Source organism: Solanum verrucosum, unplaced genomic scaffold, assembly GCF_900185275.1.
Source record: "Solanum verrucosum unplaced genomic scaffold, falcon-dt-bn FXZP01000123.1, whole genome shotgun sequence".
In the NCBI taxonomy this organism is placed as follows: domain Eukaryota; kingdom Viridiplantae; phylum Streptophyta; class Magnoliopsida; order Solanales; family Solanaceae; genus Solanum; species Solanum verrucosum.
Window position 1 is genome coordinate 1,241,036 of NW_026020312.1, and position 72,089 is coordinate 1,313,124.

At 33.3% G+C, this 72,089-nt stretch overlaps 1 protein-coding gene and 1 pseudogene across 1 annotated transcript; both read left to right on the forward strand.

The window, feature by feature from the left end:
- The first annotated feature begins 25,417 nt into the window (after positions 1-25,417).
- On the forward strand, positions 25,418-29,071 carry LOC125835172 (uncharacterized; annotated as a pseudogene).
- A 21,403-nt stretch (positions 29,072-50,474) lies between these two features.
- LOC125835173 (serine/threonine-protein kinase TOR-like) lies at positions 50,475-53,445 on the forward strand. The gene is made up of 6 exons (XM_049514297.1): positions 50,475-50,551; positions 52,062-52,192; positions 52,485-52,587; positions 52,674-52,856; positions 52,924-53,016; positions 53,353-53,445. The coding sequence occupies exons 2-6, from the start codon at positions 52,074-52,076 to the stop codon at positions 53,443-53,445; spliced, it is 591 nt and encodes a 196-aa protein (XP_049370254.1). The 5' UTR covers positions 50,475-50,551; positions 52,062-52,073.
- The last annotated feature ends 18,644 nt before the right edge of the window (positions 53,446-72,089 follow it).

A 72,089-nucleotide genomic window follows, 5' to 3' on the forward strand; every position in this document is an offset into this window, starting at 1 on the left:
TGTGGTAAAGAAGATGACACTAAAGAGGGAAATATGAATTTTGGACTGTCATGGATAGCAGGGGAAGTGATGGGTGGCTTAAGTTATAGTTTTTTTTCATTGTTTTTACTTTAAAATCATTTTCTTTTTCTTTACGTTATACTATAATTTTTAAATGATTTTTTGGACTCAAAAATAACACATGTCATTATTTTATTAGTCTAATTGACATGTCATTGCGAGTGTATTTCACACATTTTTCACTTTTAGCTTATTCCCAAAAAAAAAAAATCTCAAATGGTTCAAATCTGAGAGGGTAGAGGAGTTCAATAGGTACAAGTCCTAGTTGAGGTGTCTAAGTGAATTATGTGGACAACTTTAAGGGGCTACAGATGACTTAAGTATCTATTTTACTTAACATGATATTTAATGGAACAATGTTGGTTTTTATTGATGTCATATGTGGCATCAAAATAGACAAATTTTACTTACAAATAAAGCACTTATGCTTAAATGGAAATGTACCACAAAGAAGGGAAATAAATATAAAAAGAGCAGTGAGCTATTTTATACACTGTGTAAGAAAATAGTCTATGAAAGAACAATAAAGTGTAACTGATATTTTAGTGAAGTGAAAAAAAAAAAAAATTCTTTTGAGTGTATAGTAGTCACTTTGAGTATTCTACTCCTAACTACACAATTTAAAAATCCTTCTTACAATGATATTGTAAAGACCCAAAAACTAGAGTCACGATCGCACCTACTATAACCTACCAATAGGTAAGCCAACACGTAATCTGGAATCACACGTAACAAGCATACATGGTAGAAGCAACAATTCATAACAGATACAAGATAAACATTAGAGGAAACAATGAAACATAGGAACAGAAACACTATATATATATTCACACACAATAAAAATGAGAACAAATCTCAAAACTTGGTAGTCACATGTGTAGAGCTGCTACAAAAGAGTACAAGTCCCAAAAGTGGACTAATTTATACATACTTGTCTCAAAAGTAAAAGATTAGCCAAAACTTAACAGAAGTAGAAATGTATGATCCAGAACGCCATAAGCTCACCCTCGTCAACAAATCCTCCTGCAACAATATTATATTCTAGATCATCAATCGAGCCTCTTTCAAGGTTGATGGAAACTATGACATTATTGCTCGAGCCTTAGCTAAGAAGCACATTCCCCAGTCTTCTTGTTCTGTAGTTTTCTCAATTTGAGTCATATTACTCTCCTTGACTCGACATATCTTTTTATGTGTTCTATATTGCAACATCGATAGCATCTAAGAGAACTCTTACCATAAAAATTATAAAACTCTTCCTTCTTTCCGATTGAGCTTGAACTACCTAAGAATTGAGAGTGAGTCATATCTCTTGATTTTCCTTAAAAGTTCCTCTTGTCGGCTACAAGAGCATTTCCTTCTCCTTTGACAAATACACCCGAAAACTATTTGGCTAGTAACTCCTGTGACGACAAAAAATTCTAAAATTCCTCCAAGGATGTTTTTTGATCCCATCCTTGAATTGACGTCACAAATGAAATATATTCAGGTTTCAAATCACGAATGGCTATTATTCTCATTCGTTCTTCAGAAATAGAATCATCTGGAATCAATAAAGATATCTCAGAAGATAAGTTCTTAATCTTCAAAAATACTCAGTTATAGAGAGATTAGCTTGAGTGGTGTTAGCCAATGCATTCTCCAATATCTGTAGCTGAGCTTCATTCTTCTTGTTGAAAAAATGATCGAGGGTCCACCATATTTCATGAAGCTGATTTAAACTTTATAATATGATCGAATAAACTAGAGGAGATTGTCCTCTTCATAATGAACTCCTCATTTGCATTAATTTGCTTACACTTCTTGTACGCACTGCTAATTTCCAGTCTGTCAATGCGAGTACCCGTGTTACTCCCATTCACAACATCCCACAAATCCTCACCTACGAGGTATGATTTCATACATGGTTTCCATATCTTGTAATTTGACTGATTCAAAACTCCAAGCCTTGTTCAATAACACGACCGCTAAAATCCATATAGACAAACCAGTTGAATATACCACTAACCTGATCTTGAATAAAATCCAAAAAGTCAACGTATGACTATGACTCTAATACCATGTAGAGAATAACAAAAGAAAAGTATTATTGGGGGAACCTTCTTCTAGCCCAAGATCGTTAGCTAAGATCGGAAGATTCAACTACAGAAGAGGAAGCTAGAAAGGAGAATGTGTATTTTTTATTAGAGAAGTTTGTTATAGAATAAGACTCTTTGATTTGGGTTGATTTTTGGTTTTATAAAATGCCTAATGGCACCCCTATTTTATACTCGTGCAGGGATGCTTCCAGAAATTATTCTTGATACATCTACAAGAAAATTATAGATATCTTTATCTTCTAACTATCAATGAAGAATCGAGATATTTCTATAATTCACTATAAATATCTAATTCTCTAGAACATGTACGAAATTCTTAGATGCATCAAGTACTTTGATATTCTCTACACACCTCTAGAAAGTTGTTCTAAATATCCAGGATTATTTGTTCCTCCAAAAAATTATCACTCCCCGAGCCTATACCCAAGGCATGGTTGGCACTTAAGAGCCATCGATGATCTCCAAGCAAACCGTTGGCCCGGCTCAATACTATGCAGAAGACTTACTCAACAATAGAGGAACTTAAATGCAAATATTATCTCCATTGTCTCAAAATAAATAACTCAGAATGTTTAAAATATTCAACTAGCCATAAAAAGACAACTCAAGTCTTAAAACATTAACAAGGAAACAGAAAGACTTCTTAAAATACTACAGTCTATGAAGCCTCTAAAGTACTATGATGGAAGTCGGGACAAGAACCACGACATCCTAACAAAACAAAACAATAATGTGAAGCCCTCCAAAAGGCAAGGAGGCTCACCAAAGCTAGTTGGAATGCGATGGGATCAATGAAGCGTCGGTTGATGATCCTGAATACATGTATCTACATCATGAAATGATGCAAGCCAAATGGCATCAGTAAATTCAATGTACGAGCATGTAAGGGAAACACTAAACATAGGTATACAGAACTGAACTTATAGATAAGGAAACATACTCACCCCTACTCAACTCAACTCAATATGAAAGCAATAATAAAATATGTAATATATAGAAAGCTTTTAAAACAATAGATAATAACTCAAGAGTATGTAAAATAAAATAATGAACTCTTATTTGGGAGATTCTCTAACCGACAACCAATACTATGAGCTACGTGATGACACATCATCTCGCTCACGCTGTCAGAACTGTCTTATACCTTGTCGGAGTATAGAACATCCTCAACTAAGTGAATCCACTAAACTATGCTTAAAAGCAATAAGGAATCATCTAAAAAGTATGATCTTTTACCCATATTGGCTACATGGTTTATGAGAAATGTGAGTTGTCTGAACTCATCCCTATATCAGTGCTCAATACTACTCCCAATATTATATATAACTCATGTTCAATGTTTAAAAACATAACTCAGCCTCAACTTGAAATTATTACTCTAAGAATTCTCTTAAAAGAGATAATGCTCAAAACTTCTCATAAACTCATTTAGAAATCAAGGTTTCCTCTCCTTTTAAATGTAAAAATGTTTACAATTTGGGAATACTTAGTTCCCATACACACATTTTTAAACATGAAACTCAACTCCCCTCATTCTCTTGCTCATTTACTCATGTCTTAAAACAAGTTTTAGAAGACTGTAAAAGACTTCTCAAAATGACTCAAAAGGTTTCTCAGACTTTACTCTTTAACTTTACTTTAATTTGAAATGTAAATTAAGAGATGTGGTCAAGATATGCATGATCTCATAAGGATTAATGAAGATTTTAAGTGTGGATATTTAGGAGAGAGCATAGGTACGATTCGAGGGAATACACACGGAAAGAAGGATGGAAGGGTAGGGGACTTGGTGACCCTGGAGCACTGGGTCGCATGGGGTGCCAGCGCAAAAACTACTGACCAGTGTTTGGGGTGCACTGAGTGACACGGCGCACCAAGCCCGAAACTACTGGGCAGTAATTCAGGTGCAGTGGTGGCGCGCTGCCTTATGCCCCTGCCCAGAAATTTGATGAATTTTCTTACTTCAATTAAAGGCCTAACTCATCTAGAATCGAATGTTTTTGTCACACCATGAGCCTACACCCTGGGCGGTACTGGCACTCGGAGACCATCGCTGGCCCCAAACGGACCCTTGGCCTAGCTTACTTAACTCCGCGAAAGACTCAACTCAACAGAATAAACTAAATGCAATAGTTTAAATGATAACATCTTAGCCAAAATGGCAACTTATGTCTCAAAACAAAGTATCTGCAAATACATAGATAAGAGACTCAATACTAACTGTCTGACTGTCTATGAAGCCTCTATAATACTGAGATGGATGTTGGGACGGATCCCCACAACATCCTAATAAAGAAAAAAAAAACTAGGAAAGCGAAATAAAAGAGTCCTCCAGAATGCAAGGAGGCTCACCACTGACTCTGGAGTGCTCAACTGGATCAACGGCGCGCTGGATGCTGATCCTGGTTACCTGCGTTTGCATCATAATAAGACGCAGGCCAACTGGCATCAGTACATTGAATGTACGAGTATGCAAGTTGGAATGCTAACAACAACTTAAGTTTGAAAGGAGTACAAGGAACACTTACCTTGGCTCTGTTTAACTCATGAATAACTTAATTCAAAATAAAGCAATGAAACACATGGAATATATGAAAAAGCTTTATAAAACAACTGAAAACAACCTTAGTTTCGTTAAAGACAAAACAATAACAAACTTAACTTTACTCATTTAGAAAGTAATATAACTTTTGTGGGAGATTCTCTAACCGACAACCATCACTATGAGCCTAAGTCATGGTACAACGTTTTACCTCACGTTGCCAAGGACCATTTTATACCTTGCCGTCAGTATAGAACCTGAACTACTAAGTGGATCCACTAATCTATGCTAAAAAGCACTAAGGAATCATCTAAAAAGTATGATCATTTTCCTGCCCATGATGGCTACATGGTTTATGGAGACTTGAGTTAATATGAACTCACATCCCCATATCGGTGCTCAATACTACTCCCAAAAATATAATTAGCTCATATGTTTAAAAACAATCTTATTTCTTTGGTTTGAGATAATTACTCAAAACTTAGCTTAAAAGCTCTCTTGGAATCGATGTTCCCTTTTCTTGCTCAAATGTGAAAACATTTATAAACTCTTTGGGAATACTTAGTTCCCTAATAGCTTTTTCAGAAATGAACTCAACTCTTTACTCGTTGATTAACTTGAAACTTAAGTCTTAAAACAAAGTTGAAGCATTTGTAAAAGACCCTTGAAAACTTTGATGAACTTCACTTGACTTGACTCTTAACTTTACTTGAATTTACTCTTTACTTTCCTTGAATTTGAATTATGGATTCAAGGAGTATGACTTGTGATAGGAAAGGACTCTTGATATTTATGAATGATTTGGAATAGCTAAACTTGAGAAAAGCTACGAAATCACCATCTTGAAACATGTCCGCGACGCGGAGGTGTTTTAAATAATTACTCGTGAAATTAAATTTTTGGGACAGAGGAGTCCGCGTCCTCTTCGCGACGCAGAGCAGATTTTTGTTCACAGGGGAACAAGTCCGCGACGCGGACTTGTTTCATGAACCTTACTTGACTTTTTCCTTCTTCATTTTTCAGCCTCAAACCACCTAAATTTGATTATCTTCCTCAAATTCGTTTTAGATCCCGATACCCAGCGTATGTACTCAAGAACCTAACTCAAAGTAACTCTAAAACACAATGTAAAGATCTCGGAAACTCCACAATTCAACCCAATTCAAGAACAACATTCAAGTTCAAGAATTCATGTCAAGAACATCTCAAACTCACTTAGGACGAATTGTGTTGAAAATAAACATGTTTGGCACGTGGGTGAATGAACCCAACGCTATGAGAGACTCACATACCTTGTAGGATCAATTCCTTGGCGAATCCACAACCAAAATCGATCGTTCTTGGCGAATCTTGCTTTTCCTCTTCTCCTTTCTCTTGCGTTCTTTCTCCAAAATCCCTAACTCTATTTCTCAAAAGAGTAAACTGAACTAACTCAGTTTTTTACCCCACTTAATTTACTACAAATGGATTTAATTAATTGGGTAAGGAAAAGACCAAACTACCCCTTTTAAATTCCGGATTGGGCATTTCTTCATTCGAACAGCCCAACTTACAAAGGACGTAACTCACTCATAAGAACTCGGAATCGTGCAAACTAGGCGGCGTTGGAAAGATAAATCCAAGATCTTTCCAACCATATTTGGAAATACACCTAAATCATCCTGAGCTAGGAGTTATGGTCGATTTAAGTTGACCAACATCTCAACTTTACATTACTTACAAATTTCTAGATTTCCTTATACTTTCCAAAAATGATTATTTCAAGTTCTTAGCTTCTTTCTAGCTATTTCAAGTCGCCAGATGCTACAGTTTTCCTCTTAAACTCGTATGGATTCCTAAACCCAAAAAGATGAATTGAAAATCCACTCAAATTTCATCAAGAACAATACTCGTTTGCAATACCCTCAGCTCAAGAACTCAAGAAGACTCCATTGTTAAACAACGAAGCAAAACCTCAAGAACTCCTCAAGAATTCAAATCAAGCATTTTCAATTACGAATCTATGGATGAATTTGGATGATTGGGGTGAGGGTGGACAAACCCAACACTATAAAACCTTACATACATCGAAAGAATTAAGTTCTTGGCGAAAATCCTCAAAACTCGATGAACGCTTAAAACTTTCTTCTTTTTCTCCCGTTGAACTTCTCTCTAAAACCCCTACGCTCTTTTGGAATGAATAAAAGCTGATCTCAATCAGTTTAGACCCCTATTTGGGTGGGGAAAAAACGTGCTAGGATAGTGGGGTAAGGAAACGACCAAAATATCCCTCCTTATAACGGATGAAAAATGTCTTAACTATAGTGGATGCACTCAAACATGCATATCTCCTTCATCTGATCACAAAATTTAGCAAACTTTGCGGCTTTTGAAAGAGGACTCAAATACCTTCAATTTGATACCTCATGAGCCACTTAACTCATCCTGTGTTGAAAGTTATGGTCGTTTGAAGTTGACCCAAAACTTAAAAAACTTACGAAAGTTTAAGGTGTTACAAAAAATTTCTTTATTTTTCACAAACAATATTTGAGATATAAACAACGAATATGCTACACACCTCTCATGATTGTAGTGTCAGAATTCTCCACAAAAAAGAATTTGACACTCCTGCATATCTGTGCTTTTTCTGAGATGGTTTGCTTCATTCCCAATGCTTAACGAATGACTGATAAATAATCCTAGTGTAGGACTGTCTTTAGGGTGTTGGCATGTCTAACTAAGCAAAAACATTCTTTCTGAATGTTAAATGCATTAGAAAATACATCTCTTTGGTGCTTATGTTATTAGCTATTTTTAGGGCGTTGACATGTCTACCTTAGGTAACACATGCTTTCTGAATGCGGTTATATACAATCTTTCATGCACACGGTGGTGTTGCTTCAACTCTTTGCATTGAACCATCATGCGACGCTGTGTGATAGCAAGGATCAACTTAGAATCTCCATTTGTTTTGATCCATTTTGAGTTAAGAAATCTCCTTCCAACCATGGAATGGGTTTTACCTTAGTTGAATGTCATTTCTTGTTGCAGGTTACGTGAACAAATTCTGTGTAATTTTCATTATTCGAGATCTTGTTGACCTTTCAATGTCTTCTTGCTTTTTTTATGTCTTCTCATGGAAGCTTGTTAGCCAATTGAGAGGTATCCTTTCTAGTTAAATAATAAACAAGACATGAGAAAGGATACCTCTCAAGTGACTGACAAGTTTCCTCGGGATGAAATAAAAGAAATTAGACATTGAAAGGTCAAAAGCTCTCGGATAATGCAAATTACACATATTCCATTCACGTAACCTACAACAAGAAATGACAATCAACAAAGGTAAAAGCCACTCCACTTGGAATGAGTTTTCTTAACTCAAAATTGATCGATAACAAAAAAAGGGAAAATTCTATGTTGATTTGTACTATTACGTGACGATGTATGATTGTTCAATGCAAGGAGCGGAAGCAACACTACGGTGTGCTTAAAAGATTGCATAACTGCATTAAGAAAGCATGTGTCTCCTAAGTTATATATGGAAAGGCCTTAAAAGCAACTAATTATATAAGCACCATATAGATGTATTTTCTAATTTTTTTGTCTTGTGAACCCATCCCAATGACAAATATTTTCTCATTAACCTATCCAAAGATAAATATGCAACTGTAATTACAAATATAAGTACAAAAGATGATATTTTAAAGTAGATAACAATAAAATCCTACTACTTATTTGGTCCTTGAACCATTCATGAAGATATTCAAAATGCAAGTGATTAAGTTATTGGTAAGGCAGCGTTTGCGATGCAATCTCTTGATTTCACTTATATGCTCATTTTACATGTAAATTAGAGTTAACTGAAACTTGAAAATTAGATTAGTCAAAATGGCCTGTGTAGCCCCACTCAACCCAAGCCTTGTGGATCAAAGATTTTGATGGGCTAGGGTGGGGTGGTCCTTCATTTGAAAGTGTCTGAAAGTGATCAATGCAATCCAACCTTAGAAGGGTCGTAAGCCGGGGTGGGCTATCCCTTCTCTCTTAATTTTATTTTTTTACATTTTTTTTCTTTTCAAACTTAAAATTCTTTCAATATATTAAGTTTTTAGCAATTCTAACAAAATTATATGAAAGTACATAATATTTACAATCATAACATGCATTATACATATGGTTAGTGTTGCTTTCAATTTACAACCTCAAATCTGAAATATATAATATCAAGAAAATGAAAAAAAATTCAAATATAATGTGGCAAACAGTGATGTTGTTACAATAATTCTAGCAAAAAATATTAACGAAAAAATAATAATATTTTTGATGAATAAGTAAGTAAAGGAAATTTGAAAATATAAACCTATAAATTAAATAACAACAGGCCTTACAATTTTGGTTATTTTAATTCAAATTAAATAAAGGAGAACTACCTAATTACACAAACATTCAAACCACATTTACTAATTGTCTCCATAGTTTGAAATAATTACATTTCATCTCGCCAATTAATGATTTCATACCAGATTCAAATAAGATATACCTAGATGTGTGTTTTTTGCTACCAGATACACTTAAATAAGGAGAGAGGCGAGTGAGAACACAAGGGAAATAAACAATATTTGTCTATATATCCTAGATACTTGCTAATCACACTACATACACACTAGATACATGTATTCGGTGTGATTCATATGTATCTGAGATGCCAAATATGCAAGCAATATAGGAGAGTTGAAAGCAAGATGGGAGGGAGGCGGCGAGTGAGCGAGCGAGATTTGTCTATGTATCCTAGATACATGTGAATCTACTTGAATAAACTGTATCTAGAATAAATTATACCTAATTTTGAGTAATGTATTTTTAATTACATGTACATGAACATATCTAAATGCACCAAAATCTAGTAAGATGTAACATTGTAAAATAGCGTAGTTCTAAATAATTAGCCCATAAACTAGTGAGATTTTTGAAAATTACTCTTACATAAATAGTTTTGGCCCATGGGTCGACTCTGGCCTCGGTGAAGCATCAAGGGGTGAGGGCTTATTTGGGCTGGGCTTATAAGCCCTACTTATAAAGGGCTTGAAAAATCTTATCTCAACTTTACCCTAATAACATGTTAAGTTGGGCCGGCCTCATGGGCTAAGCCCACTTTTTATGGCTCTATTGAAAATCATATTTACAAGAAAAAATGGTTTATAAATTCACATACAATATCCAAGGAATACCTTATAGCCACAATGATTAAATCTTTTCCTTGTAGGCAACAGGACAAAATTCTAACAAGTTTCATATGCTGCAGTTTGGAGAGCACCAAAACTTCATTCTTGAATTGTTCAATTCCTTTTCTAGAGAAACTAGATAATTCTTTGAAATAAATAATTATTGCTTTAGATTAAGAATAAAAAAACACATTCATACCAAAATATGCAATGTATGTTAAGAAAAAATATAGAGAAATGCAATTGAAACAAATAAATCATCATATTCATTTTGTGGCAATCAATAGTAGATAATATTAATTTAGAAGCTGTTTTGTTTTATTTCTCTTCCCTCTCACGCGCCGAAAAGAGACTGCATTCATGATCTTTGCCACATAAGTGTCTAGGGAGGCTAAGACTATCAAATTACCAAGTTCAGGGAGCTAATTAAGCCAATATAAAGTTTAGGTGAGTGCTAAATGAAACTCGACAAGTTTATGGGGGTTTCGATCTATTCTTCCATCAAACAATAAATTGAAAAAAAAACTTACTTCAAGTTTGTGATTCACAGAGAAATCAACAAATAAAATCGATTTTCACATATATTGTTCAAGAAAAAATAAAGGGAAAATACATAAAAACCACCCCCCGAACTTGGCACGAAAACTTACTTTAGTACCTAAACTACACGGGTGTTTATATACCCCCCTTAACATCTTTTATGTGAATTATTTTCAACCTTCCGAACACCAACCTTGTGCGCGTGTTGTTACAGCTTAGAACGGCGCGTTAGTCATCTTTTAACATTTTTTTAAAATTAAATTTACCCCTACAACGGTAATATCCGACCCATTACCCATTTGAAGAATAATCTTCACTTTTGAAGAACCCTAAATACCTCTTCTCCCTCACCAACCCAATCATCCAAAAACTGGCGACTTAATTCATTATTTTTCTCAAATCTTAGCTCTTCAAACCTAAAAGTTGAATGTTTAAAGGAATTGTTCTTCAAAATGTAAGATTCAAACCTAAAAGTTGAATATTTGAAGGAAGTGTTCTTCAAAATGTAAGATTCAAACCTATTCTTCTTCATCTATTATTTTGATTTTTCTTTCCTCCCTTTTTCTTATTTTCTGTTTTTTCCAGATTCTCATTAATTCTTGCACAAAATTGTAGCACACAATGCGATCAATTAATTTGACAAATCTTTGTATGGAAGAAGATGATTATACTACGAAGAAAAAAAGTTTATTGTAATCATGGACTTGTGGTGCGTTTGAAAACATCTTGGACTTCAAATAACCCCGGGAGAAGATATTGGTCATGTCCTTATTATGGGGTAAAGATCATTTTTGTTTAAATTTTTTTAGCCGATTAAGAATTTGATTAACCACTAATTCCTTCATCCTTTTTCATTATTAAAGAGTCCTAGATCTTGCAACTTTTGGTGTTGGAAGGATAAAGAAAATATTGATCCGAGGTCGAAATTTGTGATTCCTAAACTAATACAGAAATTGGGTAAGCTTGAGAATATAGTAGAATCCTCTCAAACCTCAGCCACTGCATTTGAATTGATTGAGGTTACTGAAGAAGTTGACAAGCCGGGAGATTTCAAACAAGATGATGATTGTCTAGGTATCAAATTGAAAATGTTGCAAGAAGAGGTTGAGAAGATGAAAGTGATGCAGAATAAATGGAGAAGAACATGGCAGAATGTGCTCTTTTTTGTTGTAGCTTGTTGTTGCGTTATGGTTATAGCTATAAGCTATTGGTTCTGGGTGATAAATATGAAGAAATGTTCAATGAAGTTACCTTAAGTTGTTGATGTAGTGAGATCAGTGTTGGTGTAGTGTAGCACTGTTTATGTTGTAACCAATTAGGTGCAAGACTCTTTTGTAATGAGTTTTCTTATTCTCTTAATGTAATTTGGTGGTTTGTGTATTTGTTTGTGTTTTATTTACAACTGCATTCGCTAAATTGCAGTCACAATTGCATAATTGTACACATAAAAGTAATGCAAAACTGGCTGCATAATTGTTTCAAAAAGAGACAACTAAAATATCAAACTAATGCAGTCACAACTGCATAATTGTTTCAAAAACAAACATAGATCAAACTAATGCAGTCACAACTGCAACATAATTGTTTCAAAAACAAACAGATCAAACTAATGCAGTCACAGTTGCATAATTGTTCCAAAAATAGCTAAAATATCAAACTAAAGCAGTCTCCATATCAAACTTCAGCAGCATTGGACCTTGTTCTCATTCTTTTGTTTTCTCTCATCTCTTGAAGACCTTGTTGAGTTACAGCAGCCTTTCCTTTCCATTTTAAGCTTGATCTTGGTTTATGATGCCCAAGATTTCCAGTCACTATTGAAGAGTTCATAGGCATTCCAGGCTAGATTCACAAAAATATGTTGTCTTAGATGCTTCATAAGTTAAAATTAAAAAGTGTGTAAATAATTAAGACAACTTACATTGTGGATTGTAAAACCACTCTGTATATGTAGTATCCCCATTCCAACCATTCTTGGCCTCTTCCCTCTTCCAGTAGCACCAGGAACATCAGTAGCAATAGCAACTACACTAGTTCTTATTCCCCTTCCAGCTAAACCAGTTCCAGTTCCTCTTCCCCTTCCAGTGGCACCAGAACTATCAGCAGCAACACCAATCCCTGTTCCATTACCAGTTGCAGTTCCTCTTCCCCTTCCAGTAGCACTAGCCTATAACATAAGTTGATCAACAAAAATATTAGACTGATTAAGATGTAAATTAACAACTAAATGAATTACTATAAACATTACTTGTTTTGTAGAACCTCTTGGTCGACCTCTTCCTCTCTTTGTGCTTGATTGTGATTCAGTTGGTGCTCTAGAAGAACCAACATTTGACCTTGTTGAACTAGGCTCACATCATTTCCCCATTCCTCTTCTTCTGCCTGCATTAGCTTGATTATTCAAATGACAACCCCTCTTATTATGACCCTTTGCATGACAAAGACTGCAGGTCATCTCAATACCTCTCTTGGACAATTTTCCTGTTTTGTTTTCATTCTGCTCCTTTCTCCTACACTTTCTAGGCCTTCCTGGTAGTGTTTTTATAACAGGTGGTATAACAAAAGGGTTGGCCGACTGTTGCCACATTTTCATGTTAGTAACTAGTTGAATGTAGTGACTATAGACCTTGAGATAAGTCTCCTTGCTATACCAATGTGCAACATAGTTAATGGGCTCCAATTTTCTAAAATGAAGTGCAGCTATAACATGACAACAAGGTATACCTCTTAGCATCCAAGATCTACAAGTACATGTTTGATTGCCTAGATTCACAACAAATGTGTTATCCCAGCTGTCTTTAACCTCAAAACCATATTCACCATTCCATTCAAGGTTACACTTCATTGACTTTGTTGTGTTCTCTGTCAATACCTTTAGGGCCATTGGAGATATGTTTGTTATCCAAGTATCACAGAACTCCCTCAATTGTCCTATTCTTCTCATCACTTTGATCCTTATTTCTTCAAGCATTGTGATGATAGTTTTGTGTCTTGGCCCCAAAATCCATGAATTAAAGCTTTCAGCCATGTTGTTGTCAACACTATCACAACAGCTGAAAAACTTAAAGTATAATTTAGACCACCTCTCTATATTGTACCACAATAAGTCATCACATATTCCAGTGCCTAACTTCTCCATATGATCCAAATTTCTTTTCAATTCTTGTTCATATGTAGATTTGGCACATCTCCAAAAACAATTTCTTCTTTCAATGCCTTTCCAATTCTTAGACCAGTTGGCTAGAACATGTCTTGCACACATTCTTTGTTCTGCATTTGGCAGAAGATCTTGAATAGCTTTGTCAAGACCCTTTAAACAACAACATTTAGAATAACATGAGATCTAACTTAATGAATAAATTAAAAAGAAAATAAATGAATAAATAAAAAAGAAAACAAAAATACCTTCTGCATATCAGTAATGGTTGTCAATTTTGTTCCATCTCCTAGCTCAAGATCATGTCTTACAAGCTTGATAAACGATTTCCAAGTGAATGTGTTTTCAACCTCAACAACTGCCCATGCTAGTGGTAGCATTTGGTTATTCCCATCCTTACAAACAGCCACAAGTAATTGACCTCTAGAAACACCTTTCAAGAAGCAACCATCAAATCATATACATCTTCTAGCTCCAGCTTTGAATGCCTTCTTTAAAGCATCAAAGCATATGTAAAATGATTGAACATTTTTCTGTCACCTTCAAAAGTTTCTTCACTAAGTCTCACCACACATGTGCTGCCTGGATTAGTCTTTAAGAGCTCATCTCTATAATCTAAAATTCTTTTAAACTCCTCCACATGATCACCCATAATTTGTTTCAACACAATGTTTCTAGCTTTCCTTGCTACAGTCCTCCCTACATACACATTCAACTCTTTCTTCACTAAAATTTGAAACTGAAAAACTCTAATGCCAGGCTCAGAAATAATTCTGTCCTTGTACCTTTCTGATAAGTACTTTGAATTCACCAATTTATTTTTTATTGTGCCATTGCATTTATGTACTGGATTATAATTCTTCACCACAAAATCTCCTGTTCTTGAATCAATACTTCCAAACAACAACCTTGGACAACCAGCTGTACACTTTACCCTCACCCTAGTTGCATCATTAACATATTTATCTAATTCAACATGTTCTTAAACTGCATATCTAGTAATAGCTTCTCTAAATTGCTTAACACTTTCAAAAGCAAGACATGTCTCCCAAACTATTAACTGACAGGTAGGATCAAATACAACTTTCTTTTTATTTCTTTTTGCTCTTCTTGCTTTTCTTTGTCTTCTTATAGGTTGTTCAACCTCATCTTCCTCATTAACATCTTCATCAGTATCTAATTTCAAAACTAACAGCTTCATCTGAATCAAAGTAGGGCTCATCTCCAGCTATCTTACCCTCAAAAGTAGTTTGTTTCTTGGATAAATATTCATCATATCCCAAATCAACTCCTTTTTTTCCTAAATCAACTCCTTCAGATCTAGGGCCCTTTTCTTTTCTCTTTTTTATTTTAGCAGCCCTTTTCTCTTTCCTAAGATTTATAACCTCCTCATGAACATCACTACCATACTCATCTTCTCCTTCATCAGACAAATCTGCATTGTCTGAATCATCACTTGCTTCTGTTTCACTTTCCCAATCAGACCCAACTTCTGGAATATCAGATGCAGCAGCAGCAAAAGAAGTACCACCCAAGTCTTCTCCAACACTAACAAAATCCCTACCCAAGTCCTCTCCAACACCAGTAGAAGCCCTACCCAAGTCCTCTCCAACACTAGCAGAAGTCCCACCCACCCAACTCTTCACCCACAATAGGTTCTTCAGGTTGTGCAGGTTGTGCAGCCTCTTCAAATCCTAAACCTTTACTACCCTCAAAAGTTTGACTAGATTCCTTATCAAAAGTAGTATTAGATTCCCCACCCACATCATTTAGATATCCAATTTCTGGGGGGGCCACAACAGCTTCTTCAACTAAATGAGTCACATAAAGTTCAACAATATCTCCATTTTTTAATTTATGTACAATACCCATAATATCCCTATCACTTTTAACTTCAACAACACGTCGACATTTAGGTGGTTTAATATAAACAACACAAGCAGAACAGTTATAGCCAATTTCTTTAACTATATCAACAAATTCAAAGTAGGACAATTTATCAACATCTACATCAAAACAATCAGTGACAATACCTCTTTCATACTTAATACGAGGTTTTTATTGTAGTTTTCCACCATGGTGAAACCTTAAGGTAACGTACACATCCATCGTCAAACTGAAAAGATAAAAAAAACTAAGCTTTACGAAAACCCTAAACTCGGTCAAATATTACAATCATCTAAACGAAGATTACTAACCTGGTAACTTTGTTTCTTCACGCAAAACCTTTGTTTCTTCACGAAAATCCTAAACTCAGCAAATCCTTCACGTTAATGACTTGTTATTCTTCAGATTAGGTCTTTAGATTTGAGAGAGATTTAGGGATATTTGTTTAAAAATGGGTTGGGTTGTATTTTGGGAACGGGTGGGTTATATAAAACGGGTAAGATATTTTTAAAACCCTTTGCGACGTGGACCAATGAAAACACGCGTGGGTAACAATGCCCAGCCTTCAACTGGGCTGATGTTCGGAGGGTTGAAAATAATTCACATAAAAGATGTTAAGGTGGGTATATAAACACCCGTGTAGTTTAGGTACTAAAGTAAGTTTTCGTGCCAAGTTCAGGGGGGTTTTTATGTATATTCCCAAAAATAAAATGTGTTTTTAACTACACATGTACAATACATGTATAATGTACAACTTTGAATAAACTTGTATATTGAATGTATAATAAAGTATAGGGGGGAAATAAGAAGAAAAAAAAAGAGTAAAAGAAATGAAGACCCAAGACCAACATTATAGATTCAAGTTACTACAAACTTCTAGATTTTTTTTCATTTCACTCAATGAAAACTAACCCGCTTTTCAAGATTTTTCGTAGATTTAAATGAAAAAATTGAAATAAGTAGACGAAGATCCTTTTTTATTTTTCTAATCTGAAATTGCAACTAAACCAAAATCAGAATTGAGAATATTTTAATCTCTTCTTTGAATTTACGGAAGTAAAACAAATTTATCTAGCGTTTTCAAGTGGTAATTATAGACTTTGGAATTTCATTGAGGGTGCTAATAGAGGTTACTGTTGTTACAATAATGGAGATCTTTTATGATTTCATGTATCTTAGCATATCATTGATCGACTCTCCATCGATCTTACCATATCCTTCACTAAAAATCCAACTGTACTCATTATCAAACTCAAACCACAAAATAACTTATCATCACACTCAAGCTAGACGTATGTACACTTCTTTGTCAAGTCTTATCCACTATTTTTTAACTAATATGATGAACATGTGACACTATTGCCATAACCAGAGCAAAACAGATGAAATCACGCGTCTCTAAATCCAATTCTCAACTCCTCTGAAGATGCCTCTTTACCCGAGAAAAATATTTTTGCTCTCACCTCTATCTGAAGGTTACCCTACATTCCATTAATTATTATTTATTTATTTATTGTGACTCTCCTTTAAATTCTATTCGAGCGGTGCCCCAACATCTCTCAAAACTTTCTATACAACCACGTTACTCACTAAGTAGTAGAAAATCACAACCTTAGATACTCACAGGTCATTATTACCGTACAAAATTTGTTTAACCAACAATTTGTATTATATAGTTGCATCTCAATCACAATCCATCACTACCTCGTATTACCATCATGCTCAGTAAGCCCTTTTCCTCGACATGACATCTCAATCCAGTTATATCAATCAGATTCAAATGACTAATCCAATTTTATACACACTTTCTAACTAAAATCTCCAATTGCATTCACCCAAGTATCCATAAGTTTGTCATTACGGTATCAATCCACTCCTTTGGAGTTTTAAGATAAAATCACCAATCCTCCTTTAAAATCCTCAAGATACACTTCACAACCTAAATGCATTAATACCGTATCAAAGATCCACCACTAAAATCATTTTAAAAAATAATGCTTAACCCAAGCATTTGTAGTAACAAATTAGTTGATTTCTCAAACTTGAATGCAACACTGAATCTCATTATCTGAACATGTCATACAACTGATAACTCCTTAAGTAGTTTGTATTCATACTTGACAATCGACGTATTTGTTTCCATGTAACACTAGTGCTACCACACCATAAAAGTTCGTTAGATACCTCACTAGAACACATCATACCTATCGATAAGATCGTAGGCAAATAACCCACACATTTCTACACATTGAATAACTACAAAACATTACCCAATTTGTTAGGTATTTATCCCAAGCCATTTGCATTCTTTCTTAGATCAGATCAATAACAAAAGTAACGCACTTCATAAATCTAGCCAAATAAGCATTTGTACTATTGTAGTAGTCGTATCATGACCCTCTTTAATATAAAATCAATCCCTGAAATCGTAGTAGAGATTCTAACCTCAATTGAAGCAACATAATTTCATCATTCGCTAAACAACCCATACATGTTATGAAAACTTTACTAACTGCATTTTCCAAAGTAATGGTGTTCATTTTACAAAATTTCTTAAATATTGTCACCTTGGCAAAGTCATCTGACTTCACCCCCTCTACCTCCATCACAAAATCAATCACTTCCTAAAAAGATTTTGTTAAAGCAACCACTTATAAAACTTGAATATGCAATTCTTACCTTAATCTTTTTACAAATTAAAGCAGTGAACCGGTCTTCCAAACTAAAGTAAAGTTGAGTCACATATCTAGATAAAGTACCAAAATCTGGCATCATAGGCTGCACCACATATCTTCTGTTTCTCTATATTCAGGAAACCATCTCTCCTCCTATCGCTCAAAGTTTGGGGTATATAATTGGATGAAGAAACTAGAAAATGTTGCCTAAGTCATAGGTAGTGCCTTTACTAATCGACACTTAACAGAAAACTATTACCACATTTTGCATCTCCCCGAAACTAATATATCACAAACTCAACACTAGGCCTCTCCACTATATTCATTTTATGAAGCAGCTCAAAACAATCAACAATGAAAGCATAAGCATCTTCATAATCAGTACCCATGAAGAATAAGGGTTTCAACTTTATGAACATAATGAAAAAAATCATGTTGATCACTAGTAATTACAGGCCCTATAGTCAATCGAGAAAATATACCTATTTTCAAGGACACATTTTTTTCTTTTTCTGGTGTTGCTGTTTCAACTTCTAATACTCTAATACTAACCATATGTGAAATAGAGTGAAGAAGTTCAGATATCAATTTGTATCACCTAGATACCAATTGGATTCAAGTAGGGGTGGCAAATGGTTGGATTGGATCGGATTTGGATGGATTGAGCAAAAACGGTTTGGATTACAATCTACCCAAATAGAATATGGGTAAATATGGATTTGGTCAAATATGGTTTGGGTAAAATGGTTCTAACCCATTTAAAAAAATATGTTTTCCAAAAAAGAAGTAGTAGCACAAAAACAAGAAGGAATGAAGTTTTCATAAAGGCCTATAGTCTCTCGAAGAAAGGTAAAGGCGTCCCCGTACCGTTCCGCAAGACTCTACTAGATTTTTCCTTGTGTGATGAGATCACGGAACCTAAAGCTCTGATACCAAGTTTGTCACAACCCAAAACGAGTCATGAGAGATACCCACACTTAACCTCCTAGGTGGGCAAACCAAGGAATCCAAATGCCAACATATATTAATTGTTCAACTTACAAAATACAAACCATAATGAGGAAGCTCAAACTTATTATATATCGTTTCCCAAAACCTGAAAGTCATCACTTCAAGGACATCTAATCTCCAAATACTATGTCTAAGAGTATCAAAGACATCAAAATAAATTAATAAAGTAATTTGTGTCCGAAAACTAAGGACATCATGCCATTACCGAGAGAATCCAACACGAGCTAGAATGAATAGCTCACCCAAGAACCTGATGTGCTGGAGACTGGCTAGAGCTGAGGGCAATTCGAAGTCGATAGTACACTCGCTGCACTCCACAAAAGAAAAACAACGAAAAACACTAGTAGGGCTCAGTACATGGCAACATGTACTGAGTAGATATCATCGGCCAACTCAAAATAGAGACTAATATGCAATGAGTAATAGTATAAAGTCAATTTGGCACTTAGCAGGTGGCAAGCAACAAACAACATGAACCAATGACAACAACACTAAAGTAAGTATGTAATCAGTCAACAATATTGAGATCATACTTGAGGACTCATGCCTCCAAACTAAGATATTTTGGGAATTGAGTTCTTTGAGATTGAGTACATTACGTTGTTTATATATATATATATATATATATATTCCTTTAATGTTACCGTGCCGGAACGTGACACCCGATCCAATAATACTGTATTAGAACGTGACACCCCGATCCAATAATACCGTGTCGAAACGTGACATCCCAATTCGATAATACCATTAATTTATCATTTATTATCACTATTTTTCACTACATTAACAATATTTCATCAATCCTTCTTTATTCAAGGCATCACTTCCATAGAGAAGGTTTAAGATTATAAATTTCACAGTCTCAGAATTTCTGACCAATCACAAATCACAAAACCACACAATCAAGTAATAGAGAACTTCAGAATATCACTCAATGAATATCAATCGCTATTAAGAGTCTATCTATCACATAGAATAAACCATAACCTACCTCCACCGAAGAACCGAAGTCAAGCAAGCTACTTCTCTGATACTTTTCCTTTCCTCAATGCCTCTGAAACTTTCCAATCTATCAAAAATATAATATTCGTAAGTTAACGAGTCCATTGACACTCATATAACTATATGTCTAGCCTAGACCCAAAAACTCACCCAAATCTATAGTCAAATTCCTAAACTTTGATACCACTAATTTATCAAGTCTCATATGTCTCAAATTTCAAGTCTATGGTTAACTCTATATTCGTCAAAATAGCTTAATCTAATGATATTCATATTACACCTAATATTTAATTACCTATTTCAATATATCGAAACTTAAATTATAATGTGATAACAAATAAAAGAAATCAAAAATCAACCCCCAACTATACGAAACAATACTTAACCTGCATACAAAGACTAACCAGATCCTAATTATAATCTTAGCAATTCATTCCTATATAATATTTTCCCAATATTAGTTTATCATTGCCTATCAATGTATCATAATTTGCCAACTCAAAATTGTCCTTTTTAGGAACCATTACAACATACTACCCAATTTAAGTATTAATTCTTTTCCTCCCACCAATAAGAACACACTCCACACATCCCTTCACAAGTCAATATAAACAACCAACATTTGACAACGAGATAATTAGGCCACAACAATTCGATAGTAAAAGTTTAGCCAAAAATTGTTACCTAAAAGGAAGAGCACTCAGTGCTCACGTTCTTCTCCAACGGCATATGATTTAACGCCGCACACATTGTGCAGTTTCCATAAATAATATAAGCCTAATTTATTTTTACACATGGGCTAAATTGTATATGACATTACATAAATTATGGACTTGGCCCATTAATCATTAACTAAATTTATTATTTAATAAATATCCACCAACTAAATAATCGGAGTTAAATAGATAGTTCAACATCACCATTTAAAATTTACGGGAAGAGTCATTATAGTTCTAGTACTCAAAACGACCTAATGGGTCGTTACAAAAATTCTCCAACTTTGGCCAAAATTGTTATTGCGATACCAAACTTTATGGAGGACCTTTCACCCCCCCCCCCCCGCCGCCCTATCTAATAGTGTATTTTAAAGGTATATATGTGTCTACGTGGACACGTTACTATTTATAATGATGCATTATTTATGATATGTCCACCTGGCACATATATACCTTTAAAATACACTATTAGATAGTGCATGGGGTAAAGGATCCTTTCCGAAGTTCAGTATTGTTACAGCAATTTCGGTCAAAGTTCGGATATATTTCAGACATTTTTTCCTTATATTTATAATATTAATCTGAGAAAATGGAAATGACCCCCCAATCTATTACCGGATTTTCAACTGCACTTATACTTCACGGGGGTTCTATTACCCTCCCCCCCCCCCCCGAGCTATTTTAAAGTGAAATTATTTTCTCCCTAAAATGTCATTACCAGACATGTTTCTTGTGGTGAAATACACGCACTTGACACACGTGTATATCACATTTAATATTTTTTTTAAGAAAAAAAAATATCCTCCTTCCTCCTTTCTTTCCAAATCATTTCTTCAACCCTAACTATAATAAACACCATTTTTTACCTCAATAAATTTTTATACCTCTAATAATTTATAAGAACGGAAATCAAGGTCATCTTTTCATCCACTCTGAATCTATGAGACCTAGAAGATAACGGTCCTTATCAAATCTTTCATTCAACCAATTCAACAATTTTTTCATGCTTTTTTAAAAAATTTGTTCTATTTTTGCACACCCCATAATATAGAAAATGTTTTGTTATTCTCATGAATGACCTAAGCTTGGTTTGGAAAAAGTCAAAAAAAAATTGCAGAAGGACTATTTTTAAATAATGGATGTTATGTAGGATCCCTTTTTTTTTTAAATGTAGATGATATTGCTTTGTTTCAGTTCCTTCTAATAAGTTTGAAAATATGTTTCTAAAAATACAATTAGTTCACTTTGAATTTGTTACTATTGATTTCATGATGGTAAAAAAATCAATTAATCGGTACTTTTTTTTATAAAAAAGAATTAATTTGTTAGCTATATTCTAAATAAGTCTATTGAAAAATTATTTATTCATAAAATGCATTAGTTGTTGATAGTTTTTATACCAAACATCCATTCATAAAACTTCAACAACGTTAATGGTGAAGAAAGTATAATTATATGGATAAATAAGAAGAAAGAGAAAATCAAAGAAAAAAACGGAAATTAAAAAGAATAGACAATTCACTCTCTCAAAGAAAGTGAAATATATATACTTAAGGGGTTATTTATTCCATTTTAAAGTAGTTCAAGGGGTAATAGGACTCCCGTGAAGTGTAGCTGCGTAGTTAAAAATCCGGTAATAGGCTAGGGTTTGACCATTTTCCTATTAATTTTTTTGTAAAAACATGCATTTCAAGATGGTCATAGAATTTGTGTACCTTTAATTTTTATGATTAATTTCAATTAAAATATACTAAATTGAAAAATATAAATCAATTGTTTTATAATATTAGTTAAGAACATATGTTTATTAATTAATATATTTTAAAACGACAATATATATCTTAAATATTCAATTAAAAACCATTTATAAAGGCCTTAATATGTCTAATATAAATTTTTAATTTTAAAATTCAATATAACCTTATGATTTACACTTGTGCAACCAAATAGTACGCTTGCATTTTTAATTTCAAAAATTCAATTTAACTTCATGATACCTTATTTGGTGATTTATTTTTTTACGTGAATATTTTTCTCCCATCTAACAAATATATCATGTATTCATAAAACGATATATATTCGTTATCCTGTAATTCGTAATAGCTTATCTAGTACTCCCTCTGTCCCTTATTACTTGTCCACTTTTGAATTGACACTCCTATTAAGAAAACAATTATTGACATAGTGAGTTTACCATTTTACCCCTATTAATTATGAAGTGGATGAATTAAAAATTTAATAATTTCAAAAAGTTCTACCTTTTTCAAAGTAATTAATTGAGGGTATAGTAGGAAAAAGCATATTGTCCTTTCTTGATTTGTCAAAATGGACAAGTAATTAGGGACAACTATAAAAGGAAAAGTGAACAAGTTAATAGGGACAGAGGGAGTAATAAATCTTTGTTGTGTGAATTTTTTTTACCACCCAACAAATATCATCCTAATATCATTAATTGACACATTCATTGTCACATGAGTCATAATAAATTATTCGACGACAAATTTTTGTCGCGTATATATTTTTCTCACACGAAAATATAATCACGTAACTTATGATAGATTATCTAACAGTTGTTCTTTTTCGTGGGAGTATTTTTTTTCCACTTGTCAAGTATTACCCCACCTCATTAAATGACATATTATTATCACATTATTTGTAATTGCATAGTTGTTAACATGTTTTTTCTCTTGTGAATTCTCCTATCACAATTTTTCATTTTTATTGACCAATATGTTCATTTCTACGTGACTTATGATAAGTTATCTATTGATTAAATTTTTTTCACGTGAATACTTTCTTTCCACTTGTCAAATATTATCCACCTTACTAAACGACATATCATGACCACGTTATTTGTGATCGCCTAACTGTCATATGTTTTCTCTTGTGTGTATCCCCCTGTTAGTTATTTTTTCATGTTCATTAATCAATATGTTCATTTCCACGTGACAACTTACTTGACAAATAATTTTTTGTATACTTGTCAAATATCACTACTATAATAACACAACAAATTCACAGTCACACTAATCATTTTTCGTTATAATAAAATCATAATGGACAAAATTATATATGCTGGGATAATATTATATAAATAATCGTATTACTTTTTGAATTGTTTTCAAATTTTTGCATTTTTAGGTAGTTTATATAGGGTTTTTTTTGGGATTTGTTGGCACAATTTTTGCACATTTATGTGCATATTTTTTTGTTTTAGTGATTTAATTAAAAATTTATTTTAAATTTTTGTGTACAGCTATATTAAGACAATTAAAATTTAAAAAAAAAACTATAAGTTATTGTTGAATTTTGTAATAGTATGAATAAAAATGAATGATTTTTTATTTTTTCGTTTGTGTTTTTCTTTTTTTACAAAATACATACTTTTTATATGATAAATTTATCAAAGAAAATATCACTAAAGGTTATGACTTTGGAATGCGTAATATTCTAAATAAAAATTTTAATCTAACTAAATTGTACATATCCTAATTAAAACATTCCCCTCTATTTTTTCTACTATATAGAAATGTGAAGTTTGAGGACGACCAAGGACACTATCGTAAATTTACTCCCTGACTAATATTTCAACTTTTATACCGAAAGTCTGAAATGTCTCTTCTATTTTGGGAGCTTCCAGAGTTCCATTCGAGGGCACACACTCTATAAACCTCTCATCCCATTTTACAAGAGAAGTGAGGAGTAGTATGTCAAACCTCACATTTCTATATAATATATTAAAATAATAATAATGAAATTTGACATTTCTTATAATTTAAGGTATGAGAATTTAGAGAAGAGCTATCATGGGTATTTACAGTTGTCCGACAGTCTTAAGATTTGTCTAGTCATCAAGGTTATATTTCGATTATGTGTGGTTGAATGTGGAGATCATTGGGTCTAACTCTAACATTCGTAAGGGTTACCTATAATCACACTACTAATCTAGCATTTCAACAGTGTTGTTAGAGGTTATGTACGCTTGGGTGTATCACTCGATGGGTGGCCACTTGATCATTTCCTTCTTTTGGTTAGATAAGTTTGATGTCTAAAGATCAATTTTTTATAACTTAAGCTTGTGAAAAGTTTATGTTGTGAGAAGGAAATATTGATAAGATCTATGGTGGTTTGTGCACTATGAGTGTGTGGTGGTTGGTTCAGATTCACTTCTGATTGTAGCCAGTATTGATTCAAGATTTTATTATTGTTATGTGAGAAAATATTCCACCTAATGGTTGTGTCAAGGTCCTTGAGAACATGTTGCAGATGTGTATCTGATTAACTTTGGTGGTTATTCAGAATAGTTTTGTTGTTGGTTGAGTTTACATTCAACAATATATAGTTATCATTCAAGTAATGAGATGACCATATTTGAGATATTGTATGAGAGGATGTGTAGGTCTTCAATTGATTGGTTTGATGCATTTGAGGTGAGAACTTGTGATACTGATATTTTGAGGGAACCTCTAGAAAAGGTAAAATTCATTCAACTTAGAGCAGGCAGAAGTATTATGCATACCGTACCGAAAGGTCATGGACTTGAAATTTATGGAGGGAGAGCAAGAGTTGCTAAAGGATTCACCCATGAAGGGTGTGATGAGGTTTGGTAAGCGAGTTAAGCTTAGATCACGGTATATTTGAACATTTAAAGTTCTTAAGTGTGTGAGAGAGGTGGCCTATGAATTGACTTTGCCCTAGTGTTTCATGTGTCTATGTTGAAGAAATATCATAGTGATGGGAACTATATTATTCGTTGGGATTCAATCCTACTTGATGAGGATTTGTCTTATGAGAAGGAGCATGTAGCTATTCTAGATAGGGAGGTCCGCAAGTTGAGGTCAAAGGAGATTGCATCTATCAAAGTTCGGTGGAAAAATCGGCTTGTTAAAGAGTCCACTTGGGAGAGTGAGGTTGAAATGCATGAAAGATATCCACACATTTTTATCGATTCAGGTACCTTTTTTTTACCCTCGCCTTTTTGATCATTCGAGGGCGAACGATGGGTAAATTGGTATCAAATGTAACGACCCATTCGGTTGTTTTGAGTACAAGAGCTTTTTATTTTATAAAATACTTTCCGATAGATTCTAAATGGATATTTTGGACTATTCGTAACCACAATTATGAAATTAAGGGGGTAGTTTAAATAATTAATTTAGTTGGTGGTTAAAGAAAATAACATTAATATTAATAGTGAGTCACTTTTACCACTTTTATAATTAGTCTTTAAATAATTAGGATAGTAAATAATTTGTAGAAGAAAAGAAAAGAGGGGAAGAGGAAAACAAAGAGAAAGCGGCGACATCAAAGATCGATTATACTGGTACGCTTCTTTATAATTTATTAACTATCTAAGTTTGAATTGAATATAGTATTTATGTAATATCAAATAGATAGCATTGATAATTGTATAAAGTTGGTGGATTGGTGTCAGTGGGTATATATGTTGAATGATTGGAAAATTGAAATAGGGCAAAGTTAAGAACGTGATGATTGGGCAGGTTGCAGGGAAGGTTTTATATATATATATATATATATATATTATATATGTGTAATTGGGCAGTAACTGATGTATAGGAATTGGGTTTGGGTTGATGTTAGTCCGTCTGCCACTGGTTTCGTGACTAGTGGCTTCCATCTTTATTTATTAATATTTTGTTCTCACATTATAAGCTATATTTTAATATATTGAGATAGATAATTAAATATTAGGTGTATCGAATTATTTAAATTTCATTAAAGTTATGTTAATTGGAGGAATTAAGACTTACCCTTAGGTTTGAACTTTAGGAAATTGATTATAGAATTAGGTGAATTTTCAGGTCTAGGCTAGACATATAGTAATAGGGGTGTCTATAGACTCGTTAACTTACAAATTATGCATATATAATTGATGGTTTGAAAAGGTTCGGAAGCATTGAGGACAGGAAAAACATTGGAGAAGTAGCTTGCTTGACTTCGATTCTTCAATGGAGGTAGGTTATGGTGTTGTTCTATATGATAGATAGACTCTTAATAGTGATTGATATTCATTGAGTGATAATGTGAAGTTTTCTATGTACTTGGTTGTTCTGGTTTGGATAATATATGTGTTGTTGTGATTGGTCTGTAATTCCAAGATCGCGAAGTCCATAATCTTAAACTTGTTGTATTAATGTGACGTCTTGAATAAAGAAGGCTTAATGAAATATTGTTAAGGAATTGGAAAGAGATGATAAAGAATGACAAATGACTTAATGGTATTATTGGATCATGTGTCACGTTCTGACACAGTATTATAGGATCGGGTGTCACGTTTCGACACAATATTATTGGATCGGGTGTCACATTCCGACACGGTATGATAAGATCGGGTGTCACATTCCGACATGGTATTATAGGATCGGGTGTCACATTCCGAAATGGATTTATTGGATTGGGTGTCACGTTATGACATGGTATTATGGATCGGGTGTCACGTTTCGACACGGTATTATTGGATGGAGTGTCACGTTCCAACACAATTATATTAAAGAGGAAAACATATTGAATTAACTGAATGTACTCAATCTCAAAGAACCAATTTCCCAAATTAGCGTGGTGTGAGTCCTCGTGTGTGTGCTTGATATTGTGATTGATTACGTACTTGCTTCAGTTGTCACTTGTTCATGTTGTTTGTTGTTCATCACCTGCTTAGTGCTATAGTTGATTTTATACTACTACTTTATGCATATTAGTTACTATTTTGAGTCGACCGATGATATATACTCAATACAGGGTTCTTTGTTTTCCTTTTGTAGAGTGCAACGAGTGTACCAACGACTTCAACTTGCCCTCAGCTCTAGCCAGTCTCCAGCACCTCAAGTTCCAAGGTGATCTATTCTCGTGTTGTATTCTCTCAGCCATGGCATGATGTCCTTAGGGGATGATTATTCTGATTCGTATGGGAATTTCTCAGGTGGCTACTTCTGGTGTTTCGTTCCAGAAGGTGGTAGATGTTGCTAAGGAGTTTGAAATGATTCGACGCAAGGGATTTGAACATCGTGAGGGTAAGAGGATCCGTCATTTAGGTGATTATGGTGGTGCTCCGCCTAGGAGTCGAGGTTACTTAGGGAGAGGTTATCACTCTCAGTCTAGCAGACCCATTCATGCTGCTATACCAGCTTCTGAGGCTGGTTACGCTGGGCATAGTTCTTCGAGTTCGGTGCATACTTAACAGGGTTCATCTTCTAGACCTGTAGGCCGTGGAGGACATTCTGTTCATTCAGGTTCCTCTCATCAGCCTACGTCTCGTAGGGGTTGTTTTGAGAGTGGTGATATGGGACACTTTGTGAAAGATTACCCTAGAACCAGACGTAGTGGATTGCATCAGTGTTCTCAGGCTTCGACTTTCAGGGCTGCACAACCTCCAACTAGGGGAGGTGTACAAAGTGGCAGAGGTGGTTCTCATTCAAGTAGAGGTGATTCTCCTTCTGGTCGAGGTGGTGCTCATGGAGGTTCATAATCTGAGGGCGATCGTTCTCACTGTTATGCTTTTCCGAGTAGGCCAGAGACTGAGGCTTCAGATGTTGTTATCACATGGATTATTCCAGTTTGTCATCGACCAGCTATTGTATTATTTGATCCAGGCTTTACTTATTCTTATGTGTCCACATATTTTGCTTCGAGTCTGGATATATTATGTTTGATTTGCCGATACATATTTCTACTCATGTTGGGGATTCTGTAGTGGTAGATCGGGTGCATCGATTATGTATAGTTACCTTGATGGGATATGACACTCATGCAGATTTAAAAGACTTAGATATGGTAGATTTTGATGTGATTCTTGGTATGGATTGGTTATCTCCTTATCAGGCAATTTTAAATTGTCATGCCAAGACAGTTACATTAGCTATATCTGAAATTCCTATAGTAGAATGGAGAGGTTCTCTTAGTCATTCCCCTAAAGGGGTGATATCATTTATGAAGTCTCGCCACTTGGTAGAGAGAGGATTTTTGGCTTACTTGGCGCACATTCGAGATACTAATGTTGAGACTCCTATGCTTGAGTCTATTCCGATAGTGAGTGAATTTTTGGTGGTATTTCTGATAGATTTACCAGGTCTTCCACCTGATCGTGATATTGATTTTTGTATTAACGTAGAGCCAGGCACTCAACCTATTTCCATTCCTCCTTATCGTATGGCACCGGCTGAATTGAAATAGTTGAAGGAGCAGTTTCAGGATTAGTTGAGCAAGAGTTTTATAAGACTTTATTGACTATTGCTCTTATTTTGACCCTACCCGTTGAGGGAGAGGGTTTTGTTGTATATTGTGATGCTTCTCAAATCGGTCTTGGTTGCGTATTGATGCAGAAGAGGAAGGTGATAGCTTATGATTTGAGGCAGTTGAAGGTTCATGAGAGGAACTATCATATTCATGATTTGGAGTTGGCGGTTGTTGTGTTTGCATTGAAAATTTGAAGACATTATCTTTATGGTGTGCATTGTAAGGTGTTCACGGATCATCGTAGTCTCCAGCATATATTCAATCAGAGGGATATCAATTTGAGGCAGCGGAGATGGTTGGAGTTTCTCAAAGATTACGACATGACTATTCTTAATCATCCGGGAAAGGCAAATGTGGTAGCAGATGCATTGAGTCAAAAGGCGGTAAGTATGGGTAGTCTAGCCTTGTTATAAGATGGCGAGCGTCCTTTAGCTAGGGATGTCCAATCCTTGGCCAATAGCTTTGTGAGGCATGATATTTCATAATCTGGTAAGGTGTTGGGTTATATGAAGGCAAGGTCATCCTTGTAGGAGGAGATTTGGGCTCAACAATTTGATGATGGTGATTTATGTAAGATTAGAGACAGGGTGTCAAAAGGAGAAGCCAAGGATGCAACTCTTGATAGTGAGGGAATTTTGAGGATAAAAGATCGTATTTGTGTTCCTCGGACCGGTGAATTGAATAAATTGATTATAGATGAGGCACATAGTTCGAGGTACTCTATTCATCCGGGGGATACTATGATGTATTGTGACTTTAAGCAGCATTATTGGTGGTGTCGTATGAAGAGACATAGTAGATTTTGTATCTCGGTGTTTGAATTGTCAGCAAGTGAAGTATGAACACCAAAAGCCAAGAGGTGTGACTCAGAAGATACCCATACCTGAGTGGAAGTGGGAGCGTATTGCTATGGACTTGTGGTAGGGTTTCCACGTACCTTGGGTAAGTTTGATGTTATATGGGTCATCGTGGATCGATTGACTAAGCCTGCACACTTTGTACCAGTTCAGACTACCTATAATTCAGAGAAGTTAGCCAATATCTATATTCAAGAGATAGTTTGTTTGCATGGCGTTCCCCTTTCTATTATTTTCGATTGTGGCACACAATTTACATCTCATTTCTGGCGGTCTATACAAAAGGAGTTGGGCACTCGGGTGGATCTTAGTAGAGCCATTCACCCTAAGACTGATGGTCAATCTGAACGGACTATTCAGGTTCTTGAGGACATGTTGCGGGCGTTTGTGATCGACTTTAGCGGTCACTGGGATCAGTTCTTGCCATTAGCAGAGTTTTCTTACAATAATAGTTACCATTCGAGCATTAAGATGGCACCATTTGAGGCTTTGTATGGTAGGAGATGTCGATCTCCAATTGGTTGGTTTGATGCATTTGAGGTTAGACCGTGGGGTACAAATTTGTTGAGGGAGTCCTTGGACAAGGTCAAGTTGATCCAAGATAGACTTCACATGGCTCAAAGTAGGCAAAAGAGTTATGCAGATCGGAAGGTTCGTGATTTGGAGTTCATGGTTGGAGAGAGGGTTCTATTGAAGGTTTCACCCATGAAGGGTGTGATGAGATTTGGCTTGAAGGGGAAGTTGAGCCCAAGGTATATTGGTCCTTTCAAGATTGTGGAGCGTATTGGTGAGGTGGGATATCAGTAGTCTTTGCCACCTGGTTTGTCGGGTGTTCATCCCGTATTTCATAATTCGACGTTGAAAAAATATCATCAGGGTGGTGCTCATGTGAATCAATGGGATTCATGTGTTACTTGATCAGAATTTGACTTTTCCGGAGAACCCGATAACCATTTTGGATAGGATAATTCGAAAATTGAGGTTGAAAGAGATTGCTTCAGTAAAGGTTCAATGGAAGCATCGTCTGATGGAGGAGGCTACATGGGAGACCGAGTCAGACAAGAGGAGTAAATATCCTCAGCTTTTTGAGCATTTAGGTACGTTCTATTCTTTTACAGTTCGAGGACGAACGTTTGTTTAAGTGGTAGATGATGCAGCGATCCACTAGGTCATTTTGAAAACTAGAACTATTTTGACTCTTCCCATAAAATTTAAACGGAAATTTTGAAATATTCGGTAACTACGAATATTTAGTTGATGAATAATTATTAAATAATGAATATAGTTGAATAGTTAATGGGCCAAGTCCATGAATTATTTAATTATTTTTATCACTTGGCCCACATAATTAAAATAAGTTAGAGGGGTTTATCATAAATTGTGTAAGTAAAAGAAATAAGGGCACACAAACTTACAGGCAAAGACGTGGGCGACTCGATCAGATTGTAGGTGAGTGATGAAAAAAATTTCTAAAGTGTTTCATGATTTAATTGCTATGTCTCAAAATAAAATAATATTATATTAGTTAATGTTGTTAAGGAATTTGGAAGTTAGCCAAACTTGGCAGTAGTGTAGCGTTAGTGTTGGTTTTTTTGGGTTTAGAGGGGGAGAAATATTTTGTTTCCTAGTGCTAAGTGTTGTCTGCTTAATGATTGCCATTAGTGATAGCTTTTTTTGTTGTTGTTGGATTTAGTAGGCGTTTGGCCATGCGATACCATATCACGATATGGTATCGTGATATGGAATCAGCGTTTGGACATGCGATTTTACGCTGATTCCATCTCATGATTCCATACCATATTCTCCAAAAACCATGATATGGAATCACCATGTGATTCCATATTATGATTTGAGATATTTTAATACAATAATTGATCCATGAGTTTATATTTTGTTAAAACAACCCCACATTTATATCTACTAACCATTTGTTTCATATGTAAATAAAATTTATAATCACATCATTACTTTTTAAAATTTATTATTCTCACCAACATATAGTCACTTTAACTCACACCTCACGATTGTGAAACTTTTCAACATTCACTTGAAACAATTAACCGGCATGTTAAAATAGTTGCCGAGGCAATTAGCAAGATGGCACCTACATTTATACAACCAAAAAATATGACTGGTGTACATTCCAAAATTCGACATAATACTCGATTTTGGCCTTGGTTTAAGGTAAAATTTCAATCACATTAATAAATTTATTTTATTGCCTTAATAAGTGAACATTTATATTTTATGTGTAAGTTATTAGTATTTAATTACATATTTCCTATCAACTTTGTTTAAAGAGATAATATTTATTTTATGACTTTGCATTGTCTTAGAACCACTACTTTTATTACTCTTACAAATATTATTTTTATGAAGTGCATTCTATAATGCTTCCAATTTATTTTATGTTCACTAAACTAATATTGATGTATTTTTTATTTGGTAGGATTGTGTTGGTGCGATTGATGGAACATATATAGAAGGGAAGGTTCCTAAAGCGGTGCAACAAGCATATCGTAATCGCAAAGGAAGAACATCACAAAATGTCTTATGTGCTTGTGATTTTGATATGTGATTTACCTTTGTTGCTGCTGGTTGGGAAGGTACTGCACATGATAGTAAAGTACTTGAGAATGCACTTGTTGAACCAACGTTACAATTTCCATTTCCGCCACATGGTAACTTTAAATTACATCCTTAGAATAAATATTATTTATTTACACACAGTTGTCTCATTTACGTCATATATGTTTTTAGTAATTCTTTATAAAATGTTTTTTGGTAGATAAATATTATGTTGTTGATGCTGGTTTCCGAAACACGAAAGAATTTTATCTCCATACAAAGGACTACGCAAGTTCAACGTGAGGAAATTATCCGTACTATGTGGGAGGATTATATTAAAGACTAGTACACTACAATTTATGTTCAATTTTTTTTATTAAATTAAAGTTAGATGAAACAATTACTTAAGTGGAGAACAAATAACTTTGTAATAATTTATTATGCGATGTTATAATTTTTTGTTTATTTGATAAGATTGAATAAACAATTGGGGCTATTTTAATAGTTTTACAACTTATGAGATTTTTATGTTTATGAGAAAATATACAACACAAAAATTTCATATCGCATGTCCAAACAAACCTTCAATTTCATCTCCTGATTCCATATCATGATACCATATCGCATGGCCAAACGGGCCCTTAGTATATGTATGCAGAGATACAGGGGCACATAGGAATTTGGAGGTTCTGCAAGTTTAGTTTTCGTAAATGGTTCAAAATGGCGTATGTTTCTTATTATTATCACATTACAAATTTAATTTTTGATATGTTAAGATAGGTAATTAATTATTAGGTGTATATTATATGATTAGCATTGAATTTGAGATACTTGGAGAGTTTGAGGCTTAACACTAGGTTTTAGAAAATATAAGACGTGACATATTAATTGGCACCACAATTAGGAGCTTGAATTATAGCAATTTGAAGGTATGTTAAGACTTTCAGACTTCATTGAAGGACGTTTTTCTAATTAAAGATTAAAAATGAAATAGACTATGGGTAAGGGCGAAGGATGGGGGTCTCGTACCAATGGTGTGACGGGCATTGGTACGAGTACCAGTGTTATAAAGGGAAAGTTTATTACTATAGTAGGCGGATTGTAATCCGAGAATGCCAAAGCATATGGGCATTAGCTGATGTATTATTGACTTGAATTATTTGTGTGATTGTGTTTCTTATTTAAACACGTATATTTGAAATATGTTGGGTTGGCTTACCTATTGGTTGGGAACATAGGTGCCATCTGTCACGACCCAAAACGAGTCATGAGTGGCACCCACACTTAACTTCCTAGGTGGGCGAACCAATAAATTCAACCCCAACTTATATTTATCATTCAACTTACGAAATACTAACCATAATGCGGAAGCTTAAATCTTATTAGTGTAAGAAACACAAATCCATTAAAGTCTATTATATGTCATTCCCAAAACCTGAAAGTCATCACATCGAGGACATCTAATCTTCAAATACTAAGTCTAAGAGTATTAAAGACACCAAAATAAATAAATAAAATAGTTTATGTCTGAAAACTAAGGACATCATGCCATGACCAAGAGAATCCAACACGAGCTTGAACGAATAGCTCACCTTGGAACCTGATATGTTGGAGATTGGCTAGAGCTAAAGGCAAGTCGAAGTCGTTGGTACACTCGCTGCACTCCACAAAAGAAAATCACAGAAAAATGCAAGTAGGGCTCAGTACAGGGAAATATGTACTGAGTAGATATCATCGGCCGACTCAAAATAGTAACTAATATGCATAAAGAAATAGTATAAAATCAACTATAGCACTTAGCAGGGGATAAGCAACAAACAACATGAAGAAGTGACAATTGAAGCAAGTACGTAATCAATCACAATATCAAGCACACACGAGGACTCATGCCTCCACACCACGCTCGTTTGGGAAATGAGTTCTTTGAGATTGATTACATTCAGTTATTTCAATATGTTTTCCTCTATAATGTTACAGTGTCGGAACGTGACACCCAATCCAATAATACCATGTCGGAATGTGACACCCGATCCAATAATATCGTGTCAAAATGTGACACCCCGATCCAACAATATCGTGTCGGAAAGTGACACCCCGATCCAATAATAATGTTAGTTTATCATTTATTATCACCACTTTTCACTGCATTAACAATATTTTATCAAGCCTTCTTTATTCAAAACATCACTTTGATAGAGAAGGTTCAAGATTATAAATTTCACGGTCTCAGAATTTCAGACGAATCACAAACAACACATAGATTATCCAAACCACACCACCAAGTACATAGAAAATTCACAATATCACTCAATGACTATCAATCACTATTAAGAGTCTATTTATCACATAGAATAAACCATAACCTACCTCCATCGAAGAACCGAAGCCAAGCAAGCTACTTCTTCAATACTTTTCCTTTCCTCAATGCCTCCGAACACTTCCAATCTTGCAACATGCGTTATTTGTAAGTTAACGAGTCTATAGACACTCATATTACTCTATGTATAGCGTAGACTCAAAAATCATCAAACACAAATCTATACTCAAGTTCCTAATCTTGAGGTCCATTAATATGCCAAGTTTTTTTATTTCTTATATTCAAGCTTAAGGTTAAGTTTTTATTTCTCTGAATAACATAACCTTAATGGTATTCAAATAATATACAATACACCTAATATTTAATTACCTATCTCAATATATCAAAATTTAATTTATAATATGATAACAAAATTATAAAGTTTAGAAATTAAAGCCACTGGTTACGAAACCAATGGCAGCCAACACCTCAACCATATACACCTACACTTATATATTCCAATTCTCAACATCACTAATCAAATGAATGCCTCAATCCTTTGGTAGTCATTACCAATGATTGCAGGCAGAATGTTGCAGTAGTAACATATAACCACAACGTATAAACACTTCGCCAATATCCCTTTTCCCTTTTCACCCATCTAATTAATGTAGTAATTAAAATATGACACCAACCCATACATGAATTAAACGTAATAAGATTTTACCTAATGAAGGATGATTGTGATGCTTTCCTCTGCCTCTCTCGTAGGGCTTCTGTTTAGTCTTCTCGCCTCTTTTTATTTTCTTCACTTCTACAGATTATTATTACCCTAATTATAATACATGATTAATTATAAAAGTGGTAAAAGTGATCCCCTACTAATTTTAATATTATTTTCTTTAACCACCAACTAAATTAATTATTAAACTACCCCCTTAATTATATAACTATAGTTACGAATAGTCCAAAATACCTATTTAGATCCAATCGAAAGGGTCTTTTATGAAAGAAAAAGTTCTAGTACTCAAAACGACCACATGGGTCGTTACACCATCACGATTTGTGAATTTGGGCCGTGACAATACATTATCTTACAACATATTTTTTCGTGTGGATATTTGTTTTCAACGAAAATATAACCCTACCTTATTAAACAATACATTCATTTTCACGTGTGTCAAATACTACCCCATTGTAACAACCCATTACATTATTTTGAGTGTTAGAACTATTTAGATCCTTCCCGTAAATTTTAAACAAGAATCTTGAACCTTTCGTTTATTTACGGTTATTTAGTTAGCGGGTATTTGTTAAACAATTCATTATTTAGTTGGTGATTAATGGGCTAAGTTCATATATAATATGATTTATTTAATACCATATACCACTTAACTCATATGTAAAGATAATTATAAATTATAGTTAAATGAGAGTTGATAGTATGTGTGAGTCATTATCACAGAAGGGAGAAACCACAGCGGCGCGGACACATGACTACGAGAGAAGAACAAGAAAACTTCAGGTAATTGTCATCCTGATCTAATACTTGTATTTGTAATTAGGAATAGGGTCATATTTCATTATTATAATAGTGGGTTGTATAAAAAATTAAGGGGGAAGAAGTGAAAGTTGAATTAGTAACATACGACAAATTTAAAAGCTTAATGCAATTGCAATTTCAATTTGCAAATTGGTGGCAAACAATGGTCTTTTGGAGATAAAATATTAGTGGATAGTTATGGAACAGTGATTAGCGGATGATGGTATAATTATTAGTAAATAATTGTGATTTTCTTTAGTACTTCATGTACAATTCCTTCATATCATTGTTTAGAAGATTCGCTATATTAAATCTTTAGCACTAATAAATTTTATATTGTTATAATTATATATGAAATTTAGCAATATACTTTATACGAAATTGATTATGTGGGAAGGAATTGAGGTGGGAAAACAATTATAATTATGATCAATTAAGTTGCAATTCATGAGTTGTATGGTTGGAATGGGTATTTTGTATGTAAGCGTATGGACAGGTATTGGCTGCCACTGGTTAATTTTAAATATTATAAATTTGGTTATCATATTATAAATTAGGTTTTGATTTATTGAGATAAGTAATTAAATATTAGTTGTATTGTAGTAATTGAGACTTAATCCTAGGTTTGAAATTTGAGACATATGAGACTTGATAAATTAGTTGGTATCAAAGTTTAGGAATTTGACTATAATTTGGGTGAGTTTTTTGGTTTAGGTTAGGCATATAGTAATGTGGGTGTTAATGGACTCGTTAACTTACAAATATTATATATTTGATAGATTGAAAATATTCGGAGACATTGAAGAAAAGAAAAGCATTGAGGAATTAGCTTGTTTGACTTCGGCTCTTCGGTGGAGGTAGATTATGGTTTATTCCATGCGATAGATAGACTCTTAATAGCAATATATTCATTGAGTGATATTGTGAAGTTTTCTATGTACTTGGTTGTTATGGTTTGAATAATATATATGTCGTTGTGATTGGTCTGTAATCCCAAGGCCGCGAAATCCACAATCTTAAACTTGTTGTATTAAAGTGATGCCTCGAATAAAGAAGGTTTAATGAAATATTGTTAAGGAAGTCCAAAGTGATGATAAAGAATGGAAAATGAATTAATGATATATGTGGATCGGGTGTCACGTTCTGACATGGTATTATTGAATTGGGTGTCACGTTTCGACACAGTATTATTGGATCGGGTGTCACATTCCGACACGGTATTATTGATCGGGTGTCACGTTCCGATACTGTATTATTGGATCGGATGTCACGTTCCGACACGGTAACATTAAAGGAAAACATATAGAAACAACGTAATGTGCTCAATTTCCAAAATAGCCTTGTTTTGAGGCATGAGTCCTCATGTGTGATCTTGATATTGTTGACTGATTACGTACTTAATTTAGTGTTGTTATCACTTGTTCATGTTGGTTGTTGTTTGCCACCTGCTAAGTGTCATAGTTGAATTTATATTATTACTCATTGCATATTAGTTTCTATTTTGAGTTGACCGATGATATCTACTCAGTACAAGTTGCCCTGTACTGACCCTACTTGTGTTTCTTCATTTTCTCTTGTGGAGTACAGCAAGTGTACCATAGACTTTGACTCGCCCTTGGCTCTAGCCACTCTCCAGCACATCAGATTTCAGGGTGAGCTATTCCTTCTAGCTCGTGATGGATTCTTTCAGTCATGGCATGATGTCCTTAAATTTTGGACATAGACTATCCTACTTATTTATTTTGGTGTCTTTAATACTTTTAGACTTGGTATTTGAGAATAGATGACCTTGTTGTGATGACTTTCAGGTTTTGGGATGATATGTAATAGACTCTAGAAGTTTCTTTTATTGGTTACTTTAATAAGCTTTGAACTTCCACATTATAGTTGATTTCCGTAAGTTGAACAATTGATATAAGTTGAGGTTGAATTCGTTGGTTCTCTCACCTAGGAGGTTAAGTGTGGGTGCAACTCATGACTTGTTTTAAATCGTGACAAGGAAGCAACACATATTATTTGAAAATCATATAAAAAGTATTATAAATCACAATTATATCAACTTCAAATATTTAAAAGACATCAAAAAAATTGATTGACTCTCGAAATTCTATCACTGCAGTACAAATTGGGACAGATAAGTAACATATATTATTTGAAAATGACATAAAAAGTAATATAAATCATAATTATTAACAAATTTAAAAATTAAAAACATATAAAATTTTCAAAATTCTATCAGTTCAGTGCCACATAAATTGGGACATAGAGAGTAACATATATTATTTAATTATAAAAAAATTAGTATAAATCATAATAGATAACAACTTAAAATATTGAAATCAAATTAAAATTTAATTGACTGTCTAAATTTCATACGTATCACATAAATTAAGACAAAAATATAACATATATTGAGCTCATGTTAGCACGAGCTCCTATATCTAGTAATAAAGATACAACATCCCATTTGATTTGGATAATATTTTCTTTTACTTGTTCGTTATTATTTGTTTTATTAAATTATTTTTAATGGTTCATTGAAAATTCAAACGAATAGTATTGTAGTTAATTAAATGATTAGTTATAAATAAAAGAAAAATCAAATAAAAACTGAAGGTGCTTGGAGGCATCATTGTACATTGGTACTAAAAACGTGAAGGTAAGCGTGGTTTATGCGTATATTAGTAATACATAAATTAGTTTTAAAAAAATATATAAATTAGTTATTCAAGTTTAGTTATAGAATATCTTAATTTTATAAGTAACAAATTTGCTAGGGAATATGATATTAATTACGCATACAAATTTTATACGTGAATAGTTTAGCTTTCTCAATAATGAGTATTTAAAGGTTATCATAACACACAAGGGAACCATTAATAAGAAATATACTAAGGGCATGTTTGGAAGGACATTCTAATAATTGGATTTGGTGTAATTTGGTGTAATTACATTGTCTGTCATGTTTGGTTAGTCATGTAATTACCTAGTCAGTAATTGGGTGTAATAGGGTGTAATTGACAAGGGGTAATTACACTTTCCAATTCATAGTGGAGGCTGTGAATTGCTGGTAATTACAAATTGATTACTTTTAATTTTTTTTCCTTTTATTTCTATTTTTATTTTTTCGTTTCAATGTATTTTTTACTTTTATTATTTTAAACTAGGTAATTTGTCCGTGCTCCGCGCGGTCAAAAATAATAATTGCATTGAACTTGCAAATATTCCTTTACTAATATTAATTCATACATTAAAAATAATGGAAAAATAGGTTCTTAAAAAAATATTAACAATATTCCAATTTGATTATTTATCATTATCACATAACTCAAGAACATCTAATGAATGAATTATTCAGGAAATAGTAAATCATTGATTCTTTAATCAACATTAACAGGAAAATAAAGAAGAAAATAAGAATATATATATAAAGGCATTTCGTAAGAAAAAGAACACATTTAAGTTGCATATATTATTATACAATTGTGATATATGTCTCTATGAAAAATTCAAAAAATTGTTAATAGATTCAAAAAAGAAATTACGCTTGAACATGAAAGCAATTATATCTTTTGAAATTGCATAATGAATTTCTTCAATTGATAAGTGAAAAACTTCATATCTATGTAAAAATAGATAATATGTAAGCTTATTTATAGTACTTTTAAGTTATAGAATTTTATATAGAATATCAAAACATGAATTCTTGAAACTCAGTACCATAATTATTTTCTGCACAATGAATATATATACTATATATGTATATGTTCAATATAATCGGAGACAATAACTTTTTAGAAACATAAACAATAGAGTTTAAAACATGTACTCAACAGGAGAAAAGTACACAAATATTTAATTGTGTACTTTGCTGTTGTTCAAGAAGAAATAGTTCAGAATTTTCGTTGTTTTAAAATGAGAGAAAATCCCTCTATTTATAGACAACAAAGGGTAGTGTGAACAAATGCTTATTATACTTTATAAAAAAGGTCACGACTCTTTGGAAAAGTTATAACCCTTCGGAAATGTCACAACCTTTCATAAACGTCACAACCTTTCATAAACGTCACAACCTTTCATAAAAGTCACAACTCTTCATAAGAGTCACAACTTTTCATGAAAGGGAAGACTAGTTTTGGAAATAAATAAATTAAAAGGAAATCCTGGTTTGTGGTGGCGCCACGTAGACGGGCCTAGGGTTCTCTTTATATATATATATATAATGCTTTTTAATTTTAATATTCTATTTTTTTTTCTTATTTTATATTAGTTATATTTCATTTATTTATCTTTCTCAACCTTTACTTAAGGGGTTTTATACATTTTTTCGTATTATCTAAAATAAAATTCATTGGTATAATATATATATATATATATATATATATATATAATGCTTTTTAATTTTAATATTCTATTTTTTTTTCTTATTTTATATTAGTTATATTTCATTTATTTATCTTTCTCAACCTTTACTTAAGGGGTTTTATACATTTTTTCGTATTATCTAAAATAAAATTCATTGGTATAATTTTGTTAGTATTCTAATTTCTAAATTAAAGTAGAATTCATTATTGAATAAAGTTATAGACTTAGATTTTCCTTTTCTTTTAAATCATATTTATGTATGTTATGCTGAAATTTGACATAAGAGTATTATACTAAATTTTTTTGTTTTGAATTAAGAAATTTGTGTTATATTTCAATATCATTTGTTTTAAGAGTATTAACTCGATTTTTTCATTGCATGCTATTTTTTTTAAGTTAGACTTGATAGATTATCTTTTGTCATATGTTTTATAATTTTGTGAATTTATATTTATAATGCTAATCTTTTTGTCAAACATGCATTTCAAGATGTTCATAGAATATTTGTACTTTTAATTTTTATGATTAATTTCAATTAAAATATACTAAATTGACAAATATAAATCAATTATTTTTATAATATTAGTTAAGAACATATGTTTATTAAGTACTATATTTTAAAACGACAATATATATCTTAAATATTCAATTTAATATCATTCTAAAGTCCCTTATCTATATAATATAAATTTTTAATTTTAAATAATTAATTTTATTTTCAAAATTCAATATAACCTTATAATTTATACTTGTGCAATCAAATAGTATACTTGTATTTTTAATTTCAAAAATTCAATTTAACTTCATGATAACTTATTTGGTGATTTTTTTTGTGTGACTATTTTTCTCCCATCTAAAAAATATATCATACATTCATAAAACGACGTATATTCGTTATTCGGTAATTCATAATAGCTTATCTAGTAATAAATCTTTGTAGTGTGGATTTTTTTTCCACCCAACAAATATCATCCTAATATCATTAATTGACAAATTCATTGTCACATGATTCATAATAAATTATCCGACGACAATTTTTTGTCGTGCCTTTATTTTCTCACACGAAAAAATAATCCTACCCTTTAAAAAACAAATTCACTTTCACGTGACTTATGATAGATTATCCAATGATTGGTCTTTTTTGTGCGAGTATTTTTTTCCACTTGTCAAGTATTACCTCACCTCATTAAACGACATATCATTATCACATTATTCGTAATTGCCTAGTTGTTAACATGTTTTTTCTCTAGTAAATTTCCCTATCACAACTTTTCATTTTCATTGATGAATACGTTCATTTCTACGCGACTTATGATAAATTATCTAGTGATTAATTTCTTTCACGTGAATACTTTCTTTACACTTGCCAAATATTATCCACCTTACTAAACGACATATCATCACCATGTTATTTGTGATCGGCTAACTTTCAAATGTTTTTTCTTGTGTGAATCCTCTTATAAGTTTTTTTTTTTCATTTTCATTAATCAATATGTCATTTCCACGTGACAACTTACCTGACAAGAAATATTTTTTTATACTTGTAAAATATCACTACTATAATAAAGCGACAAATTCACAGTCACGTTGATCCTTTTCCGTTATAATAAAATCATAATGGGCAAAATTATATATGTTGGGATAATATTATTAAATAATCATCTTACTTTTTGAATTGTTTTCAATTTTTTGTATTTTTCTACGTAGTTTATATAGTTTTTTTGGGATTTATTGGCACAAATTTAGCACATTTATATGCATATTTTTTTTTGGTTATTTAATTAATAATCTGTTTTTAATTTTTGTGTACAGTTATATTAAGACAATTAAAATAAAAGGAAAGAACCGTAAGTTATTGTTGAATTTTTTAATAGTATGAATAAAAATGTGGTTTTTTATTTTTTTTTCGTTTGTGTTTTATTTTTTTGAAAAGACATACTTTATATAATGATAAATTTATCAAAGAAAATATCACTAATGGTTATGACTTTGGAATGCGTAATATTCTAAATATAAATTTTAATCTAACTAAATTGTACATGTCTTAATTAAAACATTCACCTCTCTATTTTATTAAAAAATCTTAGCTTTATCAAACAATATATTAATTATATCATGATTTATAATAGCTTATTTAATGATGAGTCTATTTATATGAATATTTTTTTTTATTTGTCAAATATCACTAATAAATCACACAATACATTATATAGTAAAATCATAATCAATATAAATTATTTTCACTTGAAATAATTTAAGAACTTAAAATTTTAAAATAACAAACAACTTATCATTTTGATTAGAATTTTTACAAATTTTTTTAAGAAGAAAAATATTGTTAAAATTTTTAATATCGCATAGTAAATTTCAATCTGTTTTCTAATTAAAAGTCAAAATAAATATAGCAAAACAGCTTTTTTACTTTCATTTTTCAAATTTAAATTTTTCATGAATTATGTAAATAAAATAATTTTATCTTCTATTAATATTTGAGTTTACTTCTAGATTTAAAAGACATTTTATTATATCATGAATATATTTAAATTAACATCATAAGATTTAAAATCATTAAAAATAATAATAATAGTATTTATCTAGTGGACTGAAGACAACAAAATAGAAAATAACATAGTTATGTATATGATTGATTTTATAATAGTGTAAATGAAAAATGAAAAGACTTTTTGTGCTTTAAAAAGAAGACATGACTTTTCATATGATTAATTTATTTTAAAATATCACATACAATTTAAATTTTAGGATAATTAAGCTTTTAATTAGTCATTGTAATCTAATTTAATGACACGTATCTTAATTAGCTCAACCTTACCCTCATTAAATGACACATTTATTATTATTTGATTCATGATAACTTATCATGTTTCCTTTCTTTGAGTGAAATTTTTTCTTCCATTTATCTAATATCACCTCACACTCAATTAACGATACATATTCATTACCACATGAATTATAATAACTTATTTAATGATAATTTTTTTGTGTGTGGAGTTTTTTTCCACCTGACAAATAACATTTTAATATCATTAAACAACATATTCATTATCACACGATTCGTCATACATTATCTTATGATAAATTTTTTCGTGTGGATATTTGTTTTCAACAAAAATATAATCCTACCTTGTTAAACAATACATTCATTTTCACATGACTTATAATACATTACCTGACAATTGATCTTGTCGTGTGAGTTCACACTTTTTTTGCACTTGTCAAATACTACCCAACCTCATTAAACGATATTTCATTATCATGTTATTCGTAATTGCCTATGTGTTAACATGTTTTTTTCTCGTGTGAGTCCTCCGGTCAAGTTTTTTCATTTTCATTAACTATACGTTCATTTCCACGTGACTTATGATAAATTATCTGATGATTGATATTTTTCGTGTGAGTGCATACTTTTTTGCACTTGTCAAATATTACTCCACCTCATTAAATGACATATCATTATCACATTATTTGTAATTATCAATTTGTTAACATGTTTTTTGTAGTCAAATTTTTTTCATTTTCATTAACTTTACGTTCATTTTCATGTGACTTATGATAAATTATCTGACGATTGATTTTCTTCGTGTGAATAATTTCCTTCCACTTGTCAAATATTATCCCACTTTATTAAATGACTCATATCATTATCACATTTTTCATGATCGCCTAACTGTCAACATGTTCGTGTGACTCCTCTTAACATAATTTGTTCATTTGCATTAACCAATACATTCATTTTCACGTGATAACTGTCATGTCCAAAAAATGGACATGATGACACTTGTCTATTCCCACCAAGACAAGTCAGCCTTAACCCAATGAAACAAAAGAAAAACGGAAAGATAAAGCAAGAACAAGATAAAAGCGGAAAACTTATTCATTTTATTAACACCCTAAAACCTGGTTGTCACGTGTAAAAGCCACTAATACATAAAGTACATAATTAAGAAATAAGTACAAGTCTCAAGTCTTTGTTTCCTAAATAGAACAAAACATAAAAAGATGAACTAGAAGGTTTGTCGGTATAACAAACAACCATCTCTCAACAGTTCTTTGACAAGCCTCGAAGATGGGAGAGAAAGAGCAATCACACGATATCGAGTTTGAAACCTACACAAATGTAGAAGTAAGGAGTGAGTATCAATGACACAGTACCAACAAGAAACCTAATAAACAAGGCAACTAGCTGGAAATCGAATACCCTTTTCATCCCAACCGAACCTCCTCAAACTACAACCTGCACAGAAAATCAGCCCAACCTAACAATTCTACAATACACCACTCAAAAGGCTCAATAAACACGGTCCAATAGTTACAATTCTAACAACCAACACGTATCAAGTAAGTCAAAATCACAAGTAACAAATGTATCGATCACAATTAGCAAGTAAATCAAACATAAGCATCATAATGCATCAAATCACAATAATCAATCACTAGCCGAAATCATTTTCTATTGGCTTTAAATCATGTCACTAGGCGGAACCATTCCCCATCAACTTTATATCATGTCACTAGCCGGATCATTTCCCATCGACTTTTATATCATATCACTAGCCAGAACTATTTCCTAACGACTTTATATCACTAGACGGAACCATTTCCCATTAGCTTTATATCATCTCACTAGCCGAAAATGACCTCGGCTCATATCATCGCTAGCCGGAATTGACCTCGGCTCATATCAATCACTAGCTAGAAATGACCTCATCTCATATCAATCACTTGCCGAAAATGACCTCGGCTTTATAACACTTGCCGGAAATGACCTCGACAACATTAACTATCACATGTCCCATCACAATGTTCCAAATCAATGCACACAAATAATATCACACCACACGAAAGAGACAACAATATATATATATATATACCTGATTTATTCTTATACCTGATTAGAATGTACCAAAAATTTTATTAATCTTATGGTCGTAAATATTTGATGTGGAAAGTTTATCAAAATGTCCTTTAATCTTATGAACGTGTTTGATGTTCCATTAGAAAGGAATATTTTGAACTCTATCAATTCACCAGCCTTTGATCAATAATGTGCAAGAACGCAAAAAGAAAAAAACTAGCTCTTTGATTCTTTGTATTACTGGGTCATGGATGGCATAAGTAGTGCAACATGAATTACTTTGTTGGTTGAAAGTACTATATCATCCTATTTTAGATCAATAAAGCGTAATATTTAATTGTTCTACACACCATGACACCGAAAATAATTAGGACTCGAGTGATTCAACGAAGCAATGAAATCTTGAAAGTTCTATTTTTTCAAGTGTCATTAAAAGAAATATTTTGTCAATCTGACAAGATCTATCAAGGTTTTATCCAGGTATATGATCGATCGATCAAGCATTTGGAGAGGAGGAAGAGATATTTTCCAACCACTATTAAGATCGATTAATAGCTATGAAAGTTAATTTATCATTACATCAGGTCGGTTTCACCTTTAACCTGAAAAAGATGTTATTTTAGATTGTTAGTTGTTAGGGTTGTTTTCTGTTCATCTACTTGGTACCATTTCATTTGTTTGACCGCTACATTGTCTTCTAAGGATGAAGATGTTGTTGACTGACTTTTTGGATGAAATGATGCCAAACTACTACCTGCATGTACATAATGCAGTGTTAAAATTATCTTCGACAAATGTATTCACATTTTTTAGCATAAAATTTATTGAGCCCTCATAGAACATCTGAGGCTTTTCATGGGATAATATTTATATCCTCATGTGGTTTAGCTTGTGAGATCCTTGATAGAAATTTTAAATTTTGTGCTTGGTGTGTTGTGATTTATACTGACTACGACGCTAACACAATAAAATGATTGTGGTGTTGTTTGTATTTCTTATGTGTACTTTTTTCACCATTTGATTCTTGTACATAGAAAATGAGACTAATTTTTTTTATTGCAAATATGAGGTTGTGAGGGATAAAAGCATTTTTCCGGTATAGATCGAAGATAATATGGTTCCAGCCTTTTCTACTTGGTCCTCTTTTCAATTTAGATTATTCAAACTTGTAATTTATGTATGTCAATATATAGTAAGCGTTCTGTGTAATATATTTTATTTTAGTAGCATCGAGGCCAGTGTATTCTTAGGAGAGGTTATTTACTTTCCCCAACAGAGATTTAGGTATTATTGTTTATAAATATGTATTTTCTTTTCTCTGTCATTTATTCCTCTCATTTGCATTATCTTTTTGAAATGCCAGATTGAAGAGAGCTCCAATGATTTTAAAAGGTACACGACACTGTCAGCCAAACATTTCTCCCACTTCAACATGAAGCCTCAACAGATATTTTGTTGTCACAAAATTACAATGGTAATTATGAAAATCAAGATGACTACCACCAACATAGTGACAGACTGCGTTACTATTTCACCTTTTGTGACACCGACTTCTATGACGGTGCAAGGGCAATAACTCAGTTGGTGTGTACATATATTAGCAGTCTTTTACTATGAGCACAATCTTCAACTACTACTATGTGCTGATATTCCAATTGATGCCTTGCAAATATTTTTAACTTTTGTCGCATCATATATATTGGGCTCGTGCACGCACGGACAACTTTCATCTAGTATATATATATATACACACACAATTCAAGTCCACTTTTAGACTATTAAGAATTTCATCAATCAATCTACAAGGGTTACAACAAGGCAATTCACAAACATCACATTACCCAAATTGGCCCAAAACCCCATTTTTGAAAATGAAGGATAAAATCACATTATCTAAATGTTTTGGAACTCCATAGTTAAAATCTCATTGAAAAAAGAGTTGAAATCCTGCTCAAAACTCTAATTTACTTACACAAGTTCATGAGAAAAACCCTCAATACTCGAATCCGAAATCCCGACTCTAAGCTGAAATGTTTTTGAAAAGATCTTACCCATGCTTAGGAAAGTTCAAATATGAAATCTCATCAGAAATGAAGTTAAAATCGACCTTAAAATCCTCAATTTATCAAACTTTAACTTTACTTGGAAAAAAACTCAAATTCTCAAGCTTATACGCGGTTAATATGATGAAAATAATTGATGAATCAACAAGTTTATGTCAAAATCAGTTACCCATAACAAAAGGATCCTAAATATACACTTTTCATCAAACTCCGAGTTCAAATCAATAAAACCCTAGTTTTCTCCAAAAATTACATGGATAAGGAAAAAAACCAAATGAAGAAATCATGAGAAAATACTGAAATGAGGATTGGATACTAACTCCCATATTAAATAAAAAAGAATACCTCAAGAATCACTTCATTTCGAGCTCTAAAACTCAGAATATGCTAAAAATACCAAATGAATACAGTCTAAAATTTTAAATAGTTGAAAACAGTAGTTGCACTAGAAAACTAACAACTTTTATTCACTAAAAACCCCGTAAATTCTTCATACGATAGAGAAATGACCCAATTTTCCCCCCTAAATGTCTTAAATAATGATACAGACCTGCTCGTCCAATCGGAATTCAATTCCGTATTCATTTACCTAGTCAAATATCATTCATGCTCGATAAACAATTATTTCATAATCACACTAAAAATCCAATCTCGGCTTAGCGAAAATGAACCAAACTTTAAAGATCATTCCTATAATTCATTCTCAAACTTTGGGAAGCACTGGAATAATTTTGCGTTAAAATTAATAACGAACCTTTTAGTTGACACAAATTGTTGAAACAACGCCAAAACATCCAAAAAGCTTAAAAACTATCTCAAACCTCATTCGGAACCTCCCGAACACAAATCAAATATGCTACTAATTTGGAAATGATATTTCAGAGTCAATGAAATCATCAAAACACCCAAACAAGATCATCTTAACTCGTCTAATGACTCAAAATCAAATCAAAAGCCTTGGGTCCCAAGCCATTAGTCTTAATAACCCAAAAGTCCTGTTTGAAAGCTGGTGGAACTTTCATTCCGAGACTCGTAGATTTTATGTTTTAAGGGATCAATTTTGGGCAGCCCATAATCCATTTTCTTCCAATTTTTAAGGAAGACCAATTTTGGGCCAGCCCAACTCCAATCAACAGCCCACTTCTCCTCAGCCCAATACCCAACCCAAATTTTTAACAAGACCCAACGTACAACATACAATACAACAATACCATACAACCCTTCTTCTTCTTCTTCTTCCTGCAAAGTGCAAACCCAGACATTCTTCTTCCTGTAAAGTGCAAACCCAGACGAACCAGTGAGCGGGGAAACCCAGAAATGAAAACGCAAAAATCATGCAGCCCAGCGACCCAAATCGTAACCCGGAATCCATCGCGCGTCCTCTCCGTACTAGACCGTTGGAGAATCGAGACAGATGTTGAAATCATGTTGATAATGGTACTAATTCGAGCTGGCCGACCTTATCCCTTCAAGAGAGGTTCGAATTTTGAATTTGAGTTTCCCCCTCCCCCAAATTCATCTCCAATCTTTGATTTCTTTCATTATTTGTTGTTGAAAATTGTGGAGTTCAGGGAATGTTCTTTAGTCATTTGGTGGAACCAAACATTATTTTGATTTTTGAAATTTCATCTCGGTTCGAATTTGAAATTCTTCCCCTCCCCCAAATTCATCTCGGTCTCTTTCTTTCATTGTTTTTTTGTTGAAAATTGTGAAGTTCAGGGAATCTTAATTGTTTCTGGTCAAGATTTTAATTGTTTCTGGATTTTTTTTGTTGATAAAAAGTTCTTTTTCTTGATTTTCTGAGTTATTTGAAACATTCATCTTTACCTTCTTTTCTTGATTTTTTTTGTTGATAAAGAGTTCTTTTCTTGATTTTCCTTCCTCAATTTTTTGTCGCAGAAACAAAATCTCCAGAAAACTAACTTAGCAAGTAAGGTGTGGTTGATAGGTACTTCTATGAATAAATATGAAGGTTTTTATTTCTGGGTTTTACATGCTGATTTATGATTCTTTTTTAACTGAATTACTTTTCTACAGATTGTGCAAAAACTTTTGTTGCTGATGCTGACGTTACTATTCGGCATTCCTCCCTTTATGCGGATGCAGGAGTTTCTGTCTCAGGCTGAAACTAGCTATATTGAGGTACTTAATTCATGTGCTTTTGTATCTCTTCAATGTGTTGTAAATGTCTACTTAGATGACGCTAGTCTTATATGCCTCAGTACATGGATAAAACAATCTAGATCCTTGTTCAGTTCCCAAAATAGAAAAAAAGATTAAAATGCCAAAGTCGAAAGAAAATTCACTTTCTCATGGTCATTTTATTTACTTATTTGGAGAAAGGAAGGGTGTAACATCCACGGTCTTAAGAACTTATGGATAAACTAGTACCCGGTCTTATAAACCCAGCCATTCATTTTACAGCCGTTGTTAATATGAACTAACTGAAGCCTTGTTTGGAAGTCATTGTAGAAGTAGTGACTATAGAGCAACTAAAGTCCTTGTTTGAATTAGATCTTCATTTAGACATCTCAATTGTTTGCATCATCTTCTAGTCTCATTTTACATTCTTTTCTAAGAAAGAGCTAAACTTGTTCTGCATATATTCTAACACTTGTAATCTCTAGAGTGCTTCTTTGAATCCCTTGTTAGTTTTGTCTATTAAATCGTTATGTTTGGGGGCATGGTAAAAGTTTGGTCTTATTACCTTTAGTTAAATATTGTGGGACAAACATCTTAGGGAGGGGAGTATAAAGTAAGAGAGAGAGTAACTCTGTGAGGGCACAGGGGTCAATGCAAATAGTGGCATTATTAGTGGAGTCCTAGTGAATGTTGGAGATCTCGCAAGAGTGGTATGTAGCCTCTTCATAATTATGATCACCCTAATCTCTAATGCAACACTTTCTAGAGATACTTAGTGTGTTTCTTTTGTGTACTGTTTCTTTCCTTGGCTCCTTACAAATTTAATACAGTAAAGTGCTCTTTTAAATGATACTGTAAATGAAGTTATCGTAGAAAAAGAGGATTGGTTCTCCTCTGACAGGGATGCGAACAGGTTGGGGGCTATATCAGAATTGATTTTGTAAATAAATTGACTTCAACTCTTTGATAGGCGTGTTTCCTATTGGGGCAGATGTCCAGATTATTTTTCTCCCTGCATTTCTATCATCACTTGGTAGTGATATAATTCAGATATTTCTTTAGATATATCCTATACTCAATGTGGGCTTATTTATCCTAATCTTTTCTTATATAATCCCTATCACTGTGAGCTAATATTTACATCTATTGCATTTAACTTTGTTGGTATTTCTGTTAATTTTATTGTATTTTTTTCAGCTAGCTAGTTGTTCTAGTTGGTGTGCAGAGGTTATCATTTTGGTTATTGTAATAGTTTCATTTGTTATTGGTATCTATCTCGATTATTAAGTGAAAACTTCCTATTTTAAGGTGCTTAACAGTTCTTTCATAAAAAAGACAGCCTTACAGTTTTCAATTGGAAAAAACTGCTTCACAGTTCTTTTCCAGTTCTTATATGTGTTAGCTTTAACTTTGTCTCAACATTAACTTTTTCTGAAGACACGACGTGATCCTCTGTTGTTAAATTCACCTTCATTTCTCCTTTTATTTTCTCAGCCTCTCTCACTTAGTAAAGAATTCTAGGAACTGACTAATGCTGGATTAAGCCTGTTGTGGATAGGATGTTTCCAATTTTTCTTTGCTGTGACCTGGTTCCTTGTCGCATTGGAGCTACTTGTACTCCAAATTGTCTCCATTTTTAATTGAAAAATCAGCAAGGGGCTTAAGTCAACTTGCACCTGAGTCTATCGATAACCCGGGTGGAATTAATGCCTATAAATGATAATGCCCTTTGTCCCTATTTGTTTGGCACTTTCAAAATTTTGACCTCCTTGAAAAATTGGTACTTCTATATATTTAGAAACAAGCTAATTTCTACATCTCCATTTTGCCTATGACCTGACATGTATGTGTCAAAATCTATACCCACTTCTTTTTGAACCGTGTGTCCGCATCCATTCAAACTGTGCCAAACAAATTGAGACAAATATAGTGTTTCTTGATCTTTATAGTTTGGTCTCTCCCTGTGATCTTTCATCTGCATCTTGGTGTCTTGTGTATGCCCTCTATTTTTTTTTTATAGTCAAGAATTATGTTGCAGGTTAAATAATATCAATGGAAGCTCATGTCACTCTAAATCCTTGCAGCTCAATATATCAGATATTTTGATTTTTCATCATAAGTTCCAAGATTATCGACTGTTGTCTTTATGCATGTAGATAGTTCTTGTGGATAATTGAGAACACTGATTCTCCTTTTTTGTCTCTCTTATACTCTCTTTAGGGAGTCTTTGCCATGCGGCAGTATATTTCAGAATTTATGCCATTAGTTGTTGAAACTCTACTGGATGGGGCTGCCGTTACCAAATATGAAGTGGCTGTTTCAACACTTGGTCAAGTTGTACAGAGTACAGGGTGAGTGGTTTCTTCAACCTTTGATTTGATCATTCCTTTGCAATCAGTCATTTACTTACTATTTGTTTTGGTTCCTAGATAATCTACGTTTGGGGATTATTTCTAATATTGTTTTGTTTGTGCGGCATACTTACTTTTCCTTTCCTTTGGACTGTGGTGTGCTATCTGTATTTTCAAATTTATCATGTTTGCTGGTATTCTTCACCACACTATTCATGGCTTCGGTGCACTAATTTAGCTTTTAATTATTCAAAATCTTGTTTGACAAATTTGTTGTTTGTAATGTTCATAGATATGTCATTACTCCATACAATGAGTATACTCAGTTGCTTGGGTTTCTCTTGAAACTGCTCAATGGTGAACTGGCTTGGTCAACAAGAAGAGAGGTTTTGAAGGTAACTGCAATCCTGTTGGTCCAATATATATATATATTTTATTTGGATTAGTCAGTACTTAAAGTTCATTGAAGATGATTTTGCAGGTTCTTGGCATCATGGGTGCTTTAGATCCCCATGTGCACAAGCGCAATCAGCAAAGCTTACCTGGATCGCATGGTGAAGTTACAGGGGTGACTGGTGATCCTGGTCAACATAAAAGATTAATGGATGAATTGCCTATGGATCTCTGGCCATCCTTTGCAACATCTGAGGATTATTTTTCCACTGTGAGACTTAAACCTTCAACTTATTATTTTCTTTTATGGATTTCCTAACTGGCATCTACTGCTGCAGGTTGCTATCAACTCACTCATGCGGATTCTCAGGGATCCATCTCTGTCAAGTTACCACCAGAAAGTGGTTGGATCTCTTCTGTTTATTTTCAAGGTATGAAGACTCAGTTAGGCACCTCATTTCTCGTTGTTTTATAACTGTTTCTTAAGCAGGATTCCTATATTATTATCCTGCCTTGCCTGTTTCTTCTTTTGACGCTGGTAGTCCTGGGACACTTATTTGTTTTTGTCTTCTGTCTTTTGCATGTATAGTCAATGGGCCCGATGTGTGTCCCTTATTTGAATAAGGTTAGTCCACTATCGAGGATATACACGTGAATTGTTGCTCGCATTCCATTGTATAGCTTACTTTATCAATTTGGCTGGATGTTTATGTTTAAAAATGTGAGTTCATCCTTCCCCCGGTGTTTCATCAAATGTGGTTCTTTAGCATGTCACAAACAGTGCACCTGGTTGTCCACACCCAGCAGACCCTCCCATTTGCACCCTTTTACAGAGCAAAGGTGACAGAAAAAGAACCTGAGATGAATAAACATATCTCATATCTTTATTTTTTTCAACTTATAAAAGTAGGGGACAACCAGCCAATGACACGGGGAATTTGAGAACTTAAGTAGAACATAGTGAATATTATTGCTTGTAATTAGTATACCCTTCTTTTCCCAAACATTAGTTGTGGATGATTTTATCAGAGATGCTTATTTATGATTGTATCTTTTATTTTTCTGTAGGTTTTTCCTGATCTCTATCACATTGTACACATATGTGAGGATGGTCTAAAGGAATTTATAACATGGAAACTTGGAACCTTGGTATCTATTGCACGACAGGTAATAGTTCGTTTTAATTATATTGTCTGTCTTGTTGTTCTTTTGGATTGGTTATTTTCGAGCTCAGTGTGATGTAGTTCAGGGAGTCCCTTGTATTCTCTTTTGATATTTGACTGTGAGAACACAATCTCATTTTCAGTTGGGGTGCCTCCCTTGTGGGCATTTTGTTGATTGTTTCCGCATATAGTGATTGTGCCCTTGTCGGGCGTACTTTTCTTTCTTTGTTGTGGATTGGTGTGCCCTTGTCGGGATTTGATATTGTGGTTGTTTCTGTTGATATTGTGTTGGATTGATCTATTTTAGTTTTTGATTTGTAGTTTGTAGCTTCTTTGTTTTTGTTTTGATAATAAGATTTGGATTGATGATGCCCAATGATGGATAGAGGGTGACAACTTTATTAAGGGTAAAACGTTGATTGCTTGTGAGTGTTTGATTGTGGCAAAGTCTGAGTAGCTGGTGCTGGATAGATGCATGAGGTTGCCTGATGATGGGCTGGTTGACAGCTTTTTAAGGGCAAAATTGTCATCTATTTGGGAAGGTTTTGACAAGGTTGGTACTAAGAGCATAGTCAAACATGTGAATAGTGTTGAACATACCTCTCCATTTTTAAAAGGTTGAGCATGTTATGAATGATTTTGTGACAACTCTTATAACTCTTTTTGTGACTTTTGATTCTTTAGCGGTTAAAATGTTCAATGCTACTTGTATTTTGATAAGGAAGTAAGATTTTGAACCATCTTGATTGATTTGCATGCCATGTGTTGTGAGTTGTTGAATAATGCCTTGTGTTTGCTTTTGTCACCTAGAACTTGCCCGGTTGGTCTTGAAATGTTGGTCTTGATTGAGTTTGGTTGGAGAAATGATCTTAGGCTTTCTTTGATGTTCTTGAAGTCCACTTGGCCTAAAAATCCCACCTTTGTACTAAATATATCCTTAGTTGTCCCCTTTGAGACTATTCCTTTTTATTGGCAACCACATTACAAGCCTTATCCCTTTTGAAAAAGTAACCCTCTTTTGAACCCTTCCCTCCTTGAACTTGAGGTTGTGAAAGTTGAGGCTAAAGGCCTAAGTTGGGGGTGTTCCTCTTTTGAACCCTTCCCTCCTTGAACTTGAGGTTGTGAAAGTTGAGGCTAAAGGCCTAAGTTGGGACCTTATGGGAAATTAATTGAAGGGATGCTTACCACATGAGGGTTTGATATAAAAAAAAAAGTAAAAAAAAGAAGAAGAGAGAAATTGAAAGTCTTAAAGAAAGTAAAAACTTTGAAAAAGAAAGAAAGAAGGAAAGAAAAAAGAAAAATGAATAAATGAGGCTTGAATTCTCCGAAAGTAGAAAATGGTTGCATGTGGGGCATCTAAAGTGGAAATAAGAAAAGAAAAATGAAAAGTAGTGTGGAATGTGCATGGGTTTGGAAAGTGAAGAAAAGTGGAGAAAGTTAGAAATAATGATTTGTTGTGTAGTGTTCAAGGAGGGTGTAGTCACTTATACCTAAATGATAGCCTAACCTTCCCTAAGCCTACATTACAAGCTTAACAAAGTCCTTTGAGATTTCTAACCAAAAGGAGTAAGTCAGTATTGATTGAAAATATGGGCAAGCCTATGGTGTGACACTTGTGTGCATGAGATGATTCTTTGTGAGTGTGAGTGTTGCATCTTTGTCCCTTGTCTTGTTTATATGTGTGTGGTTTTGGGATACTTCTTTCTTGTGAGGGCATGTAAGTTGAAAAAGTGGTGATTTTGAAAATTCCTAATTGAGTCAAGTGAGCATGTGAAAGAGTTAATGAGTTGAGTCATTTCTTGAGTTTGAGTTGTTGTCACTTAAATGATTCTTGGTTTTTGAAAATGTTTCACAAGAATGAGAGGATTTCTTTTGTGAAAAGTTTGCATGTGGACTATTTGTTAGTACCAACCGAAGCCATTACCTTTGTGCTTAATTGAGAAAGGGAAAATTGATTTGTGGTGTGTTTTGAAATAAAAGAGCCTCTTGTGTTTTTGATTTTCTTTAATTGAGGACAAACAAAGTTTCTAAGTTGTGGGTGTTGATGAGTGGTGGATTTCCACTCATTTGAGGTTCTTTTCGTAGTTATTTTGGCTTGCTTTAGTTTAGAAATTGGTGATTTTAATGTGTTTTTTTTTTCATATTTGCATGAAAATGAAATGGAGAGTCGATTTAGGAGATATTTGAAGAAACCAAGTGAACTTGAGGCAAAAAGAGGTCAAGAGCTGAAAATGCGATTTCTGGCAGGGGTAAGTATCCTTCACGAACACGCTTGAAGAAACCAAGTGAACTTGAGGCAAAAAGAGGTCAAGAGCTGAAAATGCGATTTCTGGCAGGGGTAAGTATCCTTCACGAACGCGCTTGAAGAAACCAAATGAACTTTATCTACCTATTTGAATGTCTTCATTTAGGGAAAGACGTAACGCTAAACCTGAACTCAAATCATGCCAATAGGAGTTTGAAGAAAAGTTGAATAAATTCAACATTGAGAGGAAGGAACAAGAACTTACTGCCAAAAATGCTCAAAGCCATCAACAGAAAGTTGAGAGCTTGGACAACATCACGGTGACTGAAAAAGAAGAAGAGGAAATCAGTGAATCCGAAATTACTGGTGCCTACACTCTATCATAAACTTATGCACAGTCCTGGAACAATTTATATCTTCCTTAATCTCCTAGCGCAGTGCCTTGTTTGAAATACTTGAGTCCATCCTGAGTACTAGATCTCTGGAAGGTCTTCGTGCAAGTCAACTTGCATGTAGGGTAAGCATTATTTCAAACATCTATGTTCACCTATCTCCTGCTAGTGCCTTCTATGTTCTCTTTTGGGTAATTGAGTTTGTTGTTTAGTTGGTCTAGGTTGGTGTTATTTTTTCAGGATAGTGGTGACTGTTCAGGAAAGCAACCTTTACATCCACAGAGTTAGAAGCTTTGTGTTCTCCAACTACTTGCAATTTAATAGGTTTCTCCTTGATCCATCCACCTCACCTCCCATAACTTCAGAAACAGCCAACAACAGAAAACTCTTATTAGGGGATTCATGGGGTTTGGGGAGCATTGAGTCAATACCTTGGGTTATTTTGCCATCTTTGCTCTGTTTATTTTGAGGATTTTGATTACCATCACATGGACCTGTTTGACCAACTTTATCAGGGGAATGGGGTTGTGGGAGAGTTAAGTTAATACCTGACTTTTCCACCCTGTTGCTTTTTGATATTATTTTCCACCTGCTGCTTTTTGATATTATTTTCCTGCAAATTTAGGGTGTCCACTGGTTTGTAGACTATTTTTTTTTGATGACCATGGCTTGCTGATCCTTGTTATTTTTCCTTTTTTGAGTTTGCCACTCATCCATTTGTTGTTTGTCCATCTCAGGTTGTGTTTGTTGCAATTTTTTTTGGGTATCCTCAACACCTTAAACACTAGCAGTCATATTAGCATTAACCTGTGGAGGAGAAGTTTGGGGAATTACCTAATTGCTGGCATTTGCAGTTTTCTTGCCCTTGATTTTATTTGCAGCTTCAGCTTCTTTTCTCTTCTTGTATTCCTCATCTCTTCTCTTTATGTTACAAACTTGTGATATGTGTCCTTGGTGTTTGCAATAAGAAACTCTGGTAGTCCCTCATATTGGATTGCTTGCCATCTTCCCACAGTAAAGTCTTCTTCATCAAACCCCATCCAAACATGAGGAGGTCTTCCTTTCGTAATGTCTATTTGCATCCTAATTTTTGCCACACTGCCTCTATTTTTTTTTGGGGAGATGCAGCATCCAAATATAAAGTTTTACCAATAGGAGATAGGAGGGCAGTCAAAAACTCTTTGTTATAGCAATGCCAAGGTAGCTCTGGTAGAGTAACCCATACAGGCACAATGGGGGTCTACTTGGAGTCTCATTAACTGACCCTCAATGTACATCTTTTGTATGTTCCACACAGAAATATGATCTTCTTCGTTGTCCAAGTCAATATAAATATGCCTCACATTAAAGTGAGCTATTTTGACACCACAAGTAAGCTGAGTATGAAGGATAAAACTCTTCTTGATAAGTTCAATTTTTGGCATAGTGTTTGTGAACTTCCCAACCATAGTGTATTTGCATCTTGAAGCTAATTTCACCAAAAAATCCTCTCTTTCAAAATCACTGCTGGCAGGCCTTGTCTTGTAGTGAATGTAGGAGTTGATATCTCAATAGGGATTTCATTCTTAGCTTGGTTAGCTCGTAGTCTTGTTGCATAAGTTTGGATCACACCGAAAGAACATGGTTCAAAGGTCAGCCCATTTTTGGTGTTTGTACAGTGATCATGGTGTCTAAAAACTTTGGTATTATTTTCCATTTGAGATTGCTGTTTCTTTTGAGGGTTGTTGGGAATATGTTTATCGAAGTTGGAAGTGAGTTTAGTGAGATTATGGGGAATAGGAGCAGTAGGTTTTTGGGAGGTGGTAGATACATCTTTAGTTACTTTTCAGCATTCAAAACCCTATGATTGATGGAATTGTTAAGATCAACAGGGATAGGATTTTGTCTAGACGAACCTGCCAGTTCCTTTTTTTCTTTTTCAACAATCTGCATAGAAGGGATTAGCGCACTTAAATGTTACTCAATTGCATCAGATTGCAATTGAGCTTCATTTTTAACAAACATCTTGGGATCATTAAGCATTGGATGAGCATTAGTATACTTACCTTGATCAGCAAGAGGTCTTATATTACCACTTACATTCATTTGTTGAGGTGCAGCTTCATTACTAACACAATTAATACTATCCGAAGAGATTAAGAGAGTTGCTAGGACACTTTCCTTGAGGTTTTGTGATTCGATTGTTGGAATTTTGTTGAATATTTGGTTGATCATTGCCAGACACAACTTCTTTAGCATTATTGAGTATTGTCAAGTCTTGATGAGGCTGCTCAGAATTACCCCTGCCTTCTATAGCATTTGAAATTCATGTATCTCTGTGTTTGAAGGACCCGATTTTGGTTCACAACCTGGCCTTGAGCTATTGAAGGTTCAATAAACTGACCTTCTTCACCTGAGTATGCGACCTTTTGACTGTTAGGATGAGAACTTTGCACCTTCGTCTCACCTTGACTGTAATCGACGTCTGTTTTTGAGCTTATGAGATGTGTTTCCTTGTGTTGAGTATTTTGGCATCTATTGAGGAAATCTATGTATAATTTCTGCGGGGTAGAGAATAAGTTATGTGCGTATTAGTTATACATGGATAAAATTGTAAAGTTACATATTTACCCCTTCTTGTTTTCCATAAGGGTAACTTAGTTTAGGAACAAATTACGAAAGGACCAGTAATATATGAATTAACACTAATTATCAGTAGTTGAATTATAGATATAATATATACAAATTAATAAGCAATTATAATATATAGTTTAAAATATTTATATCTTTAAATAATAAAAAGTATTCTTGCTAGAATTCACAAAGTAGTATTTTAGGAAGTAGCAATCACCGCTTAAGTTGTTTTCTCCTTTCTCTTTGACAACAGTCTTTCAATTCTCCACATTATCGATAATTTCTCTGAGTTTTATAAGGTATCAGATTCTTTAATTCACTTTTAATTTTTCTTGTGTATTTAACGTGATTCAAGATTAGAAAATAAAATATATTTAATCAATATCATTATCACTTGATTTTTGTTTGGGACATGTATATAATTAATTTATAACAAATCAAACTTTCAATAAGAAATGATTCATGTATTATTATTCATACATAACTAATAACACTAGTTATCAGTAGTTGAATTATAGATATAATATATACAAATTAATAAGCAATTATAATATATAGTTTAAAATATTTATATCTTTAAATAATAAAAAGTATTCTTGCTAGAATTCACAAAGTAGTATTTTAGGAAGTAGCAATCACCGCTTAAGTTGTTTTCTCCTTTCTCTTTGACAACACTCTTTCAATTCTCCACATTATCGATAATTTCTCCGAATTTTATAAGGTATCAGATTCTTTAATTCACTTTTAATTTTTCTTGTGTATTTAACGTGATTCAAGATTAGAAAAAAAAATATATTTAATCAATATCGTAATCACTTGATTTTTGTTTGGGACATGTATATAATTAATTTATAACAAATCAAACTTTCAATAAGAAATGATTCATGTATTATTATTATTACTATATATTAGAAGAGTCTAGGATTTACTACCATTGTTCCAATTAAATCATTACAAATGTCCAATACTTACTATATAAAATATATAAGTGGGCCCCACCTCCTTCCACTTAAATAATATTTTTCAACCTTATCATGGTAAAAGTTGAATTTATTATCCTTTTCATTTAATTTTATATGATATTATTTTTTCTATAAAATCATTATATATGTTTTAATAATTTAAATTTCAAAAACATTATAATTTAACTTTAAAGATTTTATTTTATCAAAATCTTGTACATTGAAATATGTAGTTATGAATTTAAAATATTTTTAAAATCATATAAAAATTTCAGTAACTTCTCAAATTCCATAATATAACACTTAAATACTACATATTATATATTAATTACTATACTATAAATGACTTAAATACTCCATATTATCTATTACAATAATTAACAATTATTTGACACTTTAAATTCTATCAATGCCATATAAATTAGGATAAAAAACCTAACATATAATATTTAAATATATTTAAAAATAATATAAGTAATACTATACATTACAATAATTAACAGCTTAATTATTTAAAACTTATATAAAAAATTTAATTGACTCTCTAAATTCTATTGGTACCACATAAAATAGATTATATAATAAACTTATATTGTTTGAAATTGACGAAAAAGAAACAATAAATTACAATAATTAATAAAAAAATAGTCCACTCCAAAAAATCTATCAATTAACAACATATATTGTTTGAAATTGACGAAAAAGAAACTATAAATTACAATAATTAACAAAATAAATCTCTCGACTCCAACAAATCTATCAATTAATGCCACATAAATTGGGACATGGCAAATAACATATAGTATTAAAAAAATAGGTTCAAAATGTACTAAAAAATACAATAATTAACAACTTAATATATTAAAGAGACATAAAAAAGGGTTAATATTTGAAATTCTGCATCTGCCACATAAATTAGAACAAATAGAGTAATAAATATTACTTTCAAAATTATGTAAAAAAAAAGTACTACAAATCACAATAGCTAACAATTTAAAATATTTTTAAAATCATATAAAAATTTCAATAACTTCTCAAATTCCATAATATGACATAATTTTTTTAAAAAAGTGTTATAAATCATAATAAATAGTACAATATTTAAACTACTTTAAAAGCATTATAAATTGTAATAATGGCTATCTCGGTAGACATTAGAGAGATTAGAGAGGCAATGGAGAACAAGGATGTGACTGTATTGCATACATTCAGAGAAGGGAATAAGCTTGCAGATTATTTAACTAACATGGTTGTTAATTTTGCAGGTACAAATTCCATTCATTTTAACCACAATAATGAACTACCAACACAAGCAAAATCGATTCTACAGTTGGATAAGCAGGGAACCCCAAATATAAGAATCAAGAAGGGTAAAAACAAGTTGTGTAGATCATTATGATAAAGCGAGTTCAAGACAGAAGATTCAATCACAGTTCAGCTGTACAGAGATAAAATCATTTCTCAAAGTTTGATGGTTACCTTGGACATAGGGGTGGGTACTGATCTTTAACATGAACTGAGGCAGTGGTATTAGCTCTATGGAGCTCAATCTGCACAAGTCATGGAAAAATCAGCACAAACCTCAGAATGAGTTTTTCATGAAGTAGGTGGTACGTGAAGGGTCATACCTGGATTTGTTGAGATTGAGGACAAGCTGGGAGCTAAAGAAGTCTTCATCATAGCATTGGTGAGACTTGGTAAATGCTGACTGAAATTCACCCAAGGTCGCGGCTCCTTTGTCCAATCGATCTGGGAATGGAGACTGGAGCTCACAAGGACACAAGGAGTGCGAGCCAAAGCAATAATTCAATTAGAAAAGTCACACACTCCTAATATTCACGTACAGAAGATTCAAAACAAGGATTACAAGGGCCACAACAACAGAGAGTAGTCATCACAAGCCATCTCAATACATCACAACATTGATATCAAAGGAGAAACATAGTAATACAGTCAAAGAAAAGGATCTTACTCAGTGCTATAAATGAAGTACTCCGAAAATTATAAGTCTTGAACAGTGGTATCAATTCCTCAGGAATTCAACCTGTTGAGATGAATAATTGGAGGAAGTAAATCAAATATAAACTGATGTACTATAAGATGAAGGACAATATTGCACAAATGATGAACGAATTCACCTTTACCTCTAGATCCAGCTAATTGTTGCAGCTTCCAAGTTGAAGAAGTCTTCACTGGTGTTGAATCATGAAGTCTGTGAGATCTGTAGACCTCCAAATGATTGCAACCCACACCTGGTAGCTTTACAAGATTAGCTCGAGTAAGGAGGCTTTCTGGCGACTGAAGGAAGCCAGGGAAGAAGAACGAGTTCTAAGTGGATGCACTTTCCTAATGTTTTCTTTGTCTTCTTGTTTTTTATTTTTTTCATTTTTTAATTCCTAGTGTCCTTTATTTTATTTTATTTTTTTTTAAAAAAAGTATATGTTAAAAAAAAAAAAAAAAAAAAAAATTGTAATAAATAATACAACAATTTAAATTACTTATTACTTAAAATTTAACGACTTAAAAATATTTTTATAAATGTATTAAAATTTTGGTTAATTGTCAAAACTTTACATGTGCCACATAAATTGGGACATGGACAGTCACACATATTTTTTTTTAAAAATTACATTAAAAGTATTCTATCAATTAACAACATATATTGTTTGAAATTGACGAAAAAGAAACTATAAATTACAATAATTAACAAAATAAATCTCTCGACTCCAACAAATCTATCAATTAATGCCACATAAATTGGGACATGGCAAATAACATATATTATTAAAAAATTAGGTTCAAAATGTACTATAAAATAAAATAATTAACAACTTAATATATTAAAGAGACATATAAAAAATGGTTAATATTTGAAATTCTGCATGTGCCACATAAATTAGAACAAATAGAGTAATAAATATTATTTTCAAAATTATGTAAAAAAAAAGTACTACAAATCACAATAGCTAACAATTTAAAATATTTTTAAAATCATATAAAAATTTTAATAACTTCTCAAATTCCATAATATAACACTTAAATACTACATATTATATATTAATTATACTATACTATAAATGACTTAAATACTCCATATTATCTATTACAATAATTAACAATTATTTGACACTTTAAATTCTATCAATGCCATATAAATTAGGATAAAAAACCTAACATATAATATTTAAATATATTTAAAAATACTATAAGTAATACTATACATTACAATGATTAACAGTTTAATTATTTAAAACTTATATACAAAATTTAATTGACTCTCTAAATTCTATTGGTACCACATAAAATGGATTATATGATAAACATATATTGTTTGAAATTGACGAAAAAGAAACAATAAATTACAATAATTAATAAAAAAAATAGTCGACGAAATTGACGAAAAACAAATTATAAATTACAATAATTAACAAAATAAATCTCTCGACTCCAACAAATCTATCAATTAATGCCACATAAATTGGGACATGGCAAATAACATATATTATTAAAAAATTAGGTTCAAAATGTACTATAAAATACAATAATTAACAACTTAATATATTAAAGAGACATATAAAAGAGGGTTAATATTTGAAACTTTGTATCTGCCACATAAATTAGAACAAATAGATTAATTATGTTAAAAAAAGTACTACAAATCACAATAGCTAACAATTTAAAATATTTTTAAAATCATATAAAAATTTCAATAACTTCTCAAATTCCATAATATGACATAAATTTTAAAAAAAAGTGTTATAAATCATAATAAATAGTACAATATTTTAACTACTTTAAAAGTATTATAAATTGTAATAAATAATACAACAATTTAAATTACTTATTACTTAAAATTTAACGACTTAAAAATATTTTTATAAATGTATTAAAATTTTGGTTAATTGTCAAAACTTTACATGTGCCACATAAATTGGGACATGGAGAGTCACACATATTTTTTTTTAAAAATTACATTAAAAGTATTCTATCAATTAACAACATATATTGTTTGAAATTGACGGAAAAAAAATTATAAATTACAATAATTAACAAAATAAATCTCTCGACTCCAACAAATCTATCAATTAATGCCACATAAATTGGGACATGGCAAATAACATATATTATTAAAAAAATAGGTTCAAAATGTACTATAAAATACAATAATTAACAACTTAATATATTAAAGAGACATATAAAAAATGCTTAATATTTGAAATTCTGCGTGTGCCACATAAATTAGAACAAACAGAGTAATAAATATTTTTTTCAAAATTATGTTAAAAAAAAGTACTACAAATCACAATAGCTAAAAATTTAAAATATTTTTAAAATCATATAAAAATTTCAATAACTTCTCAAATTCCATAATATGACATAAATTAAAATAAAAAAAATATATATATATTGGGCCCCGTGCTGGCACGGGGTCCTATATCTAGTTCATACATATAACTAATACATGCATAGTAATACCTGTATAACTTATTCCTACATAACTTATACCTGTATAACTTATTCCTACATAACTTATACCTGCATAACTTATTCCTACATAACTAATACCTGCATAACTTATTCCTACATAACTAATACCTGCATAACTTATTCCTACATAACTAATACCTGCATAACTATAATCAGTAACCAAACGACCCTTTAGGGTTTAGGATTAAGGTTTATGCCTTAGGGTTTATGGTTTAGGGTTAAGGGTTTAGGATTTAGGCCTTAATATTTAGGGTTTATGGTTAAGGATTTAGGATTTAGGCCCTCTTAGTTTAGGGTTTAGGATTCATGGTTTAGGGTTCGGGGTTTAGTCCCAAAAGTTTAGGATTTAGAGGTTAGGATTTATGGTTTACGCTTAAGGATTTAAGCCCTAAGGTTTAGAGTTTAGGGTTTAAGGTTAAGACCCTAAGGTTTAGGATTTAGGATTTGGGCACAAAGGTTTAGATTTTAGGTCCTAAGTTTAGGGTTTAGGCCCTATGAGTTAGTGTTTAGGGTTTAGGACTTAGAATTAATGGTTTAGATTTTAGACCATAAGGTTTAGGGTTGAGAGTTTATGGTTTAGGATTTAGGGTTTAGTCCCTAGGGTGTACGGTTTAGGCCCTAAGGTTTAGGGTTTAGGATTTATGGTTTAGGCCATAAGGTATAGGGTTGAGGGTTTAGATCCTAAGGTTAAGGGTTTTTGGTTTTTGGTTTATCGTTTCTGGTTATGATTTAGGGTTTAGAGTTTAGGCTCTAAGGTTTAGGGTTTAGGCTCTAAGGTTTACAATTTATTGTTTATGGTTTAGGGTTTCGTGTTTATGGTTTAAGTTTTAGGGCTTAGGCCCTAATTTTTAGGGTTATGCTTTAGTGTTTAGGGTTTAGTTTAGGGTTTAAGGTTTATATGGTTTATGATTTAGGGGTTAAGGGTTAGGCCCTAAGGTTTAGAGTTTAGAATTTATGGTTTAGGCTTTAGGGTCTAGGTCCTAAGGTTTAGGGTGTAGGGTTTAAGCCATTAGGTTTAGAGTTTAGGGTTTATGGTATATGGTTTATGATTTAGGCACTTAGGTTTGGGATTTAGGACCTAAGTGTTTTTTTTAAAAAAAAATCAGGGGCTGAGCAACACCCCCAGGCCTTATCATATATAGAAAAAACAAATATACAAGGAGGGGGACATGTACCTTACCTCCAATCCTATGGTGGGTCCGCAATCGACCTACCTACTAAGGTTAGTCGACTCAACCCTATACAATATGAGATATTAATAAACTAAGCACCTAGAGAGGACTCCTCTCTTAATACAAAGTTACTAATAATGCATAAATAAGGGAGACTTTCCCCTTACACGAATTGAAACTAAGCCTAATCCAACTATTTTGGCATATTAGTTTGAAAAGTAACTCATGAAACAATTAAGGCAAGAGTATGAAGTCTTCATGTACCTATTTGGTATACAGTAATGTTCAATTTGTGAGGAGACTGAAATATGTCTTGTACTTCTTCGTATTGGCTTCCTGTCTTGCTGGAGATTTAATCACAGTGGTTTTTTGATCCTTTTCAACTTCTTCCTTCTGAAATTTTGGACCCCCATTTTCTCCAATAGATAGCTTCCTTTTATTGCATGGGGCAGTTGAAGTTGAGTGTAATAAAGTTGCACAATATCTTGTTGATGACTATGTTTGGCCAACAGATCTGCTGTACCATTAGCTTCCCTGTAAGTATGAATACACTGAAAAAAAACACAATGTTTAGCAAGCATCTGTAAGTGCTGTATGTACGCATGAATCCTCCAAGGAGGTACAGCAACCTGTAAGAGCCATTTGGTTAGTAATTCAGAATCAACTTCTAATATGACATTAGTGTAACCATGTTGTATACACCAGTTTAAACCATAACATGCTGCCTGTACTTCAGCTTGATTATTTGTCCCTTCACCTAAAGGTACAGCAAAGGCATAGATTATGACCCCTTGTGCATCTCTCAGAATGCCTCCCCCTCCAATTTTCCCGGGATTGTGCAAAGCACTACCATCCGTATTCAACTTATATATGTTAGGAGGAGGATGTTTCCACATAACTATATTAACTCTTATCTCCTGTTTACATTTGTCAATATAATCCACTACTGCTGGCCATATTACAGGCCACTGAAGGTAAGGAAAAACAGAGGTAAGAAGTAAAATCATGTCTTTGAGAATCAAATATTTAACTTTGAGGATACTGGATTTCTTTCCTCCATATTTAACTGAACACCTATTTTTCCATAGGTTCCAACATATTACTATAGGAAGAGTTTGTAGAATAATCTTGTGAGCTTCATTTTTCCCTGTAATACCACTCCACTGCATTAGATAATTGCTCAGTGTGTTCTGCTGCAGACTGATTCCCATGTTACTGGCAAAGTATTTCCATATATTAGCTGCAAAATGGCCTTGAATCAAAATGTGGTCCACTTCATCCCAACTCTGCTGAATACAGCAGTAGCATTTCACAGGATCCACCCCAAACGATGCTAAAGTTTCATTTGTTGGTAGTTTATATCTTATTGCTCTCCAAAGTAGAAATGACATTTTGAAAGGAATATGCCTATGCCAAATTTGAGAGTTAATTACTGCAGTACTCTTCTTTTGCCTGCAAATTTCCCATGCTGATGTACAGGTGAAGTTTCCAGATTCTGTAAGCTTCCATACTGCACTGTCTTGAACTCCCTGTACAAACAAGACATTAGTATTTAAAATGGATGGAATAAAGAAGAGGTGGGACCTGTTGCCTCAGTTTCCTTTCATTCCATTTGCCATTTACTAAGAATTGTGCAATAGTAGCATTGTTGAGACTAGATATAGAAGGAGTATAATTAGCTAGAGCACCCCCTCCTATCCAATCATCCCACCAAAAAGAGCAACTTCCAGAATTGATTTTCCAGCCAATATGCTCTTCCACAATGATTTTGTTCCTCGTCATATATTTCCACATCAGGGACTGGCCATTTTCAAACTTCTTTGCTACTGGATGTGCTCTTTGACAGTATTTGGATTTGAGAAATTGACTCCATAAGGAATCCTTAGACCTGAAAGTCGACCATTGTTTGTATTGTAACGAGGTGCAAATATCAGTGAGTCTTCTTAGCCCTATACCTCCTTCTGTACAAGGTAGGCTCATGGTGTCTAGAGATGCCCAATGATACTTTCTTTTATCCAAATCTCCTTCCCCAGAAGAAGTCTGCAATAATGGCTTCAATGTATTTAATAATAATGGCTTCAATGTATTTAATAGTAGTGCTGGGAGGGGAAATTGCAGCCATAGTATGTATAGGTATAGATTGCAATGCATGTTTGATCAAAGTAATTCTGCCCCCAAAACTAAGTACCCTTTCCTGCCAACCACACACTTTTTTAGAGACCTTCTCCACTAAATGAATAATAAATGATCCTTTGTCTACCAATATAAAGAGGACATCCTAAATAAGTAATAGGACTACTCTTCTGGGAAAAATTAGTAACATCTTGAATGGTATGAATAATCTCCTGTGATGTATTGTCTGGAACCATAAAGTGACTCTTTGCTTTGTTAATAAGCTGACCAGAGGTATGTTCATACTCCCCTAAATTGTCCATAATGAGCTTAAGGGAATGTCTGTCAGTGGAAGCAAAAACAATAACATCATCTGCAAAACTCAAGTGATTGATCTGAGGTCATTTAGGCTCCATAAAAAACCCTTTATAATTTGGATTCTGATGTAGAGAATTAAGCAACCTGGTCAATACCTCTGCTCCTAAAATAAATAGGGCCGGGGATAAAGGGTCTCCTTGCTCAAGTCCTCTAGTGGAGTGAAAGAATCCATGCCTATGACCATTAGTGAAAATAGAATACCAATTGTTACTTCGTTATTCTCCAAACTAAATCAATAAAAATCTCCCCAAATCCAAACTTCCTTAAAACCAAACATGTGAATGACCAAGACACCCTATCATATGCCTTAGTCATATCAAGTTTGATAACCACATTATTTCCTGTATTGGGTTTTTTGATACCATGAGTAATTTCTTGTGCAAGCATGATACTCTGTAATACTTCTCCCTCTTACAAAGCCAGACTGATTATCTGATAATAATAGGGGCAAAATAGTAGCCAATCTCATGCTCAAAATTTTAGAAATTATCTTATTGGTAAAGTTACTAAGGCTGATAGGTCTAAGGTCAGTGAATTTAGTAGGCTGTTCAGTTTTTGGAATCAAAACCAAACATGCATGGGACATGAACTTAGGCATAATGTTACCACAGAAGAAAGATTGAACAGCTGCCAGTAAATCTTCTTTAATGATATTCCAACAAACTTGATAAAATTTGCCTCCTATACCATCTGGACCTGCTGCTGAACTTGGGTTCATAGCAAACACAACTTGTCTAAGTTCCTCTATATTAGGCATTGCTTGCATCCTCTCATTCTGTTCATGAGTGACTACTGATGGAATAAGCTGAAGAATACTTTCATCTATTCTCTCATACTGACCAGTGAACATTTGTTGATAATAATCACATGCTGCCTGTGCTATTTGTTCCTCCCCCTGTATCCATACCCCATTTTCAGTACAGATTTTATGTAAAAATAACCTCCTTCTTCTACCTCTCATCAAAGCATGAAAGTATTTAGTGTTGGCATCACCATCCTTAAACCATTGTAATCTTGTCTTTTGTTTAAGAATAGCTTCTTCCATTTTCAAATACCTAATGTAGGTGCCAGTCATCTGATGCAATTTCTGCCTAACAGCTTCACTGTTGTTTGTCATAAGCTCTTCTTCAGATTTCCTGATAGTGTCCTCAAATTCCTTAACCTTAGAAAGATATCACCATACTCTCTTTTAGACCAGTTGCTAAGTGTTGATGTGACTCTTTTCATTTTGTGATGTAATCTCCACATCGGATTGCCAGTAACTCCCTTTTCCCAGCACTGTTGGACTGTTTTCAAGAAAGTGACATTGTCAACCCAAAAATGTAGGAACTTGAAATATTTGATATGGCTCTCTGTAACCCTATTCATTTCCATCAACATAGGACTATGATCAGAACCAACAGAAGATAAATTTTCAATGGTAGTTTGTGGCATAACCTCTAACCATTTATCATTAACCATAGCCCTATCTAATCTCTTCCAAACTCTAGCTTCTGGATCCCTTTGATTGCACCATGTGAATGATAACCCTGTGTATCCTAGATCAGTCAATCCACATGTCTCTATAACTCCAATAAATTCAAAGCTCTTATTCATATTGTAAGGTATTCCCCCAAGTTTCTCCTCAATAGAGGTGATAACATTGAAATCACCAATTGTACACCAGGGTAAATCCATATTAGCATAAAAATTGAGCCTGTCCCACAAAGGTCTCCTCATATATTCCTTGCATTTAGCATAGATAAAGGACATCATGAATTTCTCAGAATTATCTATGTGATGAAAAGTTACTGTGCTATGCTGATCATGTTTTTCCAAAATCTGACCAGTCACTTCATTAGACCAAAACAACCAAATTTTCCCATTAGTATTACTGACTACATGATCCATCTGTAGTTGACCCCTTACCTTATTAAGCTGAGAGTTATCTGCAAATGGCTCCAAGATAGCAATAATAGATAAATGATGCATGTTCTTGAGTGTTTGAAGCCTTTCCAAGGATCCTTTGGTATTGATACTTCTAGCATTCCAACAAATAGCTTTACTCATTAATAACCTTTTGATTTGGACCTAGTCATGGGCCTGCTAGAAGTGTCAGATTTGCTGGTAATATTTTGTTGAGGGTTGTGCCTAGTTTGTTTCCTTCCTCTAGGGGATAAACCCTGTTGTTCTGTCATTCTCTGAACATCAGTAACTTTATCCTTGAAGGAGGAACCAAAAACTTGACCAGTATGTGGCTGGGTATCTGCTGTTTCTTCATCAGAGTCCTCCAGAGATTGATTATCAGGATCCAGATCATCCTCAGAATTGAGTGCCCCATAATCATCAGGAGGCACCTTAGCCATGTTACCCTCAGTAACCTGGGCATCAACATAGCCTTCAGTCTGTTGACCTGTATGAGTCAGTTCCCCCCCCTCTTTGGACACCCCTTCCTGCAAATCAGTATGTGTCTCCTGTCCCCTCCCATCCAAACCTCCAACAGCTCCCTCAGCAATAACATTAACAACACTATCAATGGGATTAGGGGATAGGAGCATTGAGTCAATACCTGTACCAGCTTGCCCTGTATAAACTTCCTTGCCTTTGTTGATCTCTGTTACCTGGTTAGAAATTATATCCACCTGTAATTGCTTGTTAGTTTTGTCCTTTCCAGCATTTGCTATTTTCCTGGTATACTCATCTTGACCCTGCTGCTTTGTTGCTGCTGTCTGAATCTGCTATCACTTATGTTGCCTTTGAATTTGTCCAAAACCTCTAGACTAGGTGATGACTCCTGCACATCAAGATTAATATATGTATTTTGTGTAGGAATAGTAGTTATACCTGCCTGTTTGGTGGTCTGTTCTGTTTGTCTAACATTGCCTCGAGTTGCCAAAGGTTGATTATTGTTCCTCCTTTTTTGTGTTTGCCAAAGCTCCTCTTTCTGATACTGAATTTGTTCCTGATCTCTTTGTTGGTTATATTGCTGATTGGTACCTTCCTTCTGATCACCTTCTTTTTGATCCTTAGTTTGTGTATTATGTTCTATCTCTTTGTTATTCTTATTCCTCACAGCCTCCATATCCTTTTTCTTTCTATCCTCATCTCTTTGTCTTATGGTACAATCATTTTCTAAATGACCTTGATGCTTACAATAGAAACAATAATCAGGAATATTGTCATATTCTATTTTCTGCCATCTACCATCAGTGATATCCTCCCCTATATAACCCATCCATATATAAGGGGGTCTCTTATGAGTAAGATCAACTTGAACCTTAACCCTAGCTTGACTACCCCTAGTCTTTTTAATAGAAGCAGAATCTAAGTATAAAACCTTGCCAATAGGGAAGAGTAAGCCAGAAACAAACTCTTTATTATAGCAATGCCAATGTAGCTTAGGCAGAGAGATCCAAATAGGGACTATAGGAGTTTCTTCAGCAGGTTTAAAATTAGGAGTCCACACTTGAATTCGCATCACCTGTCCAGCTATATTCATCCTTTGCTTGGTCCAAACCATATTGTAATCAAGCTCATTATCAAGATCAATGTACACATGTGTAGAATTAAAATGAGCAATTTTAACACCACCCGATAATTGAGTTTGCAATATGAAGTTATTTCTAATAAGTTCCAATTTAGGCATGGTGTAACTAAATTTCCCAATGAGAGTATATTTGCAGTCTGCTGCTAAATCTCTCATCACCTCTTCTTTCACATACAAAACAGCAGGCAAGCCTTGTTTGGTGGTGATTTCAGGAGCAGTCAAAGTAATGGGAATATCACATTTGGACTGATTATATCTAAGACGATCAGCATCAGTTTGCACTACTGTATAAGGAGCCGGAGCAGCAAGAAGATCAGTTTTGGGGGGATTGGGAGGATTAGGAGGATTAGGACGATCACTTCGAACATTAGTATTATTATTTTTAGGAACATGTTTATCAAAATTACTAGAAATTCTAGGAAAATTATCCTGATAAACCTGCTGTTGATCAGT

Bases quoted from the DNA above. Each gene is read 5' to 3' on its own strand.
- LOC125835173 (XM_049514297.1), top strand. From the start codon at position 52,074: ATGCGGCAGTATATTTCAGAATTTATGCCATTAGTTGTTGAAACTCTA. The intron at 52,193-52,484 runs GTGAGTGGTTTC...TAATGTTCATAG, and splicing joins CAAGTTGTACAGAGTACAGG to ATATGTCATTACTCCATACA. The intron at 52,588-52,673 runs GTAACTGCAATC...ATGATTTTGCAG, and splicing joins CAAGAAGAGAGGTTTTGAAG to GTTCTTGGCATCATGGGTGC.